Source organism: Oncorhynchus tshawytscha, linkage group LG10 (genome assembly GCF_018296145.1).
Source record: "Oncorhynchus tshawytscha isolate Ot180627B linkage group LG10, Otsh_v2.0, whole genome shotgun sequence".
Classification (NCBI taxonomy): Eukaryota; Metazoa; Chordata; class Actinopteri; order Salmoniformes; family Salmonidae; genus Oncorhynchus; species Oncorhynchus tshawytscha.
The window spans coordinates 46,226,041-46,297,891 of record NC_056438.1 but is presented as its reverse complement, the minus strand read 5'-3'; the positions used below and the strand labels follow the sequence as shown (position 1 = coordinate 46,297,891).

Sequence of the window (71,851 nt, the reverse complement as noted above, 5' to 3'; positions counted from 1 at the left end):
ATTTAGAGTAGAGTTGAGGCCGAGCGGTGATTATTTCAAGGCAGTGGCATCACCAGGAATCTTTCACTAGGGTAGCTAAGGGGTAGTAGCTTGGTCGCTGTGTTGGGGGGAGTGGTGATGCCATAAGGCCACAGATTTATTAAAGCTACAATCTGGGATCTGTTTGATGTTCAATTCAGTTATTTATATATATTCGTGAATTTGAGAGTGGATACATTTCCCTAGCCCCATCCCTCAGCTATATACTAAAACGAGTAGCAGGGCTGTCGTTTTGCTGCAAAACTAATCCCAGATTGCAGTTTTTAAGCTAGGTGGGCAATTTTATGTCAGTCAATTATTGATGTCATCAGTACTTATTTCGCTGTGTGTATTTCAGGTTGCCCAGGAGACTACAAATCTCCGGAGATCTTTGACTTCCCAGGAAAGTCGGGCTTCCAGCTCTACGGAATGGTGTACAAGCCTCACAACCTCCAGCCTGGCAAGAAGCATCCCACAGTCCTCTTTGTCTATGGCGGCCCGCAGGTTTGTGGCTTCTCTCAGACATACAAGAAAAATGGTATGTCTGATTCCTGATAGAAATCCAGTCAGACCTGTGAGTACCGACGAGGTAGGAACAAGGGAAGGAGCCAGGGACTAAAATGGAACTGGTCCTTTATGACCTGTTTGTAACTAGCAATAATAGTGAATGCTTTCCTGTTTAACCCAGGAAATAGCCATTCCAAGCTCTGTCACCTTGCTTTTCACATACAGTAGCAAGACGTGTACAAGGCTGAAGTCCTGGGTTCACGATAGGGCTGACCCAAACCTCACTGCGCTTGCTAAGATATATTTTATTTTCGAGTGATCTTTTCCAGCATGGTTCCAGCATCTACGATGGATGCAGAATCAGGCCGGCCTTAGTGAGGCTCGGCTCTGCTAGGTTTGTCTCAGTGGTGTGAAAATGGGATCTGTGTGTATCCACAGGTCCAATTGGTGAATAACTCCTTCAAGGGGATGAAATACCTGCGCCTCAACACCCTGGCCTCCCTGGGATACGCCGTGGTGGTCATCGACGGGAGGGGCTCCTGTCAGAGGGGCCTGGAGTTTGAAGGGGCTCTGAAAAACAAAATGGTAGGATTGGTTTTCGAAAACAGCTATTTCCCTTCCAACCCATATCTTGCTTTTTGTTTATAAATGGTTTCAATACAAATGGTTCCGTCCTTTTGTAGTTAAGCGTTAAGGCGCCTGTGTTAAACTTTAGACATAGGAATGGCAAATTTGCACCTTGCTAACCAAGGCTGTTCCGGCTGTGCGTGTTCATTAAAGCACATGTGTGCAGCATATACCGTATGCTGGCTTCCTTTTATTTATTAATATTACTTCATACTATTTATTCATTGGGCAGCGCCGGTGTGACTATTTGGAATGTGCACTTCATATCTCTCACACAGCTTTCATCCAGACTATGAATCCTTTTGTGAATTTTAGAACCATGTTCATTCTACCCAAGCCATCTGGGCATGTGGATCTATCGGTGAGACTAACGCCCTACTCTCTCTCTCTCTCTCTCTCTCTCGCTCTCGCTCTGTGTGTTACCAGGGCCAGGTGGAGATCGAGGACCAGGTGGAGGGGCTGCAGTACGTGTCGGAGAGGTTCAACTTTGTGGACCTGAGTCGCGTGGCCATCCACGGCTGGTCCTACGGCGGCTTCCTCTCCCTCATGGGCCTCATCCAGAGGCCCAACGTCTTCAAGGTGAGACGCGCCACAGTTAAAGGCACCACTCCTGAGACAATAGAATACTAGAATCTCTAGATCTCGACTGGGCCGAGGTTCATTCCACAAAGTGTCATTACCTTCCCTCTACTATTTCCTTCTCCTTAAAATCAGAGTGGGCTGGATTGATTATGGATTGATTGAACCATAGATGGGATAGGTTTGATTTGATACATCTGTTCTGGATAGATGTAGTTTCCCTGTTTGTCCTCATGGTGTCGCTGTGGGTTACACGTCATTCCACACTGCAGTTCTCATCAGTAGTCTTGTAGCCTGTTCTTAGTGGTACTGCTCTACACATCACGGTGGCGAAGATCTATCGAAGTATATCTCTCTCACCACCACTTCAGGGGTAATAGGGGGCCTATTCAGGTTCTTGCCAATATGTACATTACTGCTTGACAGAAATCGGGCTTCAACCTGTCGTGTTGCGCTAACCCCTAATGCTGGAAATTAGTGCAAACTGAAGTGTGACGTTTTGTTGTTTCAATGTGTCAATGTCTTAATTGTGTCTTTCCCAATGGAGGCTGTGGAGGGAGAAATAACAGGACAGGCTATTCTAAAAAAAAAACAAATCCCCTTCATCAATCTACACACTATCCTATAATGACAAAGAAAACCCTTGACTTTTTCCACATGTTGTTACGTTACAGCCCCATTCTAAAATGGATGAGATAATATTTTCCCCTTCATCAATCTACACAATGACACATAAAAAAACGGGTTTTAAAATGTGTTGCAAATGTATAAAAAAAAAAAGAAAAGAAGCATAAATATGACATTTACATAAGTATTCAGACCCTTTACTCTGTACTTTGTTGAAGCACCTTTTGGCAGTGATTACAGCCTCAAGTCTTCTTGGGTGTGACGCTACAAGCTTGGCACACCTCTATCTGGGGAGTTTCTGTGCTGTCCCTAACTGCAAATAAATAAACAAGCCAAATAAATGAGAGAAAAAAATGGCAATGTTGTTGTTACATGAATCCACAGTATATATCGGCGCCGACAGAGATGGCCGCCTCACTTCGCGTTCCTAGGAAACTATGCAGTGTTTTGTTTTTTTACGTGTTATTTCTTACATTAGTACCTCAGGTCATCTTAGGTTTCATTACATACAGTCGAGAAGAACTACTGAATATAAGATCAGCGTCAACTCACCATCAGTACAACCAAGAATATGTTTTTTGCGACGCGGATCCTGTGTTCTGCCTTTCAACCGGGACAACGGAATGGATCCTATGCGGCGACCCAAAAAAACGAATCCGAAAAAGAGGGAAACGAGGCGGTCTTCTGGTCAGACTCCGGAGACGGGCACATCGTGCACCACTACCTAGCATTCTTCTCGCCAATGTCCAGTCTCTTGACAACAAGGTTGATGAAATCCGAGCAAGGGTAGCATTCCAGAGGGACATCAGAGACTGTAACATTCTTTTCTTCACGGAAACATGGCTCACTGGAGAGACGCTATCCGAGGCGGTTTAGCCAGCGGGTTTCTCCACGCATCGCGCCGACAGAAACAAACATCTTTCTGGTAAGAAGAGGGGCGGGGTTTCGTATTGCGTCAGATAACAATATTGACGAATACGCTGATTCGGTGTGCGAGTTCATTAGAACGTGCGTTGAAGATGTCATTCCCATAGCAACGATTAAAACATTCCCTAACCAGAAACCGTGGATTGATGGCAGCATTCGCGTGAAACTGAAAGCGCGAACCACTGCTTTTAATCAGGGCAAGGTGACTGGTAACATGACCGAATACAAACAGTGCAGCTATTCCCTCCGCAAGGCTATCAAACAAGCTAAGCGTCAGTACAGAGACAAAGTAGAATCTCAATTCAAAGGCTCAGACACAAGAGGCATGTGGCAGGGTCTACAGTCAATCACGGACTACAAGAAGAAATCCAGCCCAGTCACGGACCAGGATGTCTTGCTCCCAGGCAGACTAAATAACTTTTTTGCCCGCTTTGAGGACAATACAGTGCCACTGACACGGCCTGCAACGAAAACATGCGGACTCTCCTTCACTGCAGCCGAGGTGAGTAAGACATTTAAACGTGTTAACCCTCGCAAGGCTGCAGGCCCAGACGGCATCCCTAGCCACGCCCTCAGAGCATGCGCAGACCAGCTGGCCGGTGTGTTTACGGACATATTCAATCAATCCCTATACCAGTCTGCTGTTCCCACATGCTTCAAGAGGGCCACCATTGTTCCTGTTCCCAAGAAAGCTAAGGTAACTGAGCTAAACGACTACCGCCCCGTAGCACTCACTTCCGTCATCATGAAGTGCTTTGAGAGACTAGTCAAGGACCATATCACCTCCACCCTACCTGACACCCTAGACCCACTCCAATTTGCTTACCGCCCAAATAGGTCCACAGACGATGCAATCTCAACCACACTGCACACTGCCCTAACCCATCTGGACAAGAGGAATACCTATGTGAGAATGCTGTTCATCGACTACAGCTCGGCATTCAACACCATAGTACCCTCCAAGCTCGTCATCAAGCTCGAGACCCTGGGTCTCGACCCCGCCCTGTGCAACTGGGTACTGGACTTCCTGACGGGCCGCCCCCAGGTGGTGAGGGTAGGCAACAACATCTCCACCCCGCTGATCCTCAACACTGGGGCCCCACAAGGGTGCGTTCTGAGCCCTCTCCTGTACTCCCTGTTCACCCACGACTGCGTGGCCATGCACGCCTCCAACTCAATCATCAAGTTTGCGGACGACACAACAGTGGTAGGCTTGATTACCAACAACGACGAGACGGCCTACAGGGAGGAGGTGAGGGCCCTCGGAGTGTGGTGTCAGGAAAATAACCTCACACTCAACGTCAACAAAACTAAGGAGATGATTGTGGACTTCAGGAAACAGCAGAGGGAACACCCCCTATCCACATCGATGGAACAGTAGTGGAGAGGGTAGCAAGTTTTAAGTTCCTCGGCATACACATCACAGACAAACTGAATTGGTCCACTCACACAGACAGCATCGTGAAGAAGGCGCAGCAGCGCCTCTTCAACCTCAGGAGGCTGAAGAAATTCGGCTTGTCACCAAAAGCACTCACAAACTTCTACAGATGCACAATCGAGAGCATCCTGGTGGGCTGTATCACCGCCTGGTACGGCAACTGCTCCGCCCACAACCGTAAGGCTCTCCAGAGGGTAGTGAGGTCTGCACAACGCATCACTGGGGGCAAACTACCTGCCCTCCAGGACACCTACACCACCTGATGTTACAGGAAGGCCATAAAGATCATCAAGGTCATCAACCACCCGAGCCACTGCCTGTTCACCCCGCTATCATCCAGAAGGCGAGGTCAGTACAGGTGCATCAAAGCTGGGACCGAGAGACTGAAAAACAGCTTCTATTTCAAGGCCATCAGACTGTTAAACAGCCACCACTAACATTGAGTAGCTGCTGCCAACACACTGACACTGACTCAACTCCAGCCACTTTAATAATGGGAATTGATGGGAAATGATGTAAATATATCACTAGCCACTTTAAACAATGCTACCTTATATAATGTTACTTACCCTACATTATTCATCTCATATGCATACGTATATACTGTACTCTATATCATCGACTGCATCCTTATGTAATACATGTATCACTAGCCACTTTAACTATGCCACTTTGTTTACATACTCATCTCATATGTATATACTGTACTCGATACCATCTACTGTATCTTGCCTATGCTGCTCTGTACCATCACTCCTTCATATATCCTTATGTACATATTCTTTATCCCCTTACACTGTGTATAAGACAGTAGTTTTGGAATTGTTAGTTAGATTACTTGTTGGTTATTACTGCATTGTCGGAACTAGAAGCACAAGCATTTCGCTACACTCGCATTAACATCTGCTAACCATGTGTATGTGACAAATAAAATTTGATTTGATTTTGATTCAGGTGGCCATAGCGGGTGCCCCGGTGACCGTGTGGATGGCGTACGACACGGGCTACACGGAGCGCTACATGGATACTCCTGAGAACAACCCGCAGGGCTACGAGGAGGGCTCCGTTGCTCTGCACGTGGACAAGCTGCCCAGCGAGTCAGTCCCAGTTTACTGCACTCTACAATTCAACGAATCTAAGAAATAAGAATAGCCTACTTATATATATATATATACTGTAGATAACACTTTTGTAGTCTGGGTATAATGGTAGGCCCTGTTTTGTTGTAAAATGATCTTCCTTCCCATTTTGTTCATCATTTTTGGTTAAAAACGGGCATGGGTTTTGAGCGAAAAATGTCTCGGCTCAAATTTCAAGGACAGATGGGATGTTATTGAGTTTCACCATTGACATTTCTACAGGGGTGCAACTTCGGTTTTAGAAGTGGGGGACACACACATATATATATATATCTTTTTATCCATTCGGATAAACACTCCAAACAGCCTCCCCGACAGCTCGGAGGCGTCCGCATGGTCCTAAAGCACACCATTGCCTCATTGTTTTAAAAAAAAGAAGTCACATTCCAATTATAAAACTGCAGGGGACAAAAATGCAATTTCAGAATGTGGGGCGGCATGTCCCCCTCGTGCCCAGTGAAAGTTGCACACCCTGTATACATCTGTATACATTTTAAAAACCCAGGATATACTTACTATTGTATAGTATAAATTTAAACATGATAATTGAACTTCATTTTATGTCCATTTCCATCCCTTTTAAACCCTCTCCTTGTCCTAACAGGCCAAACCGCTTGCTGATTCTACACGGATTCCTCGATGAGAATGTGCACTTTTTCCACACCAACTTCCTGGTGTCACAGATAATCCGCGCTGGGAAGCCATATCAGCTACAGGCTAGTATTTTACTTTTTCTACAATTTATTAATGCGTTTTTCACATTTCTAGAATCAGCGTTAATGGCAGGTTATGGATAACGTATAGCCACTGGGCCAGAGGCATAGCAGCTTCTGCTGGATATAATCTTAATCACTTGGGTTGACGTAATGACAGTGCGATAACACAATGCAGCTGTCAAATTGGACAGCTTTGCTTAAAATACTGTAGGGCCTCAGTGTTGGAATGCAACAGTTGGGTAACTACTGTGCATCAACTATCTCTACGCTACCCATATTATTTTCTCCCTAACATTGTTGCACAATTAGAGAAAATACTGCTACAGTCTCTTCCATGTGCTGTCAAAGTGGGGCCCAGAAGCATACACTGGTATGTGCCTGTATAGCATGAAGCCAATGTCTTAATTTATTACTAAACTGTCACTTAAAAATTAAAGCCAGCAAGACCAGAAAGTTGGGCCCCTTTATTAGTGTACAGCTTCTTGGTATGAATGGGTTTCAGGGAATATTTTCAGAACATTGCAGATTGTAGGTAGCTGGAGTCACATGTGCTGTACAGTATGTACTGAAGTAGGAATTAGTGGTTGATTTTCCTCTGTTGTTTTGCAGGTCTACCCCAACGAGCGACACAGTATTCGCTGCCCAGAGTCAGGAGAACACTATGAGATCATGCTGCTGCACTTTCTACAACAATACCTCTGAAACCTGGGTGAACCCCCCGATAACCCCTCAACCTTGGCATAGAGACCTCGCACTCTGCAGCCACGCCCATCCACCCCACATTTACCGTGAACTGGAGATCTCACTCCATTATGCCTCCACCTCTCTCTCTTTCTCTGTTGCTAGCTATCTCCCTCTCTCTTTCTCTGTTGCCTGCTCTCTCTCTCTCTCTCCCATTCTTCCTTTCTCTCGCCCCCACATTAGGGTGGGGGGTAGGGTTAGGTTACCTAAGGTGATCCAAGGCAGTGTTATCAAGTTTCACTGTGGAATGAAAGGAGGACAACATTATCTGGAGGCTGAGCCGCAATCACTCTCCTTTGTTTTCCTCTTCACTGGAACCATGATTGTTTTGCCAAATGTTTTTCTTTTTCCTACATTTTATTCACTCAAGTCAGTAGTAGGAGTGGGGTTCCTCAAACAGGAAATGGAATCTAGACAGACAGACAGACAGGCAGACAGAAAGAATATAGCTATAATACTTACTGTGAGTTTAAGCCTTGGAGGTGGTGTGTAATGGCTAGCGGAAGAGACCCTGCCTCTACTTGCATTCATTAACTATTTTAAGTGTGTATTGTTAAAATAAAATATTTGTATGGATTCTTATTATTTTATAATGAGCGTCAAACGAAGTCCCTCATTGATATAAAGTCATTTTTGCGCCCTTTCTCTAATCTCGCCTCGCATTACATTGCTCAAGGTGTCGGCTTGCCCTCTGAAGATACAATATTTGCCAAAGTAGTTCTGACTTCTGATCATGCTGTTATTTTCTTTTTTTACTGCAATAACGATGCAAGTGTGAGCAGCCGAGTCTTAAACAGCTTTTTACCACCTGAATAAAATTTATACATGACGATGAATAAATGTATAATGTAATCTCCGCTCTTTGTTGTTATTTCATTTGTCACAGAGGAACATGAACAAAGATGGATGGATGGATGGATGGATGGATGGATGGATGGATGGATGGATAGATAGATATATAGACACGCTTCTGCTTCAATGTGTCATATTGTACATGATAACAAGCGTGAGTGTCAATGGTCAACTACGATGTGATAGATATCTTAAACACAGTGAAACTACGCTCCATCTCAGGGCTATTCATCTTTCCACGTGAGCGGGTATTCTCCTCTTTGACCCTCCTAGTTTGTTGCAGAGTGGGAAAGACATCTCTTCTCCCTTTGGAACAGCAAAGCACCTTTTTAATCATTGAGTACTCATGCATCAACCTTCCCTTTGGGAGGGGGACAGTTGCCATGGCCGCCAGGGATCGACGCTTGTGTTTTTATAGATGAGCTTGCTGGGAGCGAGAGCGCTTGAACGTGATTGACGCTGCAGATGCCTTGATGTTACTGAGTAGACTGCAGTCCATGTGGACCACCGCATGAAGCTTTGGTAGCCATTTTGAGCACCTGTTTCAGAGGGTGAGACGTTCAACTGCAGCTCGAAATAGTTTATGAGTGAAGTTGAATTGTATTATTTTTTTTATATTGCAAATGGATAGTCAAAGTAACGGTTTACCCTTTGGCTACCTTTTTATTGATGACAACGACAACATATTTGATTTGTCATCCTCTATGAAAAATGCATCTCAAGAGTTTTTCTTTTCCATGTGTGCATGATCCCTACCGGACAGGGAATTTTGACCCTTGAAAGTCAGAATAATAGCCTGATTGTCACAGAAAGAAAATGACCAATTGGCTAGAGTCACATCGGCACCCAGGCAGAATGCCGTTTGTTCTGCCCTTCGAGGCAGAACTGCCCTCCAGAACAAGATTGAGTAAGGAAAACTCCACCTGAGCTAGCATTTGATCGAGGTCAATCACGAACAGCGGGACATTGGGCATTGGATGCCCCTTCATGTCACTCACTCTCTCTGAAGGTGTTAGAACGCACATTAGCCGTAAAGCCTGACACCTGACCAGATTTATCAGAGGTGTGAGACATTGAAGTTGACGGAAGGAAGCCTCTGGACATAGCTTGTTTTAAGATGACTTAGCTGTTAATTCTGGGGAATACAAGAGATCCACGTGCATGGTGCTTCTAAGACACTATGTTAACACGTGTCTCTGTCTCAACCCTAGCCTGCCTAGGGAAAGTTGTTTTCTTTCCCTCAGGTATTCCATCCAGATTTTATGAGTGGCTGCAATTTAAGGCGAATTGGTGAAATATTATGTTTCCTCACTGTGGTGGAAAAATGGGAGTTGCAAGCCAAGAGCTTCACTGCTTTTACGATGATGGAATGGCTTCAGTACTGCAGTCTTGATCAAATGCTATATTATCAAGCCCGGTAATATGCAAATAAATCATTGAAATTGAGGCAACCAAAAAAAATACCATATTGATTTGATAATAAACACGTTTGAACTCGGCTCTGTGTCAGCTCAATTTCAATCAATACCGCTAATTGGAGGAACCCTTACTCAGCCTCACTTTGTAAAAGCAAACATACCTTGACACAGCAGCCCGTCCCTGTTCAGCACTATGACAGGTTTGTCTCTGTAGTTTGTTTGTGGGGAATCTTCACATGGGGAACCATTTGCTAGTAGAGATGGGGGATGCAGCTGGTAGAGTTAGGGCCTGTCTCGTGGCTGTGGGGCGCAAGGCAAGCTTAAGCATGGCCAGGACATTCCTCTATCACCTGCCAGGCAGTATGCCAAGATCTGATTAACCCTCTGTGTGTGAATGGGATGGATTAGTTAGCTAGTCTGCTTATCCATTTTCCAATCAAGTATCTCATGCTGACCTACCATCTGTGTTGGAGGTTTAAGACTACGTTCACTTGACTGTTTTCGAGTTGGCTACCCTAGTCTGCGGGAGGTACCGCAGCGTGTCCACGATCTTACTTATTTCTTTGAGGAAAATATTTTTGGGAATTTATGTGAAAATTATCATTTTTATGAATTCCACTAGCTACAGTAGAATACCATTGTGGATACCATTTATGAAGGAATTTAGGGGTTGTTTTAACTAGCATTGGTACAATTGGAAGTCTAAAGGAACAGTTTAGCATGCTAACTGTTCCTGTTCATCCGTCTAGATTTTTAAAATTGATTTAACCTTTAACTAGGCAAGTCAGATAAGAACAAATTCTTATTGACGGCCTACCCCGGCCTAACCCTCCCCTAAAGCGGACGACGATGGGCCAATTGTGCGGCGCCCTATGGGACTCCCGATCACAGCCAGTTGTGATACAGCCTGGGATCAAACCAGGGTCTGTAGAGAAGCCCATTTAAATGGCGTCATTGCCAACATCTCAAAATCCCTTAATATGTAGGAACTTGCAGTCATTGGAGCTGATTACTGGGTTCTTTTCTTTATAGAAAAGTCTTGTGGGCAATTTCACTGTCAACTTAAACAACCAAAACCAGATAGAAAGCATGCAGAAAAGATATTGAACTATACATATTTTTAAAACAATACCATCTTTGAGAACTAACAAATTAAAAAGGGAGAATCGAGCAAGCCCATTGATTTTGATATGTTTGAGCAGAGGCACACAGTGTTAGCCATGGCAAAAATGCATACATTGCAGGAAATCAGCAACATTTTCTCTCAGCTCAGTGGAAATATGTGTAGAATTGCAGAAAATGTGCTTTACAACAGCAAAATCTCTCCCCTGCCAAGATGCCTTTTTTTATAAACTAGGAAAGTATGAAAACTGTCTTCCAAATCTATTCATTTCAAAATGTTTTACTTCAACTTTATATTTATCAATCACCTGATGAGAAGTCAAGACATGACTTTTTATTTTTTGCTAACATATGATGGGGTCCCTGGGCAAGAAAAGTTTGAAAACCCCCGGGGCTACGACGTTCCTTTGACTAGTTTTCAAGTTGGCTACCATATTCATTTGACTGTTTTTGGGTTAGCTACGGATGTTCATTTTAAGTTGTCTGACATATTACTTCATTCTGACCATTGGCTCACTTCTGGTTTTGTATTTACAGCTGCATCAGCGTGTTTTGATCCGAGCTCAGACAACAGTATTCGTTCTTTAAATCATTTTTATTGACTCCTATTGAAGCCAAAAATCAGTTTATTTTCTTTAAAACAAAAACAATTTTACAACTGAAAAACATAAAATAGACTATATAAATTACAAATAGACAATACCAGAAATATATAAAGATTCTTTAAAGCTTTTAAATAAAAGGGAGAAAAAAAAAAACTAAAAGTCATCGACAAAGAACACTAGAGAATGTGACAACGGGTTGCAGTGAAGTTTCATCATACAGAAAGAAACGACTCTGGTCATGTTAAATGCAGTCAATATGACTGAGGAATAAAACGTCTCCACGAGAACGCAACAGTGGAGCAGGAGCTTACTTTGATTCAAAATAAAACTGCAGGGGGAAAAAATTAAAAAAGTGACTTTGTACAAAAGGCTGGAATTGTGCTTTGCTCCATAGAGGAACAGGGAAATGTAGACAAAGAAACCACCATTGTTTAAAAATTCTTAACACACTTTCTGTAATTCTAGTTTACATTGATTATTTATTTACATAATGCCTTTGAATAGCTAATGCCATTACGTTCATGTGGAAAACAACTAATTGTTTCAGTCACCATTTTGGTCCATACAATCAGATTAATAAACTCCACAGTTGCCCCACTTGTACAACTGCAGTGGAGGGCAGTGTTCATGCTGACAACACCATATTCTAGCTAGATGTCACTGCTCAACATCTGGGTAGAGCGCTTGCATTTAAAAACATCTGTCAGATGGGTCTCCACATGTAGAAAATGCGTCGTTTCTTGGAACACAGAACACACGTTGGCACTCGCCTCATTCTGTGCCATTCATTTCCACTAAGGCTGATGCACATGTACTTCTTCACTTCTTAAAACAGACATTTCTGCATTGTTCGGTTGTGTCTGTAGCCGAGAGACTTGAAGACTTTCGAAAAACAAAGCTTTGGAAACACGGGAGCCCATTCAACTATGAGTTCGTTTTGGCCTTTATGATGGCCTTGGCTCTGTTGGAAGCCTCAGTGGGCGAGGCCTGGGATGAGCAGGTCGCTAACCTAACTCGTCGGCCAACTGCCTCTAAAGGTGTTTCAGTTTAAGAAGAGAAAAGTCGGAAGACTGCTGGGTCTCTCCTCTACGACTTATTCTCGATCGCGATGGGTGCGATCATCATGACGGTGGTCTTCAGGGGATAGTATCGGCCACGCCAGGTCTTCCAGAAAACCCCCTGCTTCCTCTGATGCCTCTGCTTGGGAGGAGGGCTCATGAAGTAGCGCCCGTTCAGGTTGGAGCGTCCGCAGTTGCTGAACCACCAGCCACCTGGGGAAAGAGCGCAAACATCTAGTTAGATTGGCATTGGTGCTACATTCCAAATTTGAGTTACTGAGAGATACATCTTGAGACCTCAAGATCAAATTCTGACAAAAAGTTACTTTGAACATGGATAAAGAGGAGCGTACCAGAGAGGTGTTTGGCGCAGTTGGTGTCGCTCTTCTGGTCATTGTCTTGGTCGCGGGTGGAGAAGGGCAGGCCGGAGGCTTCGGTGGCCAGGGAGCTCTCCAGGTTGCCGATGGAGGTCTCCTGGATGTGGAGGGCGTAGTGGCTCTCCTCCCCGCCCAGACGGATGGGGTACTGGACCGTCTCAGAATCGTCCATCCAGTCGGAAAACTTGACCTTGAGGGTGTAGTCCGTGTCTTTTGCCACGGCGTGCATCTTCTCAAGACCAAGCCAGAACTCACCTAGTGAGAGAGAGATTAAAAAAGAAAGAGTTCAGACCTAAGCAGTGGCAGCGTGTGCAAAGTCTGCATACATGTGTCTTCGTTAATTTAAAAGATCTGATCGTAATGAGGCCGGTAATCACTTAATGGAATTTAAAAAGGAATAGAACATGCGATTTGGTCACTTCGGGCACCTAAAGCCGCCAGTGTCATTAAAGCTGCAGATTAGATGGTTGTTTGTGCCAAACCTGCCATATCAAGATCCACCTGATCCCTCGATCTTGACATCTACAATCCTGCATTAGTGTTAGTATCAATACTTGTTAATCAAACTGAACTGGGAGGTTTTCGGGTCAAGAGCGCTGCTCTGTACTGTTCTATGCTGTGGCTACAGGTGGTACTGTTCGAACCTCGGGGTGACCTCGCTAGCTAGCGCCAGTGGAATTTAGTGAGGGAGATGAGAAAAGATAAGAGGATTTATTTACCACTCAGACTGCCAAAGCCGCTCTGGTAGGCCAGCCATAGCTGGTCAAAGTCAACTGAGCCATTCTGGCGCCTCTGGATCACAGTCCAGCCACCTTCTGTAGAGAGGAAGAGTAGTTGGATTAGTCTTGACCATGAGCAATTTACCACAGCCAATTGTCATACATGTAGTGATACAATGTGTTTAAAAACTACGCTTACAGGGAAACCTTATATGGTGACTTGTCCCCTATAGGGGCTTCTGAGCTATCCTTTTGCCTGAAGATAAAGATTGGTTGTTGGACTAGTTAACGATTGTTAGTTAAGCCCTGTAAATAGAACACAAGTGTATAACCCTGGCTAACGTCACTTACCGGCTGTCATTTCACAGCAGACTTCAAAGGATTGGTAGTTTAATGGCTGAATGGTGTACACGCCGCTGGCCGTCTCACCTTTCAGGAACAGCTCATGGCAATCGGAGGCCATCTCTGAAAGAACAAAAAATACAACATGGTTCAGTTTGTCCACACCATATCTCAAATAGTTAGTATCAGTGCCTTTCCTCTACACTGGAACAAATATAAATAAACATAAAAATACATTCTAAATTATTAATTCAACTAGAAAATAAAAACTCTGGGCACTGTTTTCTACTGAGAGACTTCACACTTGTAGGGACATTATTGAAGAACATGGTCTACCTTTCACTTAATAACTAGGTCAGATGTTCAGGAATCAGGATCCACCTGGTTTCCCTATCTGGGATCCAGTGGAGGAGCTTAAAGAGGATGGGCGCATTGTAATGGCTGAAATGGAGTTAAAGGAACGGAGTCAAATTTTAATTTATTTTAGTATGCTACTAGGCAAGTCATGTGTGTAGGCCGTCATTGGAATCAAACATGTGGTTTCCATACCGTTTGATACGGTTTTATTTATGCCATTTCAACCATTACAATGAGCCCCTCCTCCTATAGGTCCTCCCACCAGCCTCCACTGCTGGGATCCCTATCATTGACTTCTCCATTGTAGCTCTCTGGGTCTATGAATGCTTGCAAAAAAGAAGGGGCCTTATCCTGAAGTGTGTTAATCAATAGTTGGATACCCTAACACAGAAAGAGTTCATGTGTTGTGCCCTAGTCCGAACTGGGGGGGGCGATGACGACGACAGCTCCTTGCTTAGTAGTAAACATGACCTTTCTCCCAGTTCCCAAGCAAACTTCCACCTCAGCTGCCTGGCAACTCACATTCCTCTACCCCCTTCTGTCCTCCGTCTCCCCCTCCCCTCCTGTTTGTCACACCTCCCTCACATGCACAGCAGCCAGTCAGTGACAGAAGTGCATGGCCACTGCATGCAAAGGGAATGCTCAGAGAGTGCTAGGAGCATGCTGTCACTGTATGGGATAGAGACAGCGTCAACAAAAGGCCTGGGGAGCCCATTGGATGTAATGTGCCTGATAAGGCATGAGTTGGTGCACAGCACAACCTTAAGTGTTTTCCAGAAAATAGTTCACGTTTATATGATGCTGACTTGAGAGATACTGCATATGTTTATCCGCTATGATGCTCTTTGTCTGCAGCAATCGCCTAAACTATGATTCAAGATTTAAATTGGGACCAATCAATCAATAAATATCAGTTTGACTTGGTTGATATTTGTTTTCAAGTACAAACATGAGCGCCGACCCCGGGACCGCAACACATCCCTCTTCTGGAATGACCCTTCTAGGCGAGGCATGAGCTCTATTGGTTAGCGATGGGTAGTTGTGATTTGCCTTGCGTTCAGGGGTTCTCCTCAACTTTGGCACAGTTGCATTCATCTAGGCCTGAAGAGGCGGGGGTCTACGGGGATGGAGGAGGGGAGAAGGTGGACAGCTGGCTTCTCTGACAGATCTGGGGGAACGGTTGGACATTCCTGAGGGATGGGCGATTATTTGTTTTATGGGAAGGAGTACAAAGTGGAGTGCTGGAAGGATGGAGCAAGGCAGTCCGTGTCATCAAAAACAACAAAGGATGTGTGTGCAAAGCTCACCAGACAAAATTAGACCACCTCCATTTTCTGTTATGACTTTTTTTCTGGCTCTGGCCCAGAGGACCTAATCTGAAGAACATAGCATACTAGATTTGGATATTCACCACTCCCCCCTCCCCGAGCTCTGTCACATTTGTAATCCCTCAGTGATCGGGGTCTATTGTGACCCTGAGATAACACTGTCCGGGACTGCTGAACTCTCCCTTAATGGAAGTGCAGCCAGAGGACTTGTTTCTTTTATAACATTCCTAAAAATCCTGCTGTCAGAACTTGCTGTGAGAGGACTCACTGTGTTCGCCTGAGCGACTGCATCTCCAAGCTCCGGGTTCACTTTTCAACTACTTCATTTAGTGGCTATCAGACAGTGGGAAATATTTTGATATAACCACGAATGATGTTGCTTGGGATTGAGAGAGAGCGATACATTACTTGTTTTTAACAGGGAATATATTGAAATGGTACAACAATGGTACTTTCTTCTTCAATGAACTCTTGAGTCGGTCAATCGCAGATCTGACCAACATCCATGAAGTGGCATGGTTTGCATAGGGATCATTCAGAGGGATATATAAACTCTTCTAATTTCCTGTATAGTCATATTGATTCATTCATATCCCTTCATGCTGGATTTTTAGTTTGACCACCCCTCTGAGGACTAAACAGGAACTTGCCACGAGTTAGCCCTAATCCTTGTTCCATTGCCAGAAACCATGAGTCAACTCTATACCGCCCTGATGAAAGCCCACGTGATGAGTAGGCCGCTGTAGTACGTTTCAGATGCGAACAGCTGCCTGACGTAGGTTGTACTGTAGGTGGAGGAGCTCATGATTACCTTTACAATTACTGCACTGCAGTATTTAGTAAGACGGGGTAGCCTCACTTAATGTATACTTCCTGATGTGATCTTTTTCTTCATACTGTGAATACATGCTATTTTCTGTGAACCCAATGAAAAACACCCAATGGGCACAGATGTCAGTTCATTTGTTTTGAGTCGTCAACTAACATGAATTCAACGTGAAATCAACCAAATAATGTCATTGGATTTAAGTTAAAAGTTGGGTGACAAAAATACAAAATGTCCCTATGTTGATGACTTTTTGCAAATCCAATCAGTTTTCCACATTGATTCAACGTTATCACATCACATTTTTTGTTGTTGAATTTACATGGAAAAATGTCCCTAATGTCGCGTTCAAAACAACTGGGAAATCAGACATCTCCGAATTATGTCTTCAGTGCGTTCAAGACAACTGGAAACTTGTGAAAAAACAAGCTCCGACTGGGATTCATCAGATTGTGATTCCATCATCTGTGCACAATTTCTCGTGAGTTTTGGGCAGTAAAATGCGTGCATACAATAATCTGATGATTAAAGCTAATAAGCCTATACTTCAAGTAATGTAGGGACAACTCCAGTTAAAGTTGACGTTTTAAGCATCTTTACTGTCCCTAAGCAGATGGCATGGGACGGGAGGTCAGTATTTGTCTGGGTGTCTTAAAAGTCAATTGAGTCAACGGATTCGACATGAAGCTTGGTTTTACTTACCGATGGGTGAGTCGCGCTGCTCAATGCTACCATTGTGAACGGCCTCCTCTGGTTTCCGCCTGAATGCTGGTCTCTCTTTTGTCAGCTGAATCTGAGGAAGCAAGAAAACAAAGCTTTAAATAATTCATACAAAACAATCGCATAAATCATGATAAATGTTCAAATGGACTGTGTTCCACACCTGGTTTTGCAGGGTTCTGATGCGCACGTTCTGCTTGTCAAGTTTATCTTGCTGGAGTCGGACTCTGTTGACCAGGTCATCAATACGTTTATTCTGAGCTTCCAGCATCCACTGAAAGAAAACAGAAAGGGTACCCTGTAACGTAATTGTAAGTAGCCTAGGTTACTTATAACATGATTAGCCCACATTGAACTGCTAGACTATATCCAGAAAACACAACTCATATCCTTCGGAGCACATGTCCAAAATCAACGCTGGCATTTGTATTTTCCAACCGGGTGGTTTGGTTACATAACGCGGGGTTTTCCACCCCCAAAATGGCCATAACAATACATTCTTTCAAGTTCAGGTGCTATTGCAGCTGTAAACCATTTATAAAATCAAGCGTGACATTTTCCTAAATTGGACCATGTTCCAAATATCACGGTTTAAAAATTAGGCGTGCAGTTCCTTTTTGTCTGGCAAGATTTTGCGTTCTCTCTACACGTAGTCCAAGCTCTTCAGCACAATAGTAACACACCCACTGGCGTGCCTTCTGTACAGTCCCAGTGACTCAAGGGTTTGCTGGAGATCTTTCTTTACTGTAATCTGAATATCTTTGGGTCAATGGAAATAATGCCAGACCCATATGTTCTTGTCCATCAAAGTGCATCACACGGCCCCCTCCACTTGTTTTTCTGAAGATGGGTAGTGGTAGCGAATAGGCAATTTGTCAAACTATTATTCAGGACTGATGTAAAATAGTAACCTACTGTATTAAGCATGACTTGATGTTAATCGATTCATCTATTTTCTGTGATGTTTTGTCATGTAGCACAGTGAATGAATAGGCCAGGCTGTTTACTGTAAAAAATAATAATTTGTAATGCCTTCATACAATTGAAATGATTGGATACAATGTCAACTGCAAGCTTGCAAGTGCAAGTAAGCTTACAAAAGGGGGAGAAATGCAGCAAATCAGCTCAGTCTGTCTTGTCAGTAGTAACTTTCTCAGGTTGTTTGCTCTCCTTTCACATCAAATGCGCAATTTGTATTATAGCTTTTTCAGACAGAAAAACATAGTATCCCCAAATAGTCTTGGATTCCAACCTTACCTGAATGATGCGGGCATCGCTGTAGTTGCCTGCATTCATGTCGGGCAGCCCCTCTCCCTGCAGCATGCCATCCACCTTCTCCTCCAGCTTGTTCATCCGCTCATCCACCCTCTTCCTCTCCTGCTGCATCTCCTCTGTCCTCTCCCTCAGCTCGGCCGTCACGTTGAGCACCTGGACTTCCCTGTCCTCCAGCCCCCGGGCCCGGGCCTTCAGTGCGTCGCCCTCCTCCTGCAGCCTCTGACCCTCCTGGCCCAGGTCGGCCACGGTACCGTTGAAGGCCTTCAGCTTGGCAGTGATATCCCTCATCTGGCCCTTGGTCTTGTCCACATGCTCCTTGAGCCCCTGACCCAGCTGGAGCAGGCCGTGGGCGATCACGTTCACATCGTCCCACGCCGCATATTGCACCCTCTTCTCCTTCCCGCCAGCGGCCAAGCCTCCTCTCCTCTCGAAGGGGTTGCCGGTGGCCATCAGAATGACCAGACACAGAGTCACAGTTACTAGTGTTGTCTTCATTGTCGCTTGCTTTCCTTTGTTTGTTCGTTCGTTGACTCGGTTTCTTTGGTTGGTTTTATCCTCCGGTGGTTTGCAGAGGCATGCAAAGTGTGCACCCTTTCCAGTTGGTTACTAGATCTCAAGCTCCTACTTCTCTGTGAGGAGCACTTCAGTTTTATACTTTCAGAGCCCTTCAACTCCAGCCAGCTGGCTGATCTGATTGGCTGGCTGAGCAGAGGGGGGAGATCTGCTCTCTGGTTTCTCCCCAACTCTTGTCTAGAGGAGGACTGGGAGGGGAGCACATGATGTAACAATGAAGCTGGTTTCCATCATTACCCTTAGAATACAGTAAAGAAAGAGATTTCCGGGCAAACCCTTGCCATGCACAGCTGTATGATAAAGACAGCTTTTTGTGCAAACACATTAGAATGTATTGATGATCATAAGGATGTTAAACAGAAAGCTACTGTCTCTATAATGTTTCTATCATTCCGTACCCAGAAAGGGGTTCAGACTTGTCAGTACACTAGAAATTGACAATCAGACAGCTGTATGACATGGGATAGATTGACGCACTTTGAACACATCATGATGTAACAAAGAATGTGGGTCACATCAAACAAGATAGGAAAGCCATACAGGCTGATTAAAAAATATATGTATACTAAACAAAAATATAAATGCAACAATTTCAGATTTGACTGAGTTACAGTTCATATAAAGAAATTTGTGAATTGAAATACATTTATTAGGCCCAAATCTATTAATTTCACATGACTGGGCACTGGTGCAGCCATGGGTGGGCCTTGGAGGGCATCGGCCCACCCACTTAGCAGCCAGGCCCAGCTAATCACAATGAGTTTGTTCCTCAAAATGAGTTTGGTTCCCTTAACTAAAGGCTGCTCTCCCTAGGTTGATAGAGACACGAGGGACCTCGAGTTAACCAACCCTGTGAACGGGTTTGGTGCCCAGTATTTTTCTACTTTAACAGAGAAGTGAGATAATGTTGCAAGTTTGTGCACAAGAGCTTTGTCAACAAAAAGGGAGAAGTGACGTGATCCACGGGAATTAAGAGGTCTAGCCGCCCTTCTAATAAAGGATGCAGCGATGAGTATTAAACCTGTCACCTGTGATTGACACTGACATCGATTTCTTTGTTGTTGATCATGTGTTACGGGGTGACTTGACCGTAATATAGCAATGACACAATTTACCATTATTCCCCATACGATAAGAAAAGGGATTTAGATAAATCAGTGGTTTTAAACAACTCAATGTTACATTGCATATTCATTTGCAGAGTTAAGAATTTGGCTGAATATAATGCAGTTTGGGAATAAACATTGTCTTGCTTCCTCCATAAAGAAAAATAACTGATTGTACTTCATTTACTGAAGCACTTCTTAACACACTCCGTGTCGATTGTAGATATTAGCGCTTATTAGAAAACGCATCCATCAAAGTACAACGAGAGCTTTTTTTCTGCGACAGTGTTACCTGAGTCGGCTTAATCATGTGGCTGGGATAGAATGAACCCGATTGCGGTTGTGTGAAGTCATTGGCAATGTGTTGGAAGTCAGGGGGAACGTGCTGCATAATTTGGCCGGAGTGCTCCTCTTTAGGCCTGCCGCGAGGCAGGAGCAGTGTGAGAATTAGGGGAAAGTTCACCACAGAGAATGCCTACATTATATGGTAATTCCCAAGGCCCAGATTTAACTGCCGGGGAGCAAGTAGGCAATTCACGAGCTGGGGCCAGACCACAAAGAAAAGGAGTTAACCCTCTCATGTCCGTGGTGGAGGCTAAGTAGGTGAAAGGTAACTGGGAAAGCTTCCTACAGTGCTTGGCAGTGAAACTCACTTCAACTGAACTGTACATCCTGGACCGAACATCCATTCGTTTGATAAAGGCTCAGGGACTTTATGAAGACGGTCAAATAACTTTTTGTTTCAGCGAAACAAATAGGCTTTTGTTGTCCAATTTTTAGGAAGGATATAGACTTACTGTAAACAAGAATGTAAACAGTTTGCTTTGGTACCATTTGCTTACGCAAAATTAGTGATGTAGCCAGAAATTTGTTGGTGGGTGGGCCTGCAGGAATGTGGATGTACCCCCCCCCCCACCACACACACACACACACACACACACACACAATTTGTCGCGCAAAGAGAAACATGTTTTATATTTCAATTATAGGTGTGTTGTTGACTGTGGTAAAGGCACTGGATTATGAGCGGTCTTGTTTGCTAAATGAAGAGTGCAGTGACATGTGCCTAAATGCAGTCATATTGGAGTGGTTTATTGGGGGTGTGGCTTTCAGTTAGTTTTTATTGGTGAATTCCTGTCAAGTTCATGTGTCATGTTATATTTCATCAAATCTGACTAACGCAGTGCACTGGTTGCTATGAATTCTATCTGTTGGTGTTTGCATGTTTAATTGAAAACACATAACGTCCTATTTGGAACATAACTTCTCTATTTTATTGGGTGGGCCTGGTTCCCCAGTGGGTTGTGCCTATGCCCATGCGCTAAAAGTTATCTAATATGATTTATAAGGTCAGAGTAACTGACAGAGACTATTTGAAAGGAAACAGATGTTGTGTTGCTGAAAGCTTTTGAAAAGCTAACACAAACCCCCCCCAATAAACGGAAAAGCTGAGAAATGTTTTGTTTCTGGCAGGAACATGCAATAACACTGTAGCCTAACCACAAACGTGTGGCCTTATCTCAAGACTAGGAATATCGAAATAATGTTGCGAACACAAATTGAACAAAAACACTCACTGGTTACTGATTTTTATATGGAAAGAATATGCATGTGCTTCATTACAGATGGCGGGAAGGGAATTGGCAGGTGTAAAGGGCTAGAACAGAGTTCTGCATTTGGGGACTGGAAGGTTCCCCTAGCTTTCTACTGCCTTTTTGCTGGTGCACGCACCGCACGTCGTGCCTGGGCCTGATGACGTCTGAGACAAGCCAGAGGAAGTGACCCACTGCATACTGTGCTAATGTGGTTCTGCAAGTCAAAAGGTTATTTCAAATATAAGTAGTTGTTTCACCGGTAATGTGACTGATGGACTGTGTCACGAACCACAGACCGTTCTAGCCACGTCATTCAGTCAGTGTTAGAAGTTGGCTTTAAATATGTTTATACAGTTGAAGTCGGAGGTTTACATACACTTAGGTTGGAGTCATTAATACTCATTTTTCAACCACTCCCCAAATTTCTTGTTAACAAACTATAGTTTTGGCAAATCTGTTAGGACATCTTCTTTGTGCATGACACAAGCAATTTTTCTAACAATTGCTAACAGACAGATTATTTCACTTACAATTCACTGTATCACAATTCCAGTGGGTCAGAAGTTTACATACACTAAGTTAACCGTGCCTTTAAACTGCTTGGAAAATTCCAGAAAGTGATGTCATGGCTTTAGAAGCTTCTGATAGGCTAATTGGAGGTGTACCTGTGGATGTATTTCAAGGCCTACCTTCAAACTCAGTGCCTCTTTGCGTTGATATCATGGAAAAATCCAAAGAGATCAGCCAAGACCTCAGAAAAAAAATTGTAGACCACCACAAGCCTGGTTCATCCTTGGGAGCAATTTCCAAACGCCTGAAGGCACCACGTTCATTTGTACAAACAATAGCACACAAGTATAAACACCATGGGACCACACAGTCGTCATTGGGACTGTGGTTAGAGCGTTGGACTAGTAACTGAAAGGTTACAAGATCAAATCCCAGAGGTACAAGGTAAAAATCTGTCTTTCTGCCCCTGAACAAAGCAGTTAACCCACTGTTCCTAGGCTGTCATTGAAAATAAGAATTTGTTCTAAACTGACTTGCCTAGTTAAATAAAGGGCAAATAAATACCGCTCAGGAAAGAGATGCATTCTGTCAAAGTGCAAATCAATCCCAGAACAACAGCAAAGGACCTTGTGAAGATGCTGGAGGAAACGGGTACAAAAATATCTATATCTACAGTAAAACAAGTCTTATATCGACATAACCTGAAAGGCTGCTCAGCAAGGAAGAAGCCACTGCTCCAAAACCGCTATCAAAAAGCCAGACTACGGTTTGCAACTGCACATGGGGACAAATATCGTACTTTTTAGAGCAATGTCCTCTGGTCTGATGAAACAAAAATGGAACTGTTTGGCCATCATGACCATCGTTATGTTTGGAGGAAAAAGGGGGAGGCTTGCAAGCCGAAGAACACCATCCCAACCGTGAAGCACGGGGGTGGCAGCATCATGTTGTGGGGGTGCTTTGCTGCTGGAGGGACTGGTGCACTTCACAAAATAGATGGCATCATGAGGTTGGAAAATTACGTGGATATATTGAAGCAACATCTCAAGACATCAGTCAGGAAGTTAAAGCTTGGTCGGAAATGGGTCTTTCAAATGGACAATGACCCCAAGCATACTTCCAAAGTTGTAGCATAATGGCATAAGGACAACAAAGTCAATCATATAGAACGTTTATGGGCAGAACTGAAAAAGTGTGTGCGAGCAAGGAGGCCTACAAACCTGACTCAGTTACACCAGCTCTGTCAGGAGGAATGGGCCAAAATTTACCCAACTTATTGTGGGAAGCTTGTGGAAGGCTCCCCAAAACTTTTGACCCAAGTTAAACAATTTAAAGGCAATACACTCAATTAGAATTTGGTTCATGTAAACTTCTGACCCACTGGGAATGTGATGAAAGAATAAAAGCTGAAATAAATCATTCTCTCTACTATTATTCTGACATTTCACATTCTTAAAATAAAGTGATGATTCTAACTGACCTAATATGACATTTTTACTAGGATTAAGTGTCAGGAATTGTGAAACTGAGTTGAAATGTATTTGGCTAAAGTGTATGTAAACTTCAGACTTCACCTGTATAGATGTTTTCCCGTGTTGCTGGTGATTATCAATATTTATTTGGTTTCTTATTTGGGGATGTTTGTCCCCCATGGGTCCAATATATTTTGGGCAGGGATTGTGAGAGGAATGATAACTCAGGTGATGTAATTACCATTCCACAAATAAACATGTACAGTAGATTAATACCTCAAGCCTTATCTTTATAATGCTTAAGTTCTTTCCAGGAAGAATCACCATACTCTTTAACATGGTCCTCCATAACAAAACAAGATTCTCTTGATTTTGAGTCTTAATTACATTATGGAAGAGAACCAGCATACAAAATACAAACCAGTGAAGGAAGCAATCAATATTCTCCGTCAATAGTTATAAGCAGGACATTCCTAGGACAGACTAAACAGGATTTTAACTAAGAAAAGTCAAGGATGCTGGAGGCTACGGGAATATGACGCATTCCAGCCGTCTGTGACTGATCACCGGAACCACAACTACAGCTGCTTATTCAATTTCAAAATGGACGTTCCCCCAGCTTGACAACCTTTAACCTAGATTCCAAATGCAGAACATTTGTACAGCCAACTGAAGGAGAAGCATCCAGCTGCAGATTATGTGTGCTGACGCTGCCTGGTCTGCTAATCGGAAAACGCATGTGCGTGCTCCTCAGATGGTATTTTAGCATCTCACAGCAGAGATCCTTTTAAAGTGTAAATTCAGATAGCCATGCCTGCTTCCCCCTCAGGACTTAGTGGTTTGGCGGCCCCAGGCAGAGGCCAGTTTGTAATGGGTTAAAAGTTATTATTATAAAACTGTAAAAACATATTACCTTTTAATGTGCCATGAATACAACCAGTCATATTTTCATCTGATTTGTCAAACGAAACCTGCTTTTTGAAGTGTTATCTTCTCACATTCATCAACAATTATTCCAGCATCCGAACAGTGTACTGTGCACCCGCCAACGTTCCTTCAATTTGCAAGTGTCTGAAACTTTTTTAAATGTTTTTAATTTTCTTAAATTTCACCTTCTTATTTAACCAGGATAGCCAGATGAGAATAAGTTCTCATTTACAACTGCGACCTGGCCAAGATAAAGCAAAGGCAGTGTGACAAAATCAACACAGAGTTACACATGGGATAAACAAACGTACAGTCAATAACATAATAGAAAAATCTGTATACAGTGTGTGCAAATAAAGTAAGGAGGTAAGGCAATAAAATAGGCCATAGTAGCGAAGTAATTACAATTTAGTAGTTAACACTGGAGTGATAGATGTGCAGATGAGGATGTACAAGTGGAAATACTGGTGTGCAAAAGAGCAGAAAAACAAAAACAAATATGGGACGAGGTAGGTAGTTGGTTGGATGGGCTATTTACAGCTGCAGCGATCGGTAAGCTGCTCTGACAGCTGATGCTTAAAGTTAGTGAGGGAGATATAAGTCTCCAACTTCAGTGATTTTTGCAATTAGTTCCAGTCATTGGCTGCAGAGAATTGGAAGGTAAGGTGGCCAAAGGAGGTGTTGGCTTTGGGGATGGCCAGTGAAATATACCTGCTGGAGCGCGTGCTACGGGTGGGTGTTGCTATGGTGACCAGTGAGCTGAGATCAGGCGGAGCTTTACCTAGCAAAGACTTATAGATGACCTGGAGCCAGTGGGTTTGGCGACGAATATGTAGCGAGGACCAGCTAACGAGAGCATACAGGTCGCAGTGGTGGGTAGTATATGGGGATTTGGTGACAAAACGGATGACACTGTGATAGACTGCATCCAATTTGCAGAGTAGAGTGTTAAAGGCTATTTTGTAAATTACATTGCTGAAGTCAAGGATCGGTAGGATAGTCAGATTTACGAGGGTATGTTTGGCAGCATGAGTGAAGGAGGCTTTGTTTGGATTGAAGATGCTTAATATGAGTCTGGAAGGAGAGTTTACAGTCTAGCCAGACACCTAGGTATTTGTAGTTGTCCGCATATTCCGCAAGTCAGAACCGTCCAGAGTAGTGATGCTGGACGGGCGGGCAGGTGCGGGCAGCGATCGGTTGAAGAGCATGCATTTAGTTTAACTTGCATTTAAGAGCAGTTGGAGGCCACGGAAGGAGAGTTGTATGGCATTGAAGCTCGTCTTGAGGTTAGGTAACACAGTGTCCAAAGAAGGGCCAGAAGTATACAGAATGGTGTTGTCTGCGTAGAGGTGGATTAGAGAATCACCCGCAGCAAGAGCGACATTATTGATATATACAGAGAAAAGAGTCGGCCCGAAAATTGAACCCTGTGGCACCCCCATAGAGACTGCCAGAGGTCCGGACAACAGGGCCTCCAATTTGACACACTGAACTCTATCTGAGAAGTAGTTGGTGAACCAGGCGAGGCAGTCATTAGAGAAACCAAGGTTGCACCTGTAACCAGCTCAGAAACCAGATTGCATAGCGGAGAAGGTACAGTGGGATTCGAAATGGTCGGTGATCTGTTTGTTAACTTGGCTTTCGAAGACTTTAAAAAGGTAGGGCAGGATGGATATAGGTCTGTAACAGTTTGGGTCTAGTGTCTCCCCCTTTGAAGAGGGGGATGACCACGGCCGCTTTCCAATCTTTAGGAACCTCAGACGATACGAAAAGAGAGGTTGAACAGGCTAATAATAGGGGTTGCAACAATGGCGGTGGATCATTTTAGGAAGAGAGGGTCCAGATTGTCTAGCTCAGCTGATTTGTAGGGATCCAGATTTTGCAGCTCTATATCAGAACATCTGGATTTTGGTGAAGGAGAAGCAGGGGGGGCTTGGGCCAGTTGCTGCGGGGAGTGCAGAGCTGTTGGCCGGGGTAGGGGTAGCCAGGTGGAAAGCATGGCCGGCCGTAGAGAAATGCTTATTGAAATTCTAGATTATTGTGGTGACAGTGTTTCCTAGCCTCAGTGCAGTGGGCAGCTGGAAGGAGGTGCTCTTATCCTCCACGGACCTTTACAGTGTCCCAGAACCTTTTGGAATTAGTGCTGCAGGATGCAAGTTTCTGTTTGAAAAACTATTTCGCCGGAGATAGCCTCTGAGTGAGCGAAACAGCGTCCCTCTGTCTTACTATATGTAGCCTATTTATCTGGTGCTGTCTGGCCAAAAAGTAACATGTCATACTCTTTCTGGCCAGACAGCATCAGATACATGGGCTACACATACATGTCCTCTGCCTTGACAGCGATGGCAGTATTAACAGCCAGCATTTTTATGGAAGAAATGCGTTGGGGGGTCCTCAAGCGAGGAAATTATTGAGGCCTGAGGCAATTTCCTCTTCTGCCTAATGGTAAGTCTGCAACTGCCATCATGTTAGCAAGCAGGCTAGGGAGTGCTTGGTAACAGCCAATCCAGTAGGGGCTGGAAAATACAGTGAGCTTCGATTGATCAATAGCAACATGATGTCGCAGAGTATTTGCATGAAGTTCAGCTTTCCCCAGCTGTTCACGTCCTTCACGTACTGCTCAAACCGCCCAACGGTCACCCGCCCACTTTGCTTCCTTCATTGAAAATGACTTGGTTTCCATTGTTTCATCACCCTCAACGTACTATGCTATGTGGATCTCTTGTGTTAGTTGGTATGTTCTGTGTGTGCACGCAACCTGAACTCGCAACGTTTCCAGGGCGGCCGTGTGCTACGCACGTACAAGTGGTGCGCACTAGCTCTGCTACAGGATGTTATATTAGTGTGTTTAGTATTGTAGTGGTCCAAGTTGGGAGAACAATGACTGGGAAGTGGGAGAGCTAGCTAGCTAGGTGTTCAGGATGAATTTAGTTTGGATAATGTTTGGACAGAATGTTAACACCAAAAATCACTACAACCAAGCAATCACTGTTGTGCTTTAGCTGTCACCTTGATAAATTGACTAAACTGACTAGCTAGCTAGTAGCTTAGCAGCTAGCGAGCAGCGCCAGCTAGTACTACCACAGATAGAACAATGAGCCTGATGTTTCACTGGATGTATAAATCTGAAGCATCCGGTTTGCATTTCCACTCACTACCAATTGACGGGCTGCCCCCAGGTGGTAAGGGTAGGTAACAACACATCCGCCACCCTGATCCTCAACACGGGGGCCCCTCAGGGGTGCGTGCTCAGCCCCCTCCTATACTCCCTGTTCACTCATGACTGCATGGCCAGGCACAACTCCAACACCATCATTAAGTTTGCCGATGACACAACAGTGGTAGGCCAGATCACCGACAACGACGAGACAGCCTATAGGGAGGAGGTCAGAGACCTGGCCGTGTGATGCCAGAACAACAACCTCTCCCTCAACGTGATCAAGACAAAGGAGATGATTGTGGACAACAGGAAAAGGAGGACTGAGCACGCCATCATTCTCATTGACGGGCTGTAGTGGAACAGGTTGAGAGTTTCACGTTCCTTGGTGTCCACATCACCAACAAACTAACATGGTCCAAGCACACCAAGACAGTTGTGAAGAGGGCACGACAAAACATATTCCCCCCCAGGAGACTGCAAAGATTTGGCATGGGTCCTCAGATCCTCAAAAGGTTCTACAGCTGCACCATCGAGAGCATCCTGACTTGTTGCATCACTGCCTGGTATGGCAACTGCTCGGCCTCCGACCGCAAGGCACTACAGAGGGTAGTGGGTACTGCCCAGTACATCACTGGGGCCAAGCTTCCTTCCATCCAGGACCTCTATAACAGGCGGTGTCAGAGGAAGGTCCTAAAAATTGTCAGACTCCAGCCACCCTAGTCATAGACTGTTCTCTCTGCTACCTTATGGCAAGCGGTACCAGAGTGCCAAGTCTAGGTCCAAGAGGCTTCTAAACATCTTCTACACCCCAAGCCATAAGACTCCTGAACATCTAATCAAATGACTACCCAGACCATTTGCAATGCCCCCCCCCCCTTTTTTACACTGCTGCTACTCTCTGTTTATTATCTATGCATAGTCACTTTAATAACTCTACCTACATGTACATATTACCTGACTAACCGGTGCCCCCGCACATTTGACTCTGTATAGCCTCACTATTGTTATTTTACTGCTGCTATTTCATTATCTGTTACTTTTATTTCTTTAGGTATTGTTCTTAATAGCATTGTTGGTTAAGGGCTTGTAAGTAAGCATTTCACTGTTGTATTCGGCACACGTGACAAATAAAATGTAATTTAACCTGCCACACACACACGTATAGTTTGACACTCACCACATATGCTGCTGCTTCCGTCTCATCTATCCTGTTGCCTGGTCACTTTACCCCTACATAGCTCAATTACCTCGTACCCCTGCACAGCGACTCAGTACTGGTACTCCCTGTATATAGCCATGTTATTGTTATTTGGTATTTATTCCGCCTGTCACTATTTCTATTTGGTATTAAACAAACGATCTCTAACTGCGTTGTTGGATAAGGGCCTGTAAGTAAGCCTTTCACTGTTTGTCTACACCTGTTGCTAACGAAACACGTGACACAAAAATTTGATTTCTTGACGACCTTGCATCTCTTTGTGGTGTGGGGAACACAAAAAAAACACCATTTAGTCATCACTGGTAAAAAATACATCTAAAAAAATCTCCTTCACACTCTCTCAAACGTGCGGATGTGAAGGAGTTTGAAAACGTGCAGAGATTCACGTGTGACTATGTGACTACCGGTAATTTGATGATTTGCGTTATGCTTAGTGTAAACCAAGTTGGAGAGTCATACATGGAAAAACTCACTCCTGCCCTCTTGTGGTGCAATTGCATGACAACTTATGCTCAAATTCGGAAAAGGCAGAGGAGCCCCATCAGCGATTTCCCTACTTATCTGTCCTCAGTCTAAATACCATACCACACCGAAGCAAATCGAAGCCAGGACTTTTCCCCCTCTCATCCCAAGAGACGAGACTATTTCAGTTCACCGCTGCATACTCAGCACCTCCCAAGCAGAAGTGGTGAGAGAGAGGATTCCTGTGAGGGCTTAGCAGATGCTGTCTATCTTGGAGGGGAAAGGTCTCCAGTGTGTCGGAACCCACATCAGAGGCTTGCTCTTCAATGTTTGACCGCTGCTTCTTTGAGTCCATTGTGCCAAACTTCTCACATTTGTTTTTGTATACATTTGCGCACCTCCTATTCTAAAAATTCATATGTGATGCATATAACATTCTTTAAATATAAAGCATAGGAGTGGGCGATGTAACAGAATCATTTGAACGTAAGAATATAGAATAGGACAGAATATCCAGACCATATAGGATTTTTTCCCCCCGGTTTTTATCATTGGAAATTTGAGGAGTATAGTAAATGTATGCTTGCAATAAACGATCTTGTCAACGATCTACACAAAATACTCTGTCAAAGTGGAAGAAAAATTCTAACATTTGTAAAAAATAAAATAAAATTTAAATAATGAAAAAAACAACACATCTTCATTAGACAACTATTCAACCCCTGAGTCAGTGCATGTTAGAATCACATTTTGTGAGCAATTGCAGCTGTGAGTCTTTCTGGGTCTTTAACTTTCCACACCTGGATTGTGCAACATTTGACCATTATTCTTTTCATAATTCTTCAAGCTCTGTCAAATTGGTTGTTGATCATTGCTAGACAACCATTTTCAGGTCTTGCCATATATTTTCAAGCAGATTTATGTCAACACTGTAATTAGGCCACTCAGGAACATTCACTGTTTTCTTGGTAAGCAACTGCAGTGTATATTTGTGTTTTCAGGTTTTTGGCCTGCTGGAAGGTGAATTCATCTCCCAGTGTCTGGTGGAAAGCAGACTGATCCAGTTTTTCCTCTAGGATTTTGCCTGTGCTTAGCTCCATTCCGTTTCCTTTTTATCCTGAAAAACTCCCCAGTCCTTAACGATTACAAGCATTACCATAAAATGATGCAGCCATACACTATGCATGAAAATATGGAGAGTGGTTCTCAGTAATGTGTTCTATTGGATTTGTCCCAAACATAACACTTAATATTCAGGACATTTTTTGAAGTATTACTTTAGTGTTTTGTTGCAAACAGGATGCATGTTTTGGAATATTTTTAACCTGTACAGACTTCCTTCTTTTCACTATGTCAATTATGTTAGTATTGTGGAGTAACTACAATGTTGGGGATCCATCCTCAGTTCTCCTATCACAGCTATTAAACTCTGTAACAGTTATAAAGTCACCATTGGCCTCATGGTGAAATCCCTGAGCGGTTTCCTTCCTCTCCGGCAACTGGGGTAGGAAGGATGCCTATATCTTTGTAGTGACTGAGTGTATTGATACACCATCCAAAGTGTAATTATTAACTTCACCATGCTCAAAGGGATATTCAGTGTCTGCTTTTTAAATGTAATATATATATATATATATATATTTACCCATCTACCAATAGGTTCCCTTTTTTGTGAGGCATTGGAAAACCTCCCTGGTCTTTGTGGTTGAATCTGTGTTTGATATTCACTGCTCGACTGAGGGACCTAACAGATAACAGATGAGGTGTTAATTCAAAAATCATGTGAGTCCATGCAACTTATGTGACTTTTACTCCTGAACTTATTTAGTGTTGCCATAACAAAGGGGTGGAATAGATTGACTCTGCATTTCAGCCTTCATTTTTTTTATTTTTTTATTTTTTTATTCTAAAAACATAATTTCACTTTGTGTAGGCCAGTGATAACAAATCTAAATGTAATTCATTTTAATTCAGGCTGTAACACAACAAAATGTGTAAAAAGTCAAGGAGTGTGAATACTTTCTGAAGGCACTGTATGTAAAAAGAAACGCAACCATTCTTCTAACATTGCACATACCAAAACCGTGCAACATTCCCACAGCTTGCTATGCCATGTGCCTCATCAGAAAAGGTTCCTGTCAGCCTGCCCTCATTAGTCCTCATACCTTCCACTCACACTCACCTTAGCTGAGAATAATGATTATTCATAATAATGATTACAACTCTTTGTAAAAAAGTTGAAATCATTCCAAAAAAGTGCACGAGTCACCTCTGACTCCTGAATGTTGACTCACAAACTATCAACAGTAGTAGCACCAAAGGCAGCCAACCCGAACATTAGCTTTTTGATTCTCAAAGGTCAAAGAATTTAAGGAATGCATTTTCTGGTACTGTACTTCAATGCATTAACTTTCTGATAGTGGAGCCTGTTTGTGAATAATTTAATGATACCTCAAAGTAATTATTATGTAAAAATGTTTTTAACCATGTACTTTTTACGTGTATATACCAGCTAAATACCAGTCTATAAAATAAAGAATTTCTGAAAATAAGCTGACACCCCTTTTCGACCTCACATCACTTCACCTCAAACGTGCCCACGAGGATGGATGTCCGCCCTGTGACCCTCTGTGTTATTTGCTCAGGTCATGTTTAGCTGCCAAATGGTTTGCATTGCTGTGTGCACAGCAGCAGCACACTGTCCCAGGATCACCTCTAATGTCACTGGCTGATTCATGAAGGGAGGACACGGCTTGAGCATGCCTGAACTTGGCACAGGGGCCAACGCATCATGTACTCTGCATGCTCCGAGGTACCCCCAGTAAGCATGGGCGACAGCTGTTCATCAGCTCAGTTGTGTCAGGATGGCCGGAGTTTACTGGCATGCTTACTGGAAAACATGCCCGCTGGATAAAGTAAGGGTAGACAAGCATGAGTGTGTGTGTTTTTAACAAGTACTGCAAATACAGTAGGCATCTTTTTCATGTTTGTCAGCTTCTTGGAAAGAGGAGAGGAGGAAAGGGCCTGATACTGTAGTCTGTCTAACACCTAGCTCTCATAATGACTTCAGAATGGCTCCTTTTGATGTGGTCGGCACAGTGCGTGGATCACGACGGGGGCTGTGCTTTTACTGGCATGCTCTCCTCTGTGTCCTTCTCATTCAAACACCCACATGTACAGCCACACGCAGCCCACAAGCGCCGCCACCCTTCCATTTACAATGGTTGAATTTTCAAATCCAAACAAGTCGAGGTCTCAACCCTCGAGGGGGAAAACAACAACAACAACAACAACAACGGAAAAAAAACTTTAGAGAACCAATCAAAACCCATCACCCAATTTCGAAGCGAATATTGCATTTAACAAACAGCCTCCTTTCCAGACCAGTGTGGTCACAGCGCAGTGAGTCACTTCAGCCACGTCAGCCAGGCCTGCCATTAAGATATTCAAAATATTCTGCTACTAGTGTTTGTATCTGTTTCTCTCCATATCTCTGTTTCTCTCCATATCTCTCTCTCTCTCTCCATATCTCTCTCTCTCTCTCCATATCTCTCTCTCTCTCCATATCTCTCTCCATATCTCTCTCTCTCTCCATATCTATCTCTTTCTCTCTCTCTCTCTCTCTCTCTCTCTCTCTCTCTCTCTCCTCTCTCTCTCTCTCTCCATATCTCTCTCTCTCTCTCTCTCCATATCTCTCTCTCTCTCCATATCTCTCTCTCTCTCTCTCTCTCTCTCTCTCATATTCATACATACATACATACATAGGCACTAGTATGCTCTTGTGTTTTCTAAGTTGTCTGCCAGCTGAGAAGTGCTATACCGTAGGGTTCGAACCTCTGTCATGTAAAGGTTACAGAGAAGACCAATAGATATCTCAACTTACACAGATGCTGCCTCTGGAGTTCAGTTAGTTCTCACAGCTTTTTCAAATGAGAGTCCCAGCTTGCAGGAAACGTTAAAGAATGGAAAAGTACAGAATGTACACACAACCCAATTTGAGAAATATTTCCACGTTAATTTGACCTCAGAAGCCGTGGACATCTGTGTGCATTCTTTTCAAGACAACCAAATGGAGTCCATACGTCGATTTAACCGTTGCACAGCTGGCAAACACAAATTCCTTTAACTAAATGATGTGATTCATTCAGCCTTCTAGGATCCATGTGTATGATCCATATGGAGAATGCACTACAGTGACGAATGTAATGTAGATACGCTGTTTATTTGATAGCTTGTAGTTACTCTCATTGGCAAGGTGTATTGGAAATAGCCAACAAGCTTATGCTTCATTCATCTTTTGACAACAGCATATCCCTTTTGTCCTATTTAGTGTTGACTGGCCTGCCCCTCTTTTCAGCAAATAAATAAAGCAAAGAATTTACCACTGTGTACTATCGAAATATGTAAAATCGGGGGGATACACCACATAAATGCACTAAAGACTCAAGTATCATCAACATGATGTACGGGTTACTCTATGAACGGCTCCACAACCACAGTAAGTCTTTTGTTGACTTCAGATCCAGGGTCAACGGATGGAGTTCAACTGGGCTCCTACGAAATCCATTAGCTAACTGTAAATAACAAGCATGCGTTCTAATTGTCTGGGAATCCAGTTCATTTGGGATAGCACCTAGGCCTAACTGAGAAGTCCACACCCAAATCTTTTTACATTTCTGTGGTCTGAAACATGTTACGGAAGGGTTGTTTTGTCCAGCTTGAGCGTAAACTACAAAGCCGAGCCTGTGGAAATGTCATCTGGATTCCTATGTATATTAAACTCTTTCCCGTTATATAGGTTCATGCAGCTCCATTTTCCAGCATCTACGGTGTATTTATAATTGTATGCCGGAATGGAGATGCAATCTCATAATGGTGACAAATCTCTACCCTTTGAAACATAATCACAACAGTTCTAAGCAGGCAGCCTAGCTGTCTGTGGCTAACTGTTAAGTGCTAGCAATGAGACACTGGGAAAATAATATTGGTTACACAGTGTTCCTCCTCATTTGCCGGAGACGTGACCCCGCCACAGCAGCTGTGCTCGCTCCTCAAGCGCTGAGAGTTCCCCATGAGGGGTTAACGTTGGAGGAGTTGTCCTGCTCAAGACCTATTTAGGATGATATGAAAGCCCTCGTCTAAGGTCTGTATTTGGATGCCTTCAGTTCTACTGTGAGACCCATGACCACATTTGCAAAGGGTCTGCACTATAGTTAAAAGTCGGCACCTGGAATAATTGCCAGACGGAAGATGACATAACAAGCAAAAATGGAAAGTGAAAGAAAGATGACCTTTTTGTTGTTGTTGTTGTTGTAGTAAATAACAGGCGCAACCTTCTGCACTGCCAGATATGACCCTTAATCTCTAATGGAAAGAAAATGACCATCTCAAGCAGGAAAACAGCAACGTTATGCCTGCAGATGTCAGATCTTAACATGATCACACTTTTGTAGCAGATCATTTTCCTGTTGCATCAGGAAATTCAAATGTGCCTTGTGATTACATGAAAATGAGCCTTTCTCTTTCTCTCCATGTAGGGGCAGTCGAGTCATTGGGGTCAGGACTTGCTATCAAAATCATTTTCTCTCTCGCTCGCTCAAACGCTAGGACTAGGTCCTATTATTGCAACATTCAAATGTACAAAAATCTATCTGGAATGCAGCCATACACATCAACAACCATCATTTTATATAGTTTAATAACACAAGATATTGTTCTCTACTATGCTACTACATACCAGTGTGGATTGTATCCTAAAATGACAAATGAATGGTCAAAATGTTATTCAATCGTGGCCTGGGGTGGTCTAGCGTTTATGGCTGCTACCCTCAGTGCGCGCACATAGAGGCCTACTGTGTTGCCGTGGGTTAGATTCTGGCCTACTCCCTTCTGGCACAAATAACTCAATCCCCCCCCTGTTTTGACTTGATTTTAGTTACACATTTCAAATATTGACAGTCCAAAGATATTTTACCTCCGATCTTGATAAGAAATGACCATACCAGACACTTTTGGATAGCATAAATAGGAAATGAATAAAATTATAACATTAGGCCAACATTAGTTTCCATTCATACAGTGTCGGGTAAATTCCCACAGTGGATTTTCCGTGGTAAACAAGGAAATACTCTATTTCTATTGGGCGGAATGCTTGTCAAATAGATAGATAAATCGCCCTTAGTCCATTAAAAAAGGACTAAGATGTTCCCGATGACAATACCAACCAGAGGGCAAACATATCTCGAAAGTCTTTGGTTGCAAGCAGGAAAAAAGAGCAGTTCAAAAAGAGCCGTTCGTTTGTGAACAACCCGTCACTACTCGCAACACACGGAGTGATAAACAAAGCTAACTCGTCCTCAAAAAACACCATTTCAACGGCAGAATTATATCTGAGAAATACTTATCTTACTCCAGAAATATATATAATCCTTCAACATTTTCCACGAACCAGAACCCATCACTACACCGGTAAAGGCCTATTTCCAAGACCTGCAATTGTGTTTTACAACACCCGACTTCACAACAACATGGCAGCGCTTGGAAGTAGGCATAATGGCAGGCTGTACATTTTCACCTCTGGCCTTCACTATGGCCATGGAAGTCATCATCAGGGCATCGAGATGGGTGGTCGGCGGTGAGGGAACTAAGGAAGGGCTCCGTCTCTCACCTATCCGAGCATACATGGATGACATGACTACACTGACCATCACTGCAGCATGCACCAGGCGGCTACTTGCAAAACTGCAGGATAACATCAAGTGGGCCCGGATGAAAATCAAGCCAAGCAAATCTCAAGCATCTCCATAGTCAAGGGACAGCTTAAAGATGTGAGGTTCTGCATTGGAGATGACCCGATATCAATGGTGTCTGAGCAACCCGTCAAGAGCCTGGGTAGATGGTTCCAACGAAAGCCTCCGGGATGAAGATCAAGTGCAGCAAGTACGGCAGGACATCGCCGACGGTCTTGAGAACATCAACAAGACCCTACTGCCTAGGAAGCTCAAGCTTTGGTGCCTACAGTTTGGACCTCTCCCCCGGGTAATGTGGCCACTCACCGTCTATGAGGTCCCAATAACAACAGTGGAGAAGATGGAGCGAACCATTACCTCATACGTGAAGAAATGGCTGGGTGTCCCACGATGCCTGAGTAACATCGGCCTCTATGGCAAAGGGGTCTTTGAACTACCTCTTACAAGTCTAACGGAGGAGTACAAGTGCTCTAAAGTGAGACTTCAGATGACATTGAAGGACTCCAAAGACCAGACCATTAGCAAGGCTGCACCTCCCCTACAAACTGGACGGAAATGGACATCATCCAAGGCTGTGCAGCAAGCAACATCAGCCCTGAGACACCAAGACATTGTGGGGAATATCCATCATGGAAGAGGAGGCTTTGGCCTGGCAGCATGCAAACCAACGTTCCATAAGGCAACAACATCTGAACGCAGGAAGCTGGTGGTCGAGGAGGTGCGCAGACAGGAGCAGACTGCAAGAAGTGCAATGGCTGTCTCTCTTCCTAAACAAGGGCAATGGACACGGTGGGAAGGCCTGGAGAGGAGAAAGATCAACTGGAGTGAGCTTTGGCAAATGGAGGCAAGCAACATCAGCTTCATCATAAGAGCTGTTTATGATGTGTTTTCATCAACAAAAAACCTACATCAGTGGTATGGCGAGGACCCAACCTGCCCCCTCTGCCCAGCTCCAGCGACTCTCAGGCATATAATGACAGGTTGCAAGATCAGGCTCTCACAAGGCTGCCACACCTGGAGGCACAATCAGGTCCTCAAGAGCCTGGCTGCAGCACTTGAGACCAAGAGGAGTGCAACCAATTCATTATCTCCAAAAACAAGCAATCCCGTCAAAACAACAACATTCATCCGGGAGGGACAGAAAAGGCCCAAGCATCCTCCTACGAAGCCAGAAATTGGACACCGAGTTATGGCCCGGGACTGGAAGATGCTTGTCGATATTGACCAGCAACTAATTTTTCCACCTGAGATTGCTTCTACCAACCTTAGGCCAGACATGGTACTCTGGTCCCCTTCACGAAAGTCTGTGTACATCACAGAGCTCACAGTCCCGTGGGAAACCTCTGTTGAAGAGGCCTACGAGCGTAAGAAACTGCGTTACAAAGAGTTGGCAGCAGACGCAACTCAGCGTGGCTGGAATGCAAAAGTCTGGCCAGTTGAAGTGGGATGCAGAGGATTCGTGGCTTCTTCCACCATCAGGTTGCTGAAAGAACTTGGAATCCATGGACAGGCTCTGCGGCAGACCGTCAGAGCAGTTTCTCAAGCAGCTGAAAGAGGCAGCCAGTGGATCTGGATCAAACGGAAGGACCCTTGCTGGGCAATAACTTCATGACCCCCCACCCCCACCTGAGCACCCAATTCAGATCCCTCCAACTTGAGGAGGGCATATGAGGTATGGGGTCAGCTGTAGGGCTGGCTCAGGGAAGAGGACGCCCCTGCCTTGCATAGTCCCGTGGGAAATCTTAATTGGGCATGGGACACAAGCTAAGGCTTGATCACCCTTTAGCTGGCCACCTTTGATGAGGGTGTTTAGTGATTAAAGGCCGAAACACCCACTGATTCGAAGGCACACTACTGAGGATGTGTCCCAAAATGGACATTTTAACCCAGTCTAAGAAATAAACCTCCCATGCCACTCTGTCAACATCACAGCAAATCTCATGTGAGTGCATACCATCTATTGGCACAATGGACAGTTATTAACATCTCGTCCCGTGTTTTATGATTCTGATATTACAAAAGCAGAAGGTAATTAAAGTGCAATTTACATGGGCGGATTGGCCGTCTGGCAATTCTGGCAAATTCCAGAAGGGCCGGACCATCTTTTATTAGGGTGGGTCAGTCAAAACAGCTGTTTCTCTGTCATAATTGTCTATACTGAGCATTTGGCTGACCAGTGGGCAAAGGCTGGCCTGGTTTTCTGATTGGCTGAGCCGAGGTGGCGCAAATTTACATTCAAAGTCAAACTCACATAATCAAAGCGAGTGAGACCAGCTCTGATTCTGAGTCAGTCACTCAAAAAAAACAAAAAAACGGAAGGGTGGTGGCAAGAAAGTTAGAGACCAAAAAAGGGCTAGAGGCCGACGCTGCTAAATGTGTGAGGTGAGTGTAGTGGAGGAAGGAATTAAATAGAGACACAGATGTACTGTCAATTCCTTAATATGTTGGCTTTATATGTAATAGCAAATAACACTTAGGAGTGACAGACAGACAGACAAGACAAGACAAGACAAGACAAGACAAGACAAGACAAGACAAGACAAGACAAGACAAGACAAGACAAGACAAGACAAACAGACAGACAGACAGACAGACAGACAGACAGACAGACAGACAGACAGACAGACAGACAGACAGACAGACAGACGCAAAGACAGTGTGAGGGGGAGGTGATGTGGGCTGGTGGCTGAAATGCCTAGGCTGAATTTTTGTCCCAGTCCACCCCTGGCAATTTACCTCTGATCACATCTGGCTACTAACCCACAAACAAAAATATCCTCAGGAGTGAAGACATGCTTCACTTCAAGAGCCTTGGTGGAGATGCAGGGTTTGACGGAACGCTGATGGACTTAAGAGTTTTGATGACAAGCTATTTTGAATACATTTCATTGGTCAAGGGGTCGTGAAACCTTCACATTGACGTAAAGGGGAACCAATAGTATCGATTTATGTACAAAAATGAAAATCACAAAATTTGGAGTTGAGGATTTCATCCAACAGCGATGATATAATAATAAACAGCTACCTGGAGTATACCAAACATTAGGAACATCTTTGTAATATTGAGTTGCACATGTTGTCATATTCTCTTTGTAGGTGTGTCAGTGGGCTGTTTAATTGTAGTATTTTGATATGTTTTTTTTACGGTCATGAAATTACAGCATTGTTTGTCAATCCCTAAATTAACTCTCTTGGCTATTTGACCAAACATACAATCATTCGATAATTTAATACTGAAGTCCAACATTGATTATGAACATAATACACCTAATATTTCATTTTAAAAATTACATTTCCTTCCAGTAACCACTTTCTCTTGCTTTATCTTGCAGTGACCAATTTTGACTGCCAACACAACAACTGAAAGCAAAACAAGCATTTTGGAAGTTCTGATAAACATGATCATTTCTTCTCAGACCAAGCACGACCGCAATGTGGCTGATAACAGGGTAAAGCGCTGGGCCCAGTTGCTGGAATGCCAAACAAAGTGAGTCCTTGTTGTTCAGCTCACAACTCCCTGTTATGGCGATTGAGTGGCGTTGGCTTCGGCAGCGCAGAGTACACAGTTAATCAGCTTCATCACAGCAGTGTTTACTAAAGAAGGGAGGTCATAACTCTCCCCCCCCCCACATGTCTGACCCTGCCTCGTGGCTCCAGCATGCAGTCGCTCTTTGCACCTGCTATTTGCACTGCCACTTTGCTGGGTAGTGGGAATTGTGGTAAACTGATATACAAACAACCTGTATGCGACGTGGGGGACTGCACCTTTGAAAATAAATAGTTCTAGAGTTCATTGACCAATCCCCAGTGCTATTTGTATGGGCTGGAAAGCAAAAAGTCTGAAATGTTCTAGGGCTGAAGTCCCCTAGCACTCTTTCTCATTCCCACTGTGTCTTACATGGTTACACACATGTTGAGAACATACACACTCAATTCCCCATTCTTCATGTCCTTCTCATGGTCACACACACTTGATCATCTACTGCACAGGATGGAAGTCGGCAGCTTTAGGCAGGTTGTTTACTGGTTATTGGGCTAGCACAAGTTCAGAACATCTTAGTGAACGACATGGCGTCAATGCAAATTAGAGTATTTGTGCCTTTTTTTTAAATGTGTGTTTCTCTTGTCTCTTAACTTATTTAATGTGCTTTGCTTTCATTCCCCCAAGCTGTGGGAACTTGGCCTCCATCTTGGAGCATAATTAAACCTGTTGTGCTGCAATTAATGGCAGGAAATGGATTCTCTGTGCTTAAGGTTGCACTGCAGTTCAGAGAACCAGTGAATGTCCGCTAGTTACCTCAGAGGCGGTTGTCTGAAGGCCTCCCTCTGTGTCCTAAGGGCCCCATTAGTAAATATGAGCACCATGACTGGGGCCACTGTCCGGGTCAAGGGCAGTAAATCAGAGGCCCCGCTTCCCCAGGAGGTTCCCTGACCCCACCACAACATGTCCTACTACACAGCATGAGAGTGACAAAGGCTCTGCCAAGTTCCAAAGATGCCTTTTCCCAAATGTCCTCTATATGCAACGGGGGATATAATTTAAACAATGACACAGACTCCAATTTTAACATTGATAGGGTGTTATTGACACAGGATCCAATTTTAGCATTGTTGAAGCTTAATACTCCGCTGTCTGGCTTCCAAACAAGGTTATCACGATATGTTTGGAGGAAACCTGAGGAGTAGGTTAGGTGGGCTGTCCTGAAGCCATCCTGTTTGTCGTGCCAAGTGTCTGAAGGAACCTTTTCAAAATCACCACTAACAATCTATTGTTCTGATGGAGCTAGTCTTACATAATTGAACCTCCATTAATTATCTCTTTCAATTTGTACATCATGAATTTTAAGTCTGTAAGGTCTGTGATACAATTGTTAGATATAGCATAGTGTGCATAACTTTGGTTCTCTCGGGCCAGAGTGTAGGCCTGTTTTTGTTTGTTACTGCCTAATAATCAGATTGCTAGATGGGTAGCCAGTTATGTGAACTGCCTTAAATCTAATTAATTGCCAAGGACAAAAGAAAACCAGCACAATACAGGAGGTTTGCACCTCTGAAATACATAGAAATTGCTTTACACATCATATACTAAGTGCACAGTAAAGATTACTATATGAGAACTTGTCTCAACAAGTACCTCAGATTCTGTTTTCATGTTTTTCTTTCCGCCTGCGGTTGGTTTGGAAACTTGGCGTGGTGTTGTTGACTATGATATACCCTCGAGACAAGTCACCCTGCTGTTTTTCCCTGCTCTGTGCAAGTAGAGGCTTGAAGGCTTGTATAGAGAGAGAGAGAGAGAATTAAAATCGGCTTCCTATTTCACAACAAAGCATCCTTCACTCATGCTTCCAATCATACCCTTGTAAAACTGACTATCCTGCCGATCCTCGACTTCGGCGATGTCATTTACAAAATAGCCTCCAACACTCTACTCAGCAATTCGGATGCAGTCTATCACACTGCCACCCGTTTTGTCACCAAAGCCCCATATACTACCCACCACTGCGACCTGTATGCTCTCGTTGGCTGGCCCTCGCTTCATATTCGTCTCCAAACCCACTGGCTCCGGGTCGTCTATTAGTCTTTGCTAGGTAAAGCCCCACCTTATCTCAGCTCACTGGTCACCATAGCAGCACCCACCCGTAGCACGTGCTCCAGCAGGTATATTTCACTGGTCACCCCCCAAACCAATTCCTCCTTTGGCTGCCTTTCCTTCCAGTTCTCTGCTGCCAATGACTGGAACAAATTGCAAAAATCACTGAAGCTGGAGACTCATATCTCCCTCACTACCTTTATGCACCAGCTGTCAGAGCAGCTCATAGATCACTGCACCTGTACATAGCCCATCTGCAAATAGCCCATCCAACTACCTCATTCCCATACTGTTATTTATTTTTGCTCCTTTGCACCCCAGTGTCTCTACTTGCACATTCATCTTATGCACATCTATCATTCCAGTGTTTAATTGCTAAATTGAAATTATTTCACCACTATGGCCAATTTATTGCCTTACCTCCCTTATCTTACCTCATTTGCACAAACTGTATATATACTTTTTTCTATTGTTTTATTGACTGTATGTTTGTTTATTCCATGTGTAACTCTGTGTTGTTGTTTGTGTCGCACTGCTTTGCTTTATCTTGGCCAGGTCGCAGTTGTAAATGACAACTTGTTCTCAACTATCCTACCTGATTAAATAAAGGTGAAAAAAAATATGTACACCCTACACACCTTGGTAGATGTCCTCCAAAATAATACCAAAATATATGCTTGCTTTATCGACTTCCAAAAAGCATTTGATTCTATTTGACATACAGGACTGTTCTACAAAGTTATTGAAAACTTATGACATAATTAAATCAATGTATACTGGTAATACGTGCAGCATCAAAATTTGCAAGAAAATAAAATAATTCTTTAACCAGGGGCGGGGCCTTCGCCAGGGTTGCAATCTGAGCCCTGCACTCTTCAATATTTACAACGAATTGGCCACTATTCTAGAAAACTCCTCAGCCCCTGGTGTTAGTCTCCACAATTCAGAGATGAAATGCCTGCTCTTTGCAAATTACCTATGCCTGCTGTCACCCACAGCACATGGCCTACAGCAGAGCCTGGACCTGCTAGAGCAGTACAGTGCAAAAATACTAAAATAATTATTTTTCAGAGAAGATCCAGATCTCATGGAATTATACCCAAGTTCTCAATTGGTACAAACTATATAGAGTACTGCACACACTACAATTACTTTAAAAATAAGCTCAACTGGACACATTCATGATGCAGTGAATGAACTGAGAGAGAAAGCACACAGGGCATTCTACGCCATTAAAAAACAAATTGAAATTGAAATACCTATAAAGATTTGGATAAAACTAATTGTAACGGTTTTCTTGTGGTGAAGGAGAGTCGGACCAAAATGCGGCGTGATGATGATTCATGTTATTTTAATGAAGGAAGAAACTATACATAAAGAAACTACAAAATAATGAAATGTGAAAACCGAAACAGCCCTATCTGGTGCAAACACAAAGACAGGAACAAAGACACTAAGGACAATCACCCAACAAACTCAAAGAATATGGCTGCCTAAATATGGTTCCCAATCAGAGACAACGATAAATACCTGCCTCTGATTGAGAACCACTCCAGACAGCCATAGACTTTGCTAGATCACCCCACTAGCTACAATCCCAATATATACACACCACATACAAAAACCCATGCCACACCCTGGCCTGACCCAATACATGAAGATAAACACAAAATACTTCGACCAGGGTGTGACAGAACCCCCCCCCCCCTTAGGTGCGGACTCCCGAACGCACCTCAAAACAATAGGGAGGGTCCGGGTGGGCGTCTGTCCATGGTGGCGGCTCCGGCGCGGGACGTGGACCCCACTCAGTCAATGTCTTAGTCCCCTCTCCTCGCGTCCCTGGATAGTCCACCCTCGCCGCCGACCATGGCCTAGTAGTCCTCACCCAGAACCCCACTGGACTGAGGAGCAGCTCGGGACTGAGGCAGCTCGGGACTGAGGGGAAGCTCGGGAGTGAGAGAAAGCTCGGGAGTGAGAGAAAGCTCGGGAGTGAGAGAACGCTCAGGAGTGAGAGAAAACTCAGGAGTGAGAGGAAGCTCAGGAGTGAGAGGAAGCTCAGGAGTGAGAGGAAGCTCAGGAGTGAGAGGAAGCTCAGGCAGGTAGATAGATCTACCAGATCCTGGCTGGCTGGTGGTTTCAGCAGATCCTGGCTGACTGGCAGATCCTGGCTGACTGGCGGATCTGGAAGAGTCTGGTTGACTGGCGGATCTGGAAGAGTCTGGTTGACTGGCGGATCTGGAAGAGTCTGGTTGACTGGCGGATCTGGAAGAGTCTGGTTGACTGGCGGATCTGGAAGAGTCTGGTTGACTGGCGGATCTGGAAGAGTCTGGTTGACTGGCGGATCTGGAAGAGTCTGGTTGACTGGCAGATCTGGAAGAGTCTGGTTGACTGGCAGATCTGGAAGAGTCTGGTTGACTGGCAGATCCCGGCAGACTGCAAGATCTGGCTGCTCCATGCTGACTGGCGGCTCTGGCTGCTCCACGCTGACTGGCGGCTCTGGCTGCTCCATGTAGGCTGACAGCTCTGGCGGCTTCTTACAGACTAGCAGCTCTGGCGGCTCCGTGCAGACTGACAGCTCCTTGCAGACTGGCAGCTCCTTGCAGACTGGCAGCTCCTTGCAGACTGGCAGCTCTGGCAGCTCCATGCAGACTGACATCTCTGGCTGCTCCATGCAGACTGACATCTCTGGCTGCTTCATGCAGACTGACATCTCTGGCTGCTCCATGCAGACTGACAGCTCTGGCTGCTCCATGCAGACTGACAGCTCTGGCTGCTCCATGCAGACTGACATCTCTGGCTGCTCCATGCAGACTGACAGCTCTGGCTGCTCCATGCAGACTGACAGCTCTGGCTGCTCCATGCAGACTGACAGCTCTGGCTGCTCCATGCAGGCTGGCATCTTTGGCTGCTCCATGCAGGCTGGCATCTCTGGCTGCTCCATGCAGGCTGGCAGCTCTGGCTGCTCCATACAGGCTGGCAGCTCTGGCTGCTCCATGCAGGCTGGCAGCTCTGGCTACGCTGAACAGACTGGAGACTCCAGCAGCGCTGTAGAGGAAGAAGGCTCTAGCTGCGCTGAACAGGCGGGAGACTCCGGCTGCGCTGGAGATGAGGAAAGCTCTGACAGCGCTAGATAGGCGGGAGACTCCGGCAGCGCAGGAGAGGAGAAAGGCTCCGACAGCGCTGGAGAGGCGGGAGACTCCGACAGCGCAGGAGAGGCGAGGCGCACTGTAGGCCTGATGCGTGGTGCTGGTACTGGTGGTACTGGACCGAGGACACGCACAGGAAGCCTGGTGCGGGGAGCTGCTACCGGAGGGCTGGTGTGTGGAGGTGGCACAGGATGGGCTAGACCGTGAAGGCGTACTGGAGATCTTGAGAGCAGTGCTGGCACAGGACGTGCAAGGCTAGGGATGTGCACAGGAGGCCTGGTGCTTGAGGCTGGCACCAACTTCACCAGCCGACTAACACGCACCTCAGGACGAGTATGGAGCGCTGACCCAGGTGCCATCAAATCCCCGACACATTCCGTCGGGCGAATTCCATGCAAGAGGCACCAACACAGCAACTCCCTCATTTCTCTCTCCTCCAATTTCTCCATTAACTCCTTCAGTCTCTGCTTCGCTCACCTCCAACACCGGCTCTGGTCTCCTCCTTGGCTCCTCACGATAAACAGGGAGAGTTGGCTCACTCCTGACTCTGCCACACTCTCCCTGAGCCCCACCCCAAGAAATTTTTGGGGCTGACTCTCAGGCTTCCTTCCGAGTCGCCGTGCTGCCTCCTCATACCGGCGCCTCTCCGCTTTCGCCGCCTCCAGTTCTTCTTGATCATCATGATCATAATCATGATGTGATTGGCCTGACTGAAACATGGCTTAAGCCTGATGAATTTACTGTGTTAAATGAGGCCTCACCTCCTGGCTACACTAGCGACCATATCCCCCGTGCATCCCGCAAAGGCGGAGGTGTTGCTAACATTTACGATAGCAAATTTCAATTTAGAAAAAAATAAATGACGTTTTCGTCTTTTGAGCTTCTAGTCATGAAATCTATGCAGCCTACTCAATCACTTTTTATAGCTACTGTTTACAGGCCTCCTGGGCCATATACAGCGTTCCTCACTGAGTTCCCTGAATTCCTATCGGACCTTGTAGTCATAGCAGATAATATTCTAATCTTTGGTGACTTTAATATTCACATGGAAAAGTCCACAGACCCACTCCAAAAGGCTTTCGGAGCCATCATCGACTCAGTGGGTTTTGTCCAACATGTCTCTGGACCCACTCACTGTCACAGTCATACGTTGGACCTAGTTTTGTCCCATGGAATAAATGTTGTGGATCTTAATGTTTTTCCTCATAATCCTGGACTATCGGACCACCATTTTATTACGTTTACAATTGCAACAAATAATCTGCTCAGACCCCAACCAAGGAACATCAAAAGTCGTGCTATAAATTCACAGACTACACAAAGATTCCTTGATGTCCTTCCAGATTCCCTCTGTCTACCCAAGGATGCCAGAGGACAAAAATCAGTTAACCACCTAACTGAGGAACTCAATTTAACCTTGCGCAATACCCTAGATGCAGTTGCACCCCTAAAAACTAAAAACATTTCTCATAAGAAACTAGCTCCCTGGTACACAGAAAATACCCGAGCTCTGAAGCAAGCTTCCAGAAAATTGGAACGGAAATGGCGCCACACCAAACTGGAAGTCTTCCGACTAGCTTGGAAAGACAGCACCGTGCAGTACCGAAGAGCCCTTACTGCTGCTCGATCATCCTATTTTTCTAACTTAATTGAGGAAAATAAGAACAATCCGAAATTCCTTTTTGATACTATCGCAAAGCTAACTAAAAAGCAGCATTCCCCAAGAGAGGATGACTTTCACTTTAGCAGTGATAAATTCATGAACTTCTTTGAGGAAAAGATTATGATTATTAGAAAGCAAATTACGGACTCCTCTTTAAATCTGCGTATTCCTTCGAAGCTCAGTTGTCCTGAGTCTGCACAACTCTCCCAGGACCTAGGATCAAGAGAGACGCTCAAGTGTTTTAGTAATATATCTCTTGACACAATGATGAAAATAATCATGTCCTCTAAACCTTCAAGCTGCATACTGGACCCTATTCCAACTAAACTACTGAAAGAGCTGCTTCCTGTGCTTGGCCCTCCTATGTTGAACATAATAAACGGCTCTCTATCCACCGGATGTGTACCAAACTCACTAAAAGTGGCAGTAATAAAGCCTCTCTTGAAAAAGCCAAACCTTGATCCAGAAAATATAAAAACTATCGGCCTATATCGAATCTTCCATTCCTCTCAAAAATTTTAGAAAAGGCTGTTGCGCAGCAACTTACTGCCTTCCTGAAGACAAACAATGTATACGAAATGCTTCAGTCTGGTTTTAGACCCCATCATAGCACTGAGACGGCACTTGTGAAGGTGGTAAATTACATTTTAATGGCATCGGACTGAGGCTCTGCATCTGTTCTCGTGCTCCTAGACCTTAGTGCTGCTTTTGATACCATCGATCACCACATTCTTTTGGAGAGATTGGAAACCCAAATTGGTCTACACGGACAAGTTCTGGCCTGGTTTAGATCTTATCTGTCGGAAAGATATCAGTTTGTCTCTGTGAATGGTTTGTCCTCTGACAAATCAACTGTAAATTTCGGTGTTCCTCAAGGTTCCGTTTGGGACCACTATTGTTTTCACTATATATTTTACCTCTTACCACTATATATTTAACATCTTGGGGATGTTATTCGAAAACATAATGTTAACTTTCACTGCTATGCGGATGACACACAGCTGTACATTTCAATGAAACATGGTGAAGCCCCAAAATTGCCCTTGCTAGAAGCATGTGTTTCAGACATAAGGAAGTGGATGGCTGCAAACTTTCTACTTTTAAACTCGGACAAAACAGAGATGCTTGTTCTAGGTCCCAAGAAACAAAGAGATCTTCTGTTGAATCTGACAATTAATCTTAATGGTTGTACAGTCGTCTCAAATAAAACTGTGAAGGACCTCGGCATTACTCTGGACCCTGATCTCTCTTTTGAAGAACATATCAAGACCATTTCAAGGACAGCTTTTTTCCATCTACGTAACATTGCAAAAATCAGAAACTTTCTGTCCAAAAATTATGCAGAAAAATTAATCCATGCTTTTGTCACTTCTAGGTTAGACTCCTGCAATGCTTTACTTTCCGGCTACCCGGATAAAGCACTAAATAAACTTCAGTTGGTGGTAAATACGGCTGCTAGAATCCTGACTAGAACCAAAAAATGTGATCATATTACTCCAGTGCTAGCCTCTCTACACTGGCTTCCTGTCAAAGCAAGGGCTGATTTCAAGGTTTTACTGCTAACCTACAAAGCATTACATGGGCTTGCTCCTACCTATCTCTCTGATTTGGTCCTGCCGTACATACCTACAGGTACGCTACGGTCACAAGACGCAGGCCTCCTAATTGTCCCTAGAATTTCTAAGCAAACAGCTGGAGGCAGGCCTTTCTCCTATAGAGCTCCATTTTTATGGAATGGTCTGCCTACCCATGTCAGAGACGCAAACTCGGTCTCAACCTTTAAGTCTTTACTGAAGACTCATCTCTTCAGTGGGTCATATGATTGAGTGTAGTCTGGCCCAGGAGTGGGAAGGTGAACGGAAAGGCTCTGGAGCAACGAACCGCCCTTGCTGTCTCTGCCTGGCCGGTTCCCCTCTTTCCACTGGGATTCTCTGCCTCTAACCCTACTACAGGGGCTGAGTCACTGGCTTACTGGGGCTCTCTCATGCCGTCCCTGGAAGGGGTGCGTCACCTGAGTGGGTTGATTCACTGATGTGGTCATCCTGTCTGGGTTGGCGCCCCCCTTGGGTTGTGCCATGGCGGAGATCTTTGTGGGCTATACTCGGCCCTGTCTCAGGATGGTAAGTTGGTGGTTGAAGATATCCCTCTAGTGGTGTGGGGGCTGTGCTTTGGCAAAGTGGGTGGGGTTATATCCTTCCTGTTTGGCCCTGTCCGGGGTGTCCTCGGATGGGTCCACAGTGTCTCCTGACCCCTCCTGTCTCAGCCTCCAGTATTTATGCTGCAGTAGTTTATGTGTCGGGGGGCTAGGGTCAGTTTGTTATATCTGGAGTACTTCTCCTGTCCTATTCGGTGTCCTGTGTGAATCTAAGTGTACGTTCTCTAATTCTCTCCTTCTCTCTCTCGGAGGACCTGAGCCCTAGGACCATGCCCCAGGATTACCTGACATGATGACTCCTTGCTGTCCCCAGTCCACCTGGCCGTGCTGCTTCTCCAGTTTCAACTGTTCTGCCTTCTTATTATTCAAACATGCTGATCATTTATGAACATTTGAACATCTTGGCCATGTTCTGTTATAATCTCCACCCGGCACAGCCAGAAGAGGACTGGCCACCCCACATATGCTCTCTCTAATTCTCTCTTTTTTTCTCTCTCTCGGAGGACCTGAGCCCTAGGACCATGCCCCAGGACTACCTGACATGATGACTCCTTGCTGTCCCCAGTCCATCTGACCGTGCTGCTGCTCCAGTTTCAACTGTTCTGCCTTATTATTATACGACCATGCTGGTCATTTATGAACATTTGAACATCTTGGCCATGTTCTGTTATAATCTCCACCCGGCCCAGCCAGAAGAGGACTGGCCACCCCACATAGCCTGGTTCCTCTCTAGGTTTCTTCCTAGGTTTTGGCCTTTCTAGGGAGTTTTTCCTAGCCACCGTGCTTCTACACCTGCATTGCTTGCTGTTTGGGGTTTTAGGTTGGGTTTCTGTACAGCACTTTGAGATATCAGCTGATGTACGAAGGGCTATATAAATAAATTTGATTTGATTTTGATTTGATTTGATTCTTTGGGGCGGCGATATTCTCCAGGCTGAGCCCAGGGTCCTTCTCCGTTTAGGATTTCCTCCCAAGTCCAGAAATCCTTATTATGTTTCTCCTGCTGTTGCTGTTGCCTGTTGACACGCTGCTTGGTCCCGTTGTGGTGGGTGATTCTGTAACGGCTTTCTTGTGGTGAAGGAGAGTCGGACCAAAAAGCGGCGTGATGATGATTCATGTTATTTTAATGAAGGAAGAAACTATACATAAAGAAACTACAAAATAATGAAATGTGAAAACCGAAACAGCCCTATCTGGTGCAAACACAAAGACAGGAACAAAGACACTAAGCACAATCACCCAACAAACTCAAAGAATATGGCTGCCTAAATATGGTTCCCAATCAGAGACAACGATAAACACCTGCCTCTGATTGAGAACCACTCCAGACAGCCATAGACTTTGCTAGATCACCCCACTAGCTACAATCCCAATATATACACACCACATACAAAAACCCATGCCACACCCTGGCCTGACCCAATACATGAAGATAAACACAAAATACTTCGACCAGGGCGTGACACTAATTGAATGTGTCATTGAACCAATTCTACTTTATGGCAGCGAGGTGTGGGGTCCACTTGCAAAACAAGATTTCACCCAGTGGGACAAACACCCCATTGAAACCCTGCATGCAGAGTTCTGTAAGAGTATCCTACATGTCCAGAGGAAAGCTACAAACAATGCATGCAGTACAGAATAAGGCCAGTATCCACTGATAATATTTAAAAAAAAAAGAGCAATTCAGTTTTGGAAACATCTAAAATACAGTGACCCCCTCTCATATCATTACCAAGCCCAGCAATACCAAGAGTCCACTCATCCAGCTGGTCCTGGGGCTGAGTTCACAAACCTGTTCTACTAACACACTGAAGCCTCGGGGCCAGAATATCCAATCAATCAGAATAAACCAAATTACAACACAGTCAAAACAAAACTACATTACTTATTGGGAAACACAAAGCAAAATGCAGTGCTATCTGGCCCTAAATCGACAGTACACCGTGGCAAACTATTTGACCATGGTTACTGATCAACACGTTAGCAAAACCTTGACAAAGTACAGGCTCAGTGAGCACAGCCTTGCCATTGAGAAGGGTAGACACAGGAAATCATGGCTCTCTGTAGAGGAAAGAATGTGAAACCACTGCACCACAGCAGAACCCGAGACAGAGCTGCATTTCTTGACAAAATGACAAAAATATAAAACAATTGGAGTGTAATTTCCCCAAATTTGAAACCCTTATTCAAGGTTTCTAAGACCTCTCTGATGAGGATAGGCTACCAGTCCTGTTGGGGGAGGACTTAGAGAGCTGTGTGTTGACTTATTATTATTAATTATGTTAATATTTGAAATGTCCAAAGTAAGCTTTGGCAATATGTACATTGTTACGTCATGCCAAAATGCGAATTGAATTTGAGAGAGAGCGAGAGAAAGCCATCCCCACACACAGAGACAAACAGAGAGAGAGAGCCACCCCCACCCAGACACAGAGGGAGGGAGGGAGGGAGGGAGGGAGGGAGGGAGGGAGGGAGGGAGGGAGGGAGGGAGGGAGGGAGGGAGGGAGGGAGGGAGGGAGGGAGGGAGGGGGAGGGAGGTCCAAATTGATCAGCAGCTGCTGGAAAAATGAGCTCCTACAAATATATCTATATATTGAAATTGACATGATTTATTTATTTTCAATGTACTTTACTCAAACCAGTTATTATCACTTATTATAAATGAGATCAATTTATACTATCAGCTCTTGGAATATCCAGGGCCTATACTCTTCCTATTTTGGTTTTTAAAAAACAAATCCAGAATTTCTTAAAAACATCAAGGGACAGGACATCATAATCTTACTGGAAACATGGTGTCGTGGAGACATAGATACTCAGTGTCCCTCAGGCTATAGAGAAAGTTTACTACATTCAGTGCTAAGTCCTGTAATAAGTAAATATCAAATTGGCTTTCTCCCCAACCATTGCACTACTGACCATATATGCACCTTACACACACACACAATTAATAAACACGTCCACAAAAAAAAGAGGGCAAAATCATTGCTTGCTTTATTGACTTTAAAAAAAGCAGCATTTGATTATATTTGGCACGAAGGGCTATGGTGGTAAGGTGTATGACTTAATAAAATAAAATGTATGTACACAGAAAACAAGTGTGCAATAAAAATCTAAAACCAAAGAACAGAATTCCTTTCACAACGTCGAGGTGTGAGACAAGGCTGCAGTTTGAGTCCAAATCTTTTCAACTAAATTGCTATCTGGCCCTAAACAGAGAATATGAATTGGCTGATTATCTCTACTCTGTCAGAGACACGAAGCAGAGACAGATTCTTACCAAGTACAGGCTGAGTGACCACCAATTGACAATAGAAACCGGCAGACATAAAAATATAGAAATATTCCTCACCAAGAGATTCATTATTCACAGAAATTACTACACTTATTCCAAATTTTTACTTATTAAACCCAGAGGAAAAACTAAAAATACTTATGGGCGAAGGAGCAATGGCTCCTCTTGCAGCCAAATGTGTATTTGCCTGCCATAGCCTGAGGGACACTGAATAATAACATCTGTGGTACTAACAGCTATAGTACATATGTAAAATAACAGCTGTAGTACTGACGAAATGGTGAAGATGGCAATTACATAGTTAGTTTCCATGTTTAGCTTTTTATATTTATTATATTTCTATATTGACTGTTTACCATTTTATTGTTTTTCATGTTTTTATTATTATTATTATTTACTACCATTTTATATTATTTGTTATTCTTTATACTTTTATTACAAGGTACACACACACACACACACAGACAACCCTCCGGTTGCTGGCTAGCCTCTAATCGCTAGGCTACATGCTGCCCATGTAGATGATTCAGATATGAGTGTTGTGGAGTGATGAGAAGTAAGCTGACACCTTGTTGTTTTCATCCCTTTCGGAGATGTTGTTGTTGACTAAGAAGTCTGATAAGCATTCAGCTTGGAATCTCTCCCTCTTATCAAGTGCCAGCCTGCTCTTCCTAGTCATTCACATTGGCCGCTTTCAATGAAACTTCGCCAAGGGTGTCAAATGTGATTGAGACTAAATATGGCTCATAGGTTATCAGCTTATCTGAGAGATATTATATTTATGTCAACTGAGTTGATTACAAACTGTGACAACCCAACATGTTGTTTAGAGATTGATATGCATGGTAGTGTCTACTTGGCATGTTTTCCTCTGAGGTAAATATAGAATTGATAGATGTAGTTTCAATAATTGCAGATGGTTTCAATGACCAAAACGTCATTATTAAGACCCTGAGTTTTACCTGAAACTTTGGGCTCTTCTCCCAGGTCAGGTCACATGGTTAGGTTTCATTCAAGACCCTATTCATGATATGTAAACATGAAAGTGGGGTAAACTCACGCACCTTAGTCATTAGGTATGTTGAAATATTACTTCAGGAATGAAAACAATGGTTACCCTTTGGTCTTTCATCCACCTGTCTTCTGAGAAATGACAGCTCACGATAATGCCAAACGATACCATGTGTCATTGGACCCACTCTTCGAAGTCCATGAATAGCTTGGCAAAAGTTGATCCGGTCCATTTGCAAATGTATGCCAGTGAGAGGGGCCCGTAATAGTTTGGAAGTAAATCACTTTGGGTTTCAACTTACGTCTTTCTGAGTGAAAGTTGCACCAGGACACAGGGTAGCTAACAGGTCATTTTGATTGTGTCGAGCTGTTGATCCACTGAACAGTCACAGTACTCTACTAGACAGCAGCAAATGCTGCTCTACGCTGTCAAGTCCTCTGCTCTGTCCTCCTTTTAACATATTTAAAATTCCCTCTTAAACAAGACACGAGAGCTCACATTCTGATTGATTACTTTCATAATCATCATACTTACTTACCAGAAGAGAACAAAACCACAATTGATCGGATGAGAGGAACGAGACATACAAAAGCATTGTAGACAATGATAGAACAGACACAAGCCATGTTTAAAGGAATTTGTGAGGCATTTGTCACAGTATCGAGAAGCATAATGATAATGTTAATCAAGCTTAATTTAGATAGCATTCATATACCATTCTGGTCTCAAAAGACATACTCCACTACTATGTATTTGGACAGTGATGTCAAAATGTTTCATGAGGTGACAGTACAGAATGTCACCTTTTAAATGAGGGTATTTTCATACATAGACCTATCAAGTGGTTTCATTTCTAAAAAGTAAATCCGATACGCATGAAAAGACCCTCAAATAAAAGGTGACCGTCTCCTCTGTCACCCTACAGGACATTTTGGATTTGAGATCAAATGTACTGGAGCCACATTTAACACCACTGTTCAAATACAGTGCCTTGCGAAAGTATTCGGCCCCCTTGAACTTTGCGACCTTTTGCCACATTTCAGGCTTCAAACATAAAGATATAAAACTGTATTTTTTTGTGAAGAATCAACAACAAGTGGGACACAATCATGAAGTGGAACGACATTTATTGGATATTTCAAACTTTAACAAATCAAAAACTGAAAAATTGGGCGTGCAAAATTATTCAGCCCCTTTACTTTCAGTGCAGCAAACTCTCTCCAGAAGTTCAGTGAGGATCTCTGAATGATCCAATGTTGACCTAAATGACTAATGATGATAAATACAATCCACCTGTGTGTAATCAAGTCTCTGTATAAATGCACCTGCACTGTGATAGTCTCAGAGGTCCGTTAAAAGCGCAGAGAGCATCATGAAGAACAAGGAACACACCAGGCAGGTCCGAGATACTGTTGTGAAGAAGTTTAAAGCCGGATTTGGATACAAAAAGATTTCCCAAGCTTTAAACATCCCAAGGAGCACTGTGCAAGCGATAATATTGAAATGGAAGGAGTATCAGACCACTGCAAATGTACCAAGACCTGGCCGTCCCTGTAAACATTCAGCTCATACAAGGAGAAGACTGATCAGAGATGCAGCCAAGAGGCCCAAGATCACTCTGGATGAACTGCAGAGATCTACAGCTAAGGTGGGAGACTCTGTCCATAGGACAACAATCAGTCGTATATTGCACAAATCTGGCCTTTATGGAAGAGTGGCAAGAAGAAAGCCATTTCTTAAAGATATCCATAAAAGTGTAGTTTAAAGTTTGCCACAAGCCACCTGGGAGACACACCAAACATGTGGAAGAAGGTGCTCTGGTCAGATGAAACCAAAATGGAACTTTTTGGCAACAATGCAAAACGTTATGTTTGGCGTAAAAGCAACACAGCTCATCACCCTGAACACACCATACCCACTGTCAAACATGGTGGTGGCAGCATCATGGTTTGGGCCTGCTTTCCTTCAGCAGGGACAGGGAAGATGGTTAAAATTGATGGGAAGATGGATGGAGCCAAATACAGGACCATTCTGGAAGAAAACCTGATGGAGTCTGCAAAAGACCTGAGACTGGGACGGAGATTTGTCTTCCAACAAGACAATGATCCAAAACATAAAGCAAAATCTACAATGGAATGGTTCAAAAATAAACATACCCAGGTGTTAGAAAAGTCCAGACCTGAATCCAATCGAGAATCTGTGGAAAGAACTGAAAACTGCTGTTCACAAATGCTCTCCATCCAACCTCACTGAGCTCGAGCTGTTTTGCAGGGAGGAATGGGAAAAAATTTCAGTCTCTCGATGTGCAAAACTGATAGACATACCCCAAGCGACTTACAGCTGTAATCGCAGCAAAAGGTGGCGCATCAAAGGGCTGAAAAATTTTGCACGCCCAATTTTTCAGTTTTTGATTTGTTAAAAAAGTTTGAAATATCCAATAAATGTCGTTCCACTTGTTGATTCTTCGCAAAAAAATAGTTTTATATCTTTATGTTTGAAGCCTGAAATGTGGCAAAAGGTCACAAAGTTCAAGGGGGCCGAATACTTTCGCAAGGCACTGTACATGTGTAGATGAGTGGAATAGGTACCACAAAGTATGTCCATGTCCTGTAGTTGTTGGAAATAGGTAGACGGTAAGTGTTGCTGTTACAGAATAGAAAGCAATTTCACCACAAACCACACAGGTGTTGAAAAGGTGCACATAGCAAAGGGAATACTCACTCAAACTGTCAATGGGTTGACCTGCTTTTCTTTTATTTACGGACTTGTTTAACTTTGCCCATTGAGGCTGGAATTCAAACTTGCACCGCAGAAAAAACACTATTTAAAAAATATATATATTTACACTGCTTAGTGGGTGAAACACAAAACACACTTGAATTTTGATGAAAGGGTGTATTTTTGCAGCCTTTTGCAAGTTCGCTTGAATCTGGCCCAAAATGTTGGAGACAGGGAGTTCATGAGTTCAAGTTAGTGTATCACTGTGACTGTTCATGGAACATCTTACACCCCGTGGCAGATGTCACTGTGGACTACTGAAAAGTAATGAGTTAAACTAGGAACGATGCTTCCCTCTACTGGAAATGAGCTAACTCAACATGAACTTGATATTGCATCATAACGAAAAGCCCCAACAGGGTAGTTCCATTACAATTATTTGGCAATTCATGATGCTACAACAACCCTCAGACAAAAACAAAAAAGTGTCAACTTCTGAAGAGAGTTTGACGGTAAAACATTGAACAATAAAGGGTAGGCTAAACTTGGTGGAAATGATAGTGAAATAAGATTTCAGCATGAAATATTTGACCTACGATTCTGGGGCAGTGAAACTCTAGATTTGGGTCTAGTTGTATAAGGCTATAAAAAAATATATAAAAAAAATCTGAGGAACGGCAATAGCAACACAGTAGGGAATGTTGGGCACGATACTATACAGTCATATTACACTAGTATGCGGGATCAGGAATATCCATTTTTGTAGACCAATGTTTACACAGCATCATACAGCCAGAGATGTAAGAGGAAGCGAGACATCCCACTCTCAAATGTCTTTTTCTGGTTCATAATCAAAGAACAGACCCCGCTACTGTCACATTGGTCTACGGGAAAACCACCCCTTAAGCAGACTAACCATATTCCCCCCAGTGGTAAAAATGTCTTCACTTATCCATCTTTGATTCATACCTCCCTTACCTACAGTAAACCCTGATCTGATAATATAAGTACCACAGAACCCTTGCTCTCAAATTATGCCGAATATTGATCAGGCTACAAAACCCAATCCAAATAAAAGGGAAAAACATTCCATCTCTTAATATTTCAACCGAATGAAAAAAAAAACAGTAGTGGCATTTGTTTAGGCCTACAAATAAACTAGTCCTAAGTACAGGCTGAAATCCACCCTTAGCCCTCCTACCCACCCACGTGGATCTGAAACTAGTGGATAGGCATAAGCAATATAGTGAAAATCCCACCCAGTCTAGCCAATCCTTTCAAATCTACAGAAGTGCACAGGGGGGCCACATCAATTTAAAATTCAGCAAACGTAGGTGAGCATTCCAAATACTGTACATTAGCAGCACACCATTTAGTTCCAGTGATGACCGAATCAGTACGCTGCTGCTACTTCGTCCCCTTGCACAGTACATTTCTGTATGCTGCTCTTCTGACAAAAGGAGAGCAATCATTCAAATCAAACCTGTTAATGTTTTACTTCAGTACCTCCACACATTTTGCAGTAAGTGGGAATTGTATGTCTAAAATAGGATCATCAATGCGACAGGTGGCATCCATACCATATTCAAGGACAAAGTGTACTTTAAAATAAACTACCATTAGTTAACTTTGGTTCACAACATGTCTACACACATTGGTCATTGAACAGGAAAAACACAAATCTTCACCTTGAACAAATTTTTATTTTTTCTTAAACTGCACAAGCGAGATGTGGGGCCATTGCAGATGAACTGATGGGGTGTCTGCACCCCAGGCGTTGGTTTGGCATCTCACAACTTCGCCGGGCACTGCAACGAAAGATGTGGGAATTAATTCAATTTATGCACATGCCATTTTTTTTAACAGCAAAATAACAGACCCAAGGACATAATTTTAACAGACACCTACATATCCCTGGGATGACATACAAGTGGATGTAGAGCCTAATGACTTCCCAGTCCACCAACAATTTACCTTATACCCTAAAGTAATACTTTTATAGAGGTCGTGGTAATTGGTTTTGACTTCCCTTGAGGGCCATTGATAGCAACATTGGTTTATAGTTCCCTTGGATTGTCACACCAAAAGCTACTTCAGAAATCCTGCAGGATTGCAATTCCAGCCCTACTGCGACACCTGATCCCTCTAAACTGCTCTTCACGACCAAGCTTAATTGAATCAGGCTGAAGCAAAAACATGCCCACCCAACTGCTGCCTAGGAGTACACATGACTGACCTAATATACATCAGGGCTCTCCAACCCTGTTCCTGGAGAACTACCATCCTGTATGTTCACTCCAACCCTAGCACACCTGATTTGAATAATTAGCTGGTTGATATGCTGAATCAGGTGAGTTACAGCTGGGGTTGAGTGAACCTACAGGACTATAGCTCTCCAGGAACAGGGTTGGAGAGCCCTGCTTTACATGGACAATAGTATGGCACTCACCTTTATCGCAGCCTTCTGGCTTCCCTTTCAGACTCCAGAAGTGTCAGCACATCACCCTCTCTGACTGGCCCCTTCACATTCCTGATGATCGACCGGTTGCTGTCATCCATGAACTCCACACGGACCTGAGAAAGAGACAAGACATGATACATTAGAACATGCAACAGCCACACACACTACACTGTTTACAGATTCCATAACACAGAACCAAGGACCTAAATAATACATCAGAGCACACCAGGTGTTTAAACTAGTGCATTTCTATAAATAAATTGCATTTCAATGTAGTGACAGTTGGGATACACGTCATTGATTAACTACCTACTTTGTTTTACCATGACATGTTAGCTGGCTAATTTAGTGACCTTTTGCCACAACCAATCTTGCTAGCTATGCAGGATACTCTTATACATTAGCATGTGGTATAGCCAGAACAGACGTGGAATCAAGGACTACTAGTTAGTGCACGATACATCACCATTTGCAAGCTAATATTGCTAACCATCGACATTGATTAACTAATTGGCTATCAGGTTAGGTAATACTACTAGCGTTTCAGTAACACATACCTGGGTACACTGTCCCTGGGAACCAGTTCTCCCGAGCACCTTGGTGACCTGGAGAAGAAGCGTAAAACGGTTAGTTAGCCAACTACACATCTGAGATAACGTGGGACGTATGAGTGCCTGTTTTTCAGCTAAATTACCTAGCGAGTGTTAAGCTAGATAAATTAATGGTTGCTGTAATTTAGCACTTCCAGCACGCGCAGCTCACCAAGCAATGAGGCTCCGTTCAAGTATAAACGTGGCAGGAACTTTTTTTAATTAAAATGAGCTCAAATGAAACACTGAGTATTTACGAATGTACACATTCATATATTGAAAGTCTCTTGAATATGATTGCGTTTTCTTACTCTTGCAAGCTTGATCGGCTGCACGCGGCTGGCATCCATATTGTCAGGTTGACTGGAAAGGAAGTCACGTGGTGAGAGTACTGTATATATTCAAACTGTAATCCAAATTATTTTCAACTTTTAATACATTTAGGCACTTTATAATTGTATTATATCACATTATGTATGATATGCGTTTAAAAAATACATATCCCTGGATTAAAAACATAGTATATTTAAAATAAATGTACATTTCCGGTTCCGGTTCCGGTATTGTGGTTCATTCACTCCATGAAATAGGCGGATGGGGGGATGAATAATCAGTATAATGCCTTTGATTTCTAATTATAGTTGCATAAAAAATATATATTATTTTATAGGTATATTTTAATCGCAAAGACAAAACCTGATTAACTAATTGAAGCAGTGTGGAGTCGTACACCAATATAAAGTTGAATTTTGAAGGACTAGACAAAACAAATGCACTTGTAATGGTACTTACAAATATAGTCTATCAATAAAATGTGTCTATCAATGAAAATTTGAAGGGTATTTTTTTATTTACATCTTTTTTAAATAAACCTTTATTTAACTAGGCAAGTCAGTTATGAACAAATTCCTATTTACAATGAAGGCCTAGCAAAAGGCAAAAGGCCTCCTGTGGGGACAGGGGCTGGGATTAAAAATACAAAATAAAAATATAGGACAAAACACACATCACGACAAGAGAGACAACACTACATAAAGTGAGACCTAAGACAACAACATAGCATGGGGGCAACACAACATGGTAGCAGCACAAAACATGGTACTAACATTGTTGGGCAAAGACAACGGCAAGAAGGTAGAGACAACAATACAGTGGGGCAAAAAAGTATTTAGTCAGCCACCAATTGTGCAAGTTCTCCCACTTAAAAAGATGAGAGAGGCCTGTAATTTTCATCATAGGTACACTTCAACTATGACAGACAAAATGAGGAAAAAAATCCAGAAAATCACATTGTAGGATTTTTTATGAATTTATTTGCAAATTATGGTGGAAAATAAGTATTTGGTCACCTACAAACAAGCAAGATTTCTGGCTCTCACAGACCTGTAACTTCTTCTTTAAGAGGCTCCTCTGTCCTCCACTCGTTACCTGTATTAATGGCACCTGTTTGAACTTGTTATCAGTATAAAATACACATGTCCACAACCTCAAACAGTCACACTCCAAACTCCACTATGGCCAAGACCAAAGAGCTGTCAAAGGACACCAGAAACAAAAGTGTAGACCTGCACCAGGCTGGGAAGACTGAATCTGCAATAGGTAAGCAGCTTGGTTTGAAGAAATCAACTGTGGGAGCAATTATTAGGAAATGGAAGACATACAAGACCACTGATAATCTCCCTCGATCTGGGGCTCCACGCAAGATCTCACCCCGTGGGGTCAAAATGATCACAAGAACGGTGAGCAAAAATCCCAGAACCACACGGGGGGACCTAGTGAATGACCTGCAGAGAGCTGGGACCAAAGTAACAAAGCCTACCATCAGTAACACACTACGCCGCCAGGGACTCAAATCCTGCAGTGCCAGACGTGTCCCCCTGCTTTAGCCAGTACATGTCCAGGCCCGTCTGAAGTTTGCTAGAGAGAATTTGGATGATCCAGAAGAAGATTGGGAGATTGGGAGAAGGTCAGATGAAACCAAAATAGAACTTTTTGGTAAAAACTCAACTCGTCGTGTTTGGAGGACAAAGAATGCTGAGTTGCATCCAAAGAACACCATACCTACTGTGAAGCATGGGGGTGGAAACATCATGCTTTGGGGCTGTTTTTCTGCAAAGGGACCAGGACGACTGATCTGTGTAAAGGAAAGAATGAATGGGGCCATGTATCGTGAGATTTTGAGTGGAAACCTCCTTGAATCATCAAGGGCATTGAAGATGAAATGTGGCTGGGTCTTTCAGCATGACAATGATCCCAAACACACCGCCCGGGCAACGAAGGAGTGGCTTCCTAAGAAGCATTTCAAGGTCCTGGAGTGGCCTAGCCAGTCTCCAGATCTCAACCCCATAGAAAATCTTTGGAGGGAGTTGAAAGTCCGTGTTGCCCAGCAACAGCCCCAAAACATCACTGCTCTAGAGGAGATCTGCATGGAGGAATGGGCCAAAATACCAGCAACAGTGTGTGAAAACCTTGTGAAGACATACAGAAAATGTTTGACCTCTGTCATTGCCAACAAAGGGTATATAACAAAGTATTGAGATAAACTTTTGTTATTGACCAAATACTTAATTTTCCATCATAATTTGCAAATAAATTCATTGAAAATCCTACAATGTGATTTTCTGGATTTTTTTTCTTCTCATTTTGTCTGCCATAGTTGAAGTGTACCTATGATGAAAATTACAGGCCTCTCTCATTTTTTAAGTGGGAGAACTTGCACAATTGGTGGCTGACTAAATACTTTTTTGCCCCACTGTACATCAGGCGAAGCAGCCACAACTGTCAGTAAGTGTCCATGATTGAGTCTTTGAATGAAGAGATTGAAGTAAAACTGTCCAGTCGCTAGCTGGAGCGAACTGAAAAGAGTAGCGACCCAGGGATGTGTGTGCTTTGGGGACCTTTACCGAATGTGACTGGCAGAACGGGTGTTGTATGTGGAGGATGAGGCCTAAGAGTGTTTATAAATAAGCATCAACCAGTTGTGACGGGTATACAGAGATGACCAGTTTACAGAGGAGTATAGAGTGCAGTGATGTGTCCCATAAGGAGCATTTGGTGGCAAAACTGATGGCCGAATGGTAAAGAACATCTAGCCGCTGGAGAGCACCCTTACCTAACGTCTCCGTAATCTAGCATGGGTAGGATGGTCATCTGAATAAGGGTTAGTTTGTCAGCTGGGGTGAAAGAGGAGTGATTACGATAGAGAAAACCAAGTCTAGATTTAACCTTAGCTGCAGCTTTGATATGTGCTGAGAGAAGGACAGTGTACCGTCTAGCAATACTCCCAAGTACTTGTATGAGGTGACTACCTCAAGCTCTAAACCCTCAGAGGTAGTAATCACACTGGTTCGGAGAGGGGCATTCTTCTTACCAAACCACATGACCTTTGTTTCGGAGGTGTTCAGAACAAGGTTACGGGCAGAGATTACATTTACATTGTTTACTAACATTGGAGTAAAACAAGCTTATATTTTGGGGTTGAACTATGCTCCCGAGGCATTTATAAGTTATGTTCTTCAAGAAACAATGGGTACATATCATTAATTTATTAGGTCCAAAAATGGATGTAGTAACAGCAGATTGCTACTTTAATGTAGAAATACTGTCTATAGGCCAGTGGAAATAAGGGGGAATTGATCTGCACGATAAAATTGCAATCCAATGGTATTAACGTGAAATGATGGAGGTTGTAATGAATGCATAGATATGAAGGTATACGTGAGGTTGTTTACTGTGATTCCTTTCTGTCCAGTTTGAACTGCATGTACCTGTAAGCCTTTAAATTAATAGCCCTGTCACAAATGAACGACTGCTGTCTCTGCTCTGCATTTCCCTCCTCCCAGCACCAAATCCTTAAATCACAACACTAATCCTCACTGACAGTATTGTTAACTTCTGTTAGGATAGAAAGAACAGCAATGGAATTAGTGAATCAGTGAGGAGGATGAATCCCCAACTCATGCTCTAGATCTTCTTGCACGTCCAATCAAACGCGGTATAGCTTTTCATCTCCCTGCTGAATTTGTAAGAAAAGGATGAAGAAAATCTTCCTTTTGTTGTTCTTTGTTTCGTGGAATGGAAAACGTGTGGGATATTGGATTTGCTGGTAATGTCTTTCTTTAATGACTTAACTTTCACTGGGTGAGCAAGATGTATTTTCTTCTCATACATTTCCAATGGAACAACCTTCAAGAAACCCTTGCCACCTAAAAAAGTGAAAGCAGGAAAGCTCTGTGACAGCATGGATGTCTATGGACTACCTAGGCAGCCCTGCTCCTCAGACAGTGGTTCTGAAGGAGAAAAGGCCCGGGAAGAAAAGGGAGAAAGAAAAATGTGTTGCCAGACAATCCAACATAGTCACAATCAATGTCGGTGGGAAAGTCTTTCAATTCCCAATCCACCTAGTTCTCCTCTACCCAAAAACCAGGCTTGGCTCTCTGGCCCTCTGTACCAATCCTATGAAGAGGATGACACTCTGTGATGACTATTCGGTCCGAAAAAATGAGTTCTTCTTTGACCGGGACCTGTCCTCTGGGACCTGATGGAGAACCCTTACTCCTCATTAGTGGCTATGGGCTTTGCCGTGTTCTCCAGCCTTTTCGTCCTCATCTCCATTGTGGCAATGACCCTCAACACGGTGAAGGAGCTGAGGAAGTACACCATCTACGGCAAGACTTACATGGAGTGTGTGGAGATCGTCTTCATCGTATTCCCTTTGAGTACTTCTTGAGGCTGCACACCACCTGTGACATCAAACACTTTGTGAAAAGTGCTCTAAACTTTGGACCTTTTGGCTGTCATACCCTACTTCATCCGGATTATTTTTTTGATTTTCACAGACGTAAATTATGCCAGTGCCCCAAGGACCTGAAGACCATGGCCCGGGTCAGCAAGGTTAGCAAGGTGCTCAAGGTGGTCAAGCTCCTGCGCATCTTCCGCATCCTCAAGCTGGCCAAGCATTCCACAGGCATGCGGGCGTTTGGATTCACCATCCGGCAGTGCTCAGAGCAGGTGTGCTGCCTTTTCCTGTTCATTATCCTAGGCATCTTCACTTTCTCGGCCCTCATGCACACTGTGGAGCTGGAACAGCCAGGCACCCCCTTCAGCAGCATACCTGACGCTTGGTTGTGGGCCGCTGTGAGTAAACAACTCCATTTTCTTTATGTTTTGTCTTCTGTACAATATGCTCTACATTTCAGTTCTTCTCCTATGGTATGCCACTTCTATTTTAGCAACATACACTACATGACCAAAAGTATGTGGACACGTCAAAAATCTAATTTCAAAATCATGGGAATTAATATGGAGCTGGTCCCCCTTTTGCTGCTATAACAGCTTCCACTCTTCTGGGAAGGCTTTCCACTAGATGTTGGAACATTGCTGCGGGGACTTGCTTCCATTCAGCCACAAGAGCATTGGTGAGGTGGGCACTGATGTTGGGCGATTAGGCCTGGCTCACAGTCGATGTTCCAATTCATCCCAAAGGTGTTCGATGCGGTTGAAGTCAGGGCTCTGTGCATGCCAGTCAAGTTCTTCCACACCATTTCTGTATGGACCTCGCTTTGTGGACGAGGGCATTCTCATGCTGAAACAGGAAAGGGCCTTCCCCAAAATGTTGCCACAAAGATGGAAGCACACAATAGTCTAGAATGTCATTTCATGCTGTAGAGTTAAGATTTCGCTTCACTGGAACTAAGGGGCCTAGCCCGAACCACGAAAAACAACCCCAGACCATTATTTCTCCTTTACCAAACGTTATAGTTGGCACTATGCCTTGGGGAAGGTAGTGTTCTCTTGCGTTGGCCACCGGTGGAAATCTGCTTTGGAGACCGGTGGAAATCTGTCCTTTGCTCTGATGAGTCCAAATTTGAGATTTTTGGTTCCAACCGTCTTTGTGAGACGCAGAGTAGGTGAATAGCTGATCTCTGCATGTATGGTTCCCACCATGAAGCATGGAGGAGGAGGTGTGATGGTGTAGGGGTGCTTTGCTGTTGACACTGTCTGTGATTTATTTAGAATTCAAGGCACAGTTAACCAGCATGGCTACCTACCACAGCATGCTCCAGTGATACGCCACCCCATCTGGTTTGTGCTTAGTGGGACTATCATTTGTTTTCCCACAGGACAATGAACCAAAACACACCTCCAGGCTGTCTAAGGGCTGGAGTGCTGCATCAGATGACCTGGTCTCCATCTGGCCTCCACAATCACCTGACCTCAACCCAAATGAGCGGGAAAAAAGCAGCCAAAGTGCTCAGCATATGTGGGAACTCCTTCAAGACTGTTGGAAAATAATTCCTCATGAAGCTGGTTGAGAGAATGCCAAGAGTGTGCAAAGCTGTCATCAAGGCAAATGATGGCTACTTTGAAGAAGCTCAAATCTCAAATATATTTTGCATTTTTTAAAACACTTTTTTGGTTTCTACATGATTCCATATGTGTTATTTCATAGTTTTGATGTCTTCACAATTTTTCGACAATGTAGAAAAAAGTAAAAATAAAGAATAACCCTTGCATAAGTAGATGTGCCCAAACTTTTGAGTGGTACTGTATACGATTTATTATATATTTTTGGGGGGTACGTACAAATGTTTGGGGTAGGTACAAAACTACCATCATACCTTCATTCAGTTAAAAAAAAAAACCGGTACCGCTTTCCATAGAGGGATAATAGTTTGTAGGTCAAACCGTTCTGATGCTACAGACGTTTTCGTGAGTAAACTGATGTCCGAGATGTCTCATGGTCTGACAAACGCTGCTCTAGCTCTGACACCTTACCCAGCATACCTCTAGCTTAAACTGACATATTTTCATGGGGATTTTTAAATTATGTAACTTAGATTGTGCGTCAATCGACTCTAGGGGGTTAACTATAAAATGTTACCACAACCAGTTAATCAGTGATAAAGTGGAAGGATGAACTACAAAAAATAACTGCACATCTGTGTGGGAAATAATAATACATGTTTGATAACAATCAAAACAACTTTCTGCTCTACATTGGTAAAACGTATTTGACAATATTTAAATCTATATTCAAGGTTGAAATGTGTGTCTCACACAACTACAGACAGAATATTAAGCTAAAAGTGACAAATTGAAACGTTGTGCTGTCACGACCTCTACCGAAGGTAACTCCTCTCTCTCCCTGTTCGGGCGGCGCTCGGAGGTCGGCGTCGCCGGTTTACTAGCCGCCACCGATCCCCTTCTGTTTGTTTTGTCTGTGATTCTTTTCACACCTGGTTTAATTTGCGCTTATTTCTGTGTGTATATAGGGTACCTGTTGCCTGCCTTAGTTCGTGCGGGATTAGATTTGTGTGTATTGCGCTCGATTGTATTTGATGTTTGTTGTTTTCACTATTACGCACGTGTATGTAAAGTGTCGGAACTGTGTTTGTTCCTCCGTGTGTTTGCACGAGTTTCTGAGTATTCGAGAGCGTAGTTTTGGGATTTTCGTCTGTGTTCCTTTTGTATTGGTGGACTATATTATTAAATACGCTTCTCAGACATCCCTGCTCTCCTGCGCCTGACTCCTACACCTCTCACCGAGACGCACGTTATCACATGTGCGCTCTCTGATATGAAATCATAATCATTTCAGATATAATAGAATGTGATTGATAAACAAAAGGTTATTTCACTTTCCCAGCTGTCCACCTTGACAATTCCCCGTCAGAAGAAGCGTAGGTTGATTTTGGCAATCATGTGCTTCACTCTGAAATGACCAAGATGCATCTCGGTCAGCACAGCCTCCTTCTCCTCCTTAGTAAAAAAAACACATTCCTGTGTGGCTGGCCATCCTTCCCTTGTAGGTACATGATTGCCTAACAAGTTGGAAGAGAAGAGTTGTTGAAATACTCAAGTCTCAGTACATTTGCACTGCTGTCTTTATTTGTCTCGCTCTCTTCATCTCTCTCTCTGTCTCTCTTCCCACCTCTCTCACTTTCTTTCTCACCCCCTTGCCTCAGCAGCCTCCACTGAACTATATGTATAGCTAACAACATATAGATGACCAACTAACTAGATGGAAAATGGTTGTGCATAGCTTAATCTGTCCAATTATCTTATAGAAGTTAACTGCTTGTGAATTTCTCTGAATGTTGCGCCTCTTGTCGAGATCAGTGGTGCCTTCATAGTACTTCGCCTGGTTGGAAAGATACAAGAAAATCTCCTCGAGGGATGCCATTGAAGTGCAAGCCACATACAAACAGAAAGCTACAATAACAGTTACAGTAGCTAGCTAATGTTAGCTAAATAAAACTGTCTGGCTAGCTGGTCGACTAGGCAGGCTGAGGTAAATAAGTACAGTAGCTAGCAACGTCAATCTATTGTCATGAATCTTGCCCTGGAATGACAACTGAAAGATTTCTGCTAGATGGCCAATTTGCAAATTCAAAATTGACTGTATTGTAAAAATTCATGAAAACAAAAATGAGCTGTTTTGGTCTTAATTTAAGGTTAGGGTTATGCATTAGGGTAAGCAGTGTGGTTAAGTTTAGGTTTAAAATCTGATTTTATGACTTTGTGGCTGTGCCAGCTAGTGACCAGTCTGCAGAGCTGCCTCCAGAACAAGATTAATGACGAAAAATGTTCCACATCAATTAAAGCGAGAAGCCAGTCGCCTGGCGGTGTCTTCTAGCGTCAACCTGGAGCCAAGTAGGGAAAGACAGGGAATGCACCCAAGGCTACACACACACACACACACACACACACACACACACACACACACACACACACACACACACACACACACACACACACACACACACACACACACACACACACACACACACACACACACACACACACACACACACACACACACAGTGAAAGGAGTCCGTGTGACGGCTGTGACTCCACCATGGGATATTGCTATTCTAGATATGATGCACTTTGAATTTTATTGTCTGCATGTTTTATTTTAAAGCGAACAAAACAAGATGTAACTGAAGCTCAATGCCAAGTACCGCATAATGTCCGTATTCAACAAATGTTTGAAATATGAAGCTGTGGTATGAATGCGCATGGTAAGTCATTATCCTTGACTTTGTTTTGCACCTGCATCCTGATTTTATTAGCTCCCCTTCTTCTAGATAAGTCCAGACACATAGCCACAGTTGGTAAATAACACTTCTCAAAGAAAATATGCAAACTAATCACAGAGAACACATACACATATCAACATTTTCAAATAATAAAAAATAAAAAGTCCCTAAATGTGAAGATTTACGGAGTAAGTTATGCGCCATATTTTCACAGTAGAGGCTCATCAGGGTTAGATAATGAAATATTTCATAATGGTAGGATACAACACAGCAACTTCATTGCCCATATGTTACAGAGAACAATGGAAATGAGTCTTCCACCCACTCCCTTTTTCTCAGCGCCTGGCCCAGGATTCAAACCAGCCACCTTTCAGCCACAGGTCCAACTCCTTAGCCACTGGGCTACCTATAACAAAAATCAGATTTATTATTCATCAGGTCAATATATGGATCACCCTATGGTTTTGGGGCCATAAGAGGCTTTTCTTGAATATGAGTAAACTTAATCTTTATAATGAAAAGGAAAAACTATTTCAGATCACCTGGAAGTATTCATTTTCGTATACTTGCACCACTAACCCCAGTTCATAAGCCCCATGCTATAGATCACCATTTGACATGTATTTATCTCAAATGAGAGTTCCAGCCTTGAGGGGAACTCTCTTTGACATGTAGTGATCTCAAGATCAGGACATCCTTTTCCTTGGCCAAGGGCGAATGGCTCCTTATGAGAATCCCGGGTCTGGCATAGACAGCAGGGCACTATATAAGGCTCTAGGAAGCTCTCACAAGCTACACATCACATCCCTCCTCATCGTACCATACCTGCTGCATCGATTTGCTGTTTGTGTGATTCACTTGGGCGCAAACATCCTCATCAACATCATGGATGCTAAGTGTCTTGTGTCTCTTGTGGTAGTTCTCATGGTTGGGGTGTATGGGACCCACGGACAGGATGCCAGGGTGAAGCTGTGTGGGAGAGAGTTTATCCGTATGGTAGTCACATCGTGTGGGAGCTCCAGACTGAGGCGCTCCACTCCGGAGCTTGGACAACACCCCGTCAACCACCACAGTGAGTACAACTCTCAAGGACCTAATAGCTTGTTTTGATATGTTTATTATGCTGCTGTTTGTGCCGGAGTTCAGTTTAGTTGAATCCGAAAGGCATACATGTGTTTTCTATACTGAAACGCATCCAAATGGGTACACACGTGTTGAATCAACATTGTTTCCACGTCATTTCAAAGAATGACGTGGGATAGACATTCAATTGACGTCTGTGCCCAGTGGGACGAGAATGGAGGTTGGAGGTAAATGGAATCCTCTTCTCAAACAAACTGACATCCAAAGCACGAAGTATATGAGGATGGAGTTGGAGAACCCCTCCCGAGAACCCTTACGGGAGTTGTAGAATTGAGCATTTTTCAATCACCTGGAACAGAGCCATAATCATCATTATTTTTTTCTGCATAGGTTATCTCAGCATATCTTCTTTACCTGTCCCATTGTCATTTTAATGAGGGTGTCCTTCTGACTGTAAATCACACATCTCAATATACAGCAATAACATGCCTAAGATATTACATACAAATTACAAAACAGTACATGGGATCATAACACATATCATCAATACAGGCACATATCATGGAGTCATAATTAACACAATAATATCATGATATTTAAACACTTAGCGTGCCAGATTACATTTAAAACAAGCATTTTTTCTGCATATCTAAGCTTACCTCTTGAGCTGTCTGTATCCTCCTGACTGGTGGTTCTTTTTTCAAGAAACTAAATATGTTTACTCTGTATCTCTGCAAAATCTGGTTAAAAGATTTAAAGGAATGTGAGTCTTAATCAGTACATTTAGTAATTGGTTGCTAAAGTCTAGCAACCTTCCAGCAGATAGCTAAGATAGTTAGACAATCTACTCTAATTTGATTGATAGCCTGAAATGGCTTGTTAGCTAGTTAGAAGGTCGGGAGATTGGGAACCTATCTGGCTAGCTAGCTAAAGCCAACTTTATAAAATTGCTAGGTGGTAGTATTTCAGAGAAACAAAGAAACATTTTTGTTTTATTTATTCATCAAGAAGGAATGAATAGGCTACATAGCTTGATCAAATTAATTTACAAACATACCTCCTGTGAGTACTGCCCATCACTGACTACTAAAATCAAATCAAACCCTGTGTGTCACTCTTAACTCTTTTTCTTGCTCCGTGGTGCACCTTCGAAGTAACCACTTACTAGGGAGAGTAGGGGGTTCCAGCCAGAGTGCCCCCTCCGCAAAATACCACTGACAGATATTTTTATAAACAATTTTGATAAAACTTGGGCTTAAAAATTAAGTTCAGTAACTCATTTAACATCTACAAAATGTCAAAACAGGACAAATCCTGAGTGGCGCAGCAGTCTAAGTATCTTAGTGCTGGAGGCATCACTACAGACCCTGGTTCGATTCCAGGCTGTATCACAACCGGTCGTGATTGCGAGTCCCGGGTTTAGCAGGAGTAGGCTGCATTGTAACTAAGAATGTATTCTTAACAGACTTGCCTAGTTAAATAAATGTTAAATAAAAATAACAAATTCAATTCTGAGGGGGCATGTGCTCTTGTGCCCCCTATAAGCATGACACCTCTGCTGACATCTGCCTACATTGTGAATGATGCCTAATTCTGTTTTTTCCTTCTACAGGGGTAATTCTGGATTGGCTGAACAGCAATCAGTTTTCCAACCTGAGGACTTCAGAGACTGGTGAAGATGTGGTGACACAGCAAGATGACCAGGACTCCACAAAGAGTATGACAGAAGACCAACAGACCCATTCAGGGTTTCCCAGCACACCGCAGGTCCAGGGGGACATGGAGCCTTCAACCGTCCCTCTGGGGTACACCGTGTCCTCCCGTACCCGCCGAGACGTGGGGCCTGCTGGGGTGTGCTGCCGATCCGGCTGCACCATGAGCGAGCTGGTCCAGTATTGCTAAGCTAAAGTTAATGCTAGACTAATGCTAGGCAAGAATAACATTTCACAAGGAATTGTTGGTCAGCCATTGCTTGGTTAGCCATTGGAATGACGTAATAGGTTAAAATCAGGTTTATTTACATTGGTTGGGATGTTTGAAGGGCCATTTTGCAGTTGCCAAACCTTTGCATTAGAGCTAATGTAGTTAGTTCTACAGAAATGTTCATGTTGTTTTCTTGATATCATGAATTGTGTGTTAATCTAATCATTAGAGTACTGTTGAGGAAGGACTTGTGTAATGGTAAAATCAAGACGGAAAGAATGTTGTCGAAAGAGGCTTTATTTATCATAATAATAATTTGTATTATTTATCACATTAATATTATACTTGATTCTCACCTGCACAATGAAGGACAACAATGAATGCCAAATGAGAGTTGTCAAAGAAACCTTCCTGTTCATCTTGAATCACAATGAAATAAAGCTTTTGAAGATCATCGGTGAGTGGAGGTTACTTTACAGTTGTCTGTCTTATGCAAACCATGCTTTTCTGACTTCAAACAGGGACAATAACCCCTCACTTCTCCACAATGTGTTGCAAGCTCCATGCCATGTTGAAAGTGCTTTGAAACCTATAGCGACATGTGCTATACAGTAGAAATGCAATCGATCCATGTGTCATAGAGAAGGCATCACCCCCACAGAGCATCCCCCTCTAGTAAAGATCAAATGATCTGCCTGCCCTCTCACTCCACTTGAAACAATTTCCATTCTCATTACAATCTTCATCAGTGTACATCATTGAAAAAGGCAGAGAAAATCCCTTCAAAAGTCTGTATGGCAGTAGCCAGATTACAGCTCCCAAATCATACTCGGTCTGAATAGACACGAAATCCAGTTGACGCTCTCTGATAAGGATGAATCGGATTGGGCCAAGTGCCTGCTGGGGTGTGCTGCCGATCCGGCTGTCCTGCTAATATCCCATCAGATATGATAAGCACTACAGATGCCACTATATAGTGGAACATTTAGCCTGTAGAATAGGGGCTAATATATGGTTACTGTTGTGTTATGTCAGCTCAGATGGTGTTAGCCATTTTGAATGAAAATAAAAAGTGTT

The 71,851-nt window shown here is 43.5% G+C and overlaps 4 protein-coding genes across 8 annotated transcripts in view; 2 read left to right on the top strand and 2 right to left on the bottom strand.

Annotated features, from left to right (window-relative positions):
• The window catches only part of LOC112260302 (dipeptidyl peptidase 9-like), a 33,346-nt gene extending 26,043 nt beyond the window's left edge, over positions 1-7,303 (top strand). For all 3 annotated transcript variants that reach the window (XM_042328621.1, XM_042328620.1, XM_042328622.1), the window contains 6 exons: positions 377-522; positions 964-1,110; positions 1,579-1,731; positions 5,678-5,820; positions 6,467-6,578; positions 7,188-7,303. In XM_042328621.1, coding sequence (XP_042184555.1) covers positions 377-522; positions 964-1,110; positions 1,579-1,731; positions 5,678-5,820; positions 6,467-6,578; positions 7,188-7,280 — 794 coding nt within the window. In that variant the 3' untranslated portion in view covers positions 7,281-7,303. The remainder of the gene's footprint in view (positions 1-376; positions 523-963; positions 1,111-1,578; positions 1,732-5,677; positions 5,821-6,466; positions 6,579-7,187) is intronic.
• A 3,984-nt stretch (positions 7,304-11,287) lies between these two features.
• LOC112260300 (angiopoietin-related protein 4) lies at positions 11,288-28,859 on the bottom strand. 3 transcript variants are annotated; one of them, XM_024435296.2, is made up of 8 exons: positions 28,839-28,859; positions 18,301-19,079; positions 17,207-17,341; positions 17,026-17,116; positions 13,822-13,935; positions 13,471-13,566; positions 12,728-13,006; positions 11,288-12,587 (listed from the first exon to the last, which is right to left on the bottom strand). In XM_024435296.2, exons 2-8 carry the CDS (start codon positions 18,811-18,813, stop codon positions 12,403-12,405), a joined length of 1,413 nt encoding a protein of 470 aa, XP_024291064.1. In that variant the 5' UTR covers positions 18,814-19,079; positions 28,839-28,859; the 3' UTR covers positions 11,288-12,402. The 3 variants fall into 3 exon arrangements, with proteins under 3 accessions (XP_024291064.1, XP_024291065.1, XP_024291066.1); XM_024435297.2 differs by lacking the exon at positions 28,839-28,859 and having other exon boundaries at positions 18,301-19,201; XM_024435298.1 differs by lacking the exon at positions 28,839-28,859 and having other exon boundaries at positions 17,207-17,317.
• Positions 28,860-57,356: 28,497 nt separating this feature from the next.
• rps28 (ribosomal protein S28) lies at positions 57,357-59,129 on the bottom strand. Its single transcript, XM_024435295.2, has 4 exons — positions 59,036-59,129; positions 58,692-58,739; positions 58,123-58,247; positions 57,357-57,481 (listed from the first exon to the last, which is right to left on the bottom strand). The coding sequence occupies exons 1-3, from the start codon at positions 59,072-59,074 to the stop codon at positions 58,125-58,127; spliced, it is 210 nt and encodes a 69-aa protein (XP_024291063.1). The 5' UTR covers positions 59,075-59,129; the 3' UTR covers positions 57,357-57,481; positions 58,123-58,124.
• Positions 59,130-68,556: 9,427 nt separating this feature from the next.
• insl3 (insulin-like 3 (Leydig cell)) overlaps positions 68,557-71,851 on the top strand; it is a 3,321-nt gene continuing 26 nt past the window's right edge. Inside the window, exons 1-2 of the mRNA XM_024436431.2 lie at positions 68,557-68,840; positions 70,464-71,851. The exon at positions 70,464-71,851 is cut by the window's right edge and continues 26 nt beyond it. Of these exons, the coding sequence (XP_024292199.1) occupies positions 68,654-68,840; positions 70,464-70,753 (477 nt within the window). The 5' untranslated portion in view covers positions 68,557-68,653 and the 3' untranslated portion in view covers positions 70,754-71,851. The remainder of the gene's footprint in view (positions 68,841-70,463) is intronic.

Coding starts and splice junctions, on each gene's coding strand:
- rps28 (XM_024435295.2), bottom strand. CDS start 59,074: ATGGATGCCAGCCGCGTGCAGCCGATCAAGCTTGCAAGA. Junction 58,740..59,035: donor AGCCGATCAAGCTTGCAAGA/GTAAGAAAACGC, acceptor CTTCTTCTCCAG/GTCACCAAGGTGCTCGGGAG. Junction 58,248..58,691: donor CCCAGGGACAGTGTACCCAG/GTATGTGTTACT, acceptor TCTCTTTCTCAG/GTCCGTGTGGAGTTCATGGA.
- LOC112260300 (XM_024435296.2), bottom strand. CDS start 18,813: ATGAAGACAACACTAGTAACTGTGACTCTGTGTCTGGTCATTCTGATG. Junction 17,117..17,206: donor TCAGAACCCTGCAAAACCAG/GTGTGGAACACA, acceptor TTGCTTCCTCAG/ATTCAGCTGACAAAAGAGAG. Junction 12,588..12,727: donor CTGCGCCAAACACCTCTCTG/GTACGCTCCTCT, acceptor CTCTTTCCCCAG/GTGGCTGGTGGTTCAGCAAC.